The sequence below is a fragment of the Pinus tabuliformis genome, chromosome 1_2 (assembly GCF_031772625.1).
Source record: "Pinus tabuliformis cultivar Carrire ecotype Pingquan chromosome 1_2, CPIR1, whole genome shotgun sequence".
NCBI lineage: Eukaryota > Viridiplantae > Streptophyta > Pinopsida > Pinales > Pinaceae > Pinus > Pinus tabuliformis.
Genome location: NC_142298.1, coordinates 1,242,245,146 through 1,242,317,234, shown reverse-complemented (window position 1 = coordinate 1,242,317,234; position 72,089 = coordinate 1,242,245,146). Strand labels below are relative to the sequence as shown.

The following is a 72,089-nucleotide window of genomic DNA, read 5'->3' as shown; positions in this document are numbered from 1 at the left end:
TAAACATAATATTATTTTTAAAGAATAATTATGCAAAGATGATTTTATCATGCCAACTTTCAACTTTCTTAATTTGTCAAGTCCCTCATCTTCCAAAATTTATGATGATTACCACAAAATTGTACTTAAATATTTCTGTCACTATCTAACAAATTATTCCTCAACCCCAATCCTCATGAAAAAATATATATTTATGAAGAATCATTTTAAGGTTATTAGTTTTTGAGAAGCAAGAATAACCAAATTGAAAATAGTTACCATAAAACGTTTTACACCATCTCTAGCTCTTAAGGAGCTGGCCTGACACCTTATATATTAAGTAGTGTTTCATTGGTTAAAAATAAACATAGTTGAATTTTAAATAGTCAACTAGAGGATAGGAGGTCTCATCACAAGCCGACCTACCATGATCATAGGTCCTAATAAAGTGACCTTGCCACTATTGTTCACCATTGCCAAGGTAATGGGCCTTGGTCGTAAAGCAGAAGGACAAGAGGTCTCATCACGAGTTGAATTATTCACTTTTGTTAGCTCTCATGAATTCCATTGTTATTAATTGCTTACCAAGCCAAGATAGTGATATTTAGTAGACATATAAGTAACTATATATTTATTTCTAATAGATGGGACACTAACATCTCAATGGGTTAAAAAGACATCCATGTTGAGGCTATGGACATATGCTGGAAATAGTGGCCATGCCTATGGTATAGAAGTTAATTCAATATTATGATCTACCTGGTTACCTTGCTTTCCCAAAACAAATTGTCGATAAAGCCTATTGTTGCATATATAAAGTTTCCTAGAACTCATGGTTCATGGGGTAATATTTAATCAGTTCTTGGATGATGATGGTTATGATTTATATTTATTAATGAGTTCTAAATATTCACTTTACATGTCAAGGAAAAAAATTAGGATATTTGAGATTTGACATTTTGTATCATCTAATCTATCATTTCTTTGTTCTACAAAGTTTTATATATTTAACCAAATATAGTTGTTTTTCCCAATCAAGCACCATTTATTCGTAGCTTAACGACACTAATATTAGTTTGGGGTATAATAAAGAGGCCTAATTCTAAATGTGAATGCTAGGTAATTGGTTAGATCTTGAGAAGAAAATATTGAGATAACTAATTCTCACCATTTTTTTGCCCCTAACAACCAAATATGATGGGTCTAGGGAATCCATCTTTTTCTCATCATTTTTACCCTATTTTATATTCCTTTTTTATCCATTATTATCCCATGAATTCATAACATGATTATGTAACTTTTATATATAATGAGGTAATTGAGGTGATGAATCACTGATTGAGGCTACTCAGATGTGTTATAGAAATACTGATGACATGGCAACTAATCAGCTTTGGGGAAGGAAACCCTAGTACACTTTATCATTACTTTTCTTCAGCTTGCATGGCTTCCACCTTCAACATCACTTTCAGCAACAAGTCAGCCTATATCAACTTCAACAAATATCAATCCATCCATGCCATTCGAAGTTTTTATGGAGGTAAAAATTGAGGTAAAATAACATGAGTTTTTGATTTATTAAAAGTTTAGGAGAATGTCATGAATATTTAATTACCATTTTTTAAAGACACAAAAGCTTTTAGTTTGGGGGAGTGTACTATTCATTAATTTATTTATCATGATCATGCCATTAATACTCTTTATCATCCATTGATATCCTTATTCATTCTCAAAACCACCATTATCCCATGTTGTTTTACACCACAAAGAGATTCAATAGTTGAATTGAGGCTTATGTGATCCATAATATTTGAAAGAATAACTTCGGCGTAAATCACATGTAGACATACATTTGTTGACGCATTTCGAACCAACTAGTGTGGTTCATCGTCAGGACAAGTTGAAGAAACAGATCCAGCTTAGCATGATAAATAGTCTGAGCAGAGTCTCCAACGGCTAAATTGACTAACGGCTAATTTTGACCTTAGGACCAGGTCAAATTCTTATTTATTAATTTCATATTATTATTTTTATTATTATTTTTCTTATGGAAATAAGTTAAATTAGGTAAAATGGTTGGTTATAAAAGGGAATTTATTTATTTATTTAAATTTAAATTAAGATATATATATATATATATATATATATATATATATATATATATATATATATATATATATATATATATAATAAAATTATAATATTAGGTTATTAAGATAAAAGTTAGGATTAATAATTACAATGGTTGGTTTGAAACGATAATTTATATGGCTGTGAGGTTTGGGGTTGGAACATCTCCAGAGAATCATGGAGAAAGATTGAGCAAATCCAAAAACGTTTTATAACTTATAACCTGAAAAATAAAAGTAATACACCCTATCCTATTCTCCTTATAGAAGCAGGTCTTTCCCCTATTAAGAGCCTAGCTATGCTTAGGTTTCTGTTGTACAAGCACAAAATCAGTAACATAAACGATCATAGACTTCCTAAGCTAGCTTTAAATTCTAGCCAAAACCACCTAAGGCTCAATCGAGGGTGGCATAAAGACACAAGGGCCTGGTTAAACTATTGGGAGATCAACGAAAATGATGCATTGCAAAACATAAATAACATTAAAGATATTGTTACTTCTAAGTTCAAAGAAAAAATGTGGTGTGAGAAAGACTTAGCGGCTAAAAGAAAATTAAGTTATTATAAGAAGGTCATCAACCCCACCCTAGAAGATCAAAAGTATCTCTCTATTTTAACTAGCTCAAAGAAGAAAATTAATATAGCAAAGACTAGAACAAATTCTCATGAGCTCCATAGTGAAACAGGTCGTTGGGCAGTTCCTAAAATGCCATGGACGGAAAGGATCTGCCATATATGTAAGAATAGGAACATCGAGGATGAAAACCACTTCCTCTTAGAGTGCCCCGCGTATAACCACATTAGATCTCAGTTTCACAATCTTTGTTACAATACTGACCTTCCTAGCCTTTTACAATGTCAAAATTATAGTGAGCTCGGGAGGCTTCTCTCCAAGCTTTTTGAGCATAGGAATAAAATCTTAAATCAAAATAGATAATTTGTTTCTTTAGGTCTGATAGACCATTATTTGGTCTCAGCGGACGTTAACCATCATCATCATCATTTATTTATTTATTCAAATTATTTAATAATTATTATAGGTATTATATATATAATATTAGGTTGATTAGTATTTTTATTCAATAATAATTTAATGGTTTGTTTATTTTTATGGAAATTAGTTAAAATATAAAAATAAAATAGTTTTAAGGTTAAAGATGTAATTATTTATTTATTTAACTTTTATATATATATATATATATATAAGTTATAATATTAGGTTATTAAGGTAAAAGTTAGGATTAATGGTTAGATTAAAAAGATAATTTATTTATTTATTTAAATTATTTATTAATTATTATTAAAATTATATATATATATATATATATATCATAGGTTGAGAAAGATTAAATTTTTTTATTTTTTTATTTTTCATATAAACAAGTAATTTAATAATTTATTTATTAATAATCAAATATATATATAAAAAAAAAAAAAAAAAAAAATTAAAAAAAAATAATAATAATTAATTAAGTTAAAATAAATTATGTAAGGTTAGTTTAAAAAAGTAATTTATTTATTTAATAAAATTATTTATTGCTAATATTATATATATTATAATATTAAGATGCTTAAAAAAATAAAAAATAAAAAATAATAATAATAATAATAATAATAATAAATTGGAGGGGGTAGAAAAATCGACTAAGAAGAGAGTGCTGGAATCCAGCACCTACTAATTTTCCAACCATCATCTCTATTGAGATTGCTCGGCCTCTTCTCAATCTCAATAGCTTCCCTCAATTTACGATGGTGAAACTGAGCAACTTTGGCAACAACCTTGGCCTCCTCAATACACACCTGATGCTTGGTCTTTTCCACATGCTCTGCTAATGTTGAAGACTTGGATCTCCCATGTCTTAGGTCGCCTGCATGTTCGCAGATCCTTTGATGGATGGAGCGTCTTGTTTCCCCAATATAGGGGGTCCCACAAGAAAAAGGGATCAAGTAGACACCCTTCATGTCCTTAGGGTTAACGGGATCTTTCACAGATCGGACGGAATTGTGAATGGTGTTGAGGGGCCTAAAGGTTGATATTCCCTCAAAAAATGAACATGCATTTATTTGTTTTTCGGTTTCCTTAATGTGTGAATGACAAAAGGAAAACTAAGTACAGATCTGATTTACTTTTCTTCAAAGCGACACTTCAGCAATTTCTTTTCAAAAAATGAAAGGAAGATTAAGACGACACTTTCAATTTTGACTTTGAAAACTGTTTTTGACACTTCAAAGAATTGATGATTCAAATCAAATACAATGGCAAGAGTGTAATTGACTATCTAAAAGAGGAAGACTTTACGACACTCTTTTCTTTGACTGAAAATGACACTCGCAACACTTTCAAATCAAAAGACGATAGTTCAATTAAGCTATTGTTTGTAAAGGAGAACTGTAAATGATGAAAAACACATAAAAAAATATTCACAATTCCTTATCAATGGAGGCTGAATAATGCAAAGGAAGATAGTTTCAACAGTGATATACTGATCATAGACAGCAAAACTACAAAATAGAGCTGAAAACAATTAAGGAAAAACCAAAAGCTGGAGGCAGAAACAGTCTCATTCAATCATCACACTTGTAACACAGGGAAATAGGGATGTTGATCTAGGTGGATGTTGGTGGCCACCCACCTATCCCATTTGGACCCCAACAACTGTCTCTTTCAGCTTTTCTGTTTCCTTAATTATAGCACAGTTTACTATTTTTAGCATTTTTTCAGGTCCTAAACTTCCGAAGCCGTTTTGAGGCCCTAAACGACGTTTTTTGGGAAATCCATAGCTAGCGATTTTTCTACCTAAAAATCATATTTTTCGTCGTAGTACTCGGAGAGATCTTTCCAACGGGCTATCATGCGCGTCAAACGGAGATAGTACGACCAATTCGCGACCCCGGGAAGTTGATGTACAAACTTACCAAAAAACAGGGCCCACAATTTGGCGTTTCATCTTCTAGGGTTAGGTTTTGGAATGTGAAGGGTTTTCCATTGTTTCTCAACAATAAATAGGCCCTCAAGCCTCATTGTAACACAGTTCGGAAGAGTTCAGAGGCATGTAGCTGACACATCTCTTCTCAAAGATAAGCTACCATCGCCCTAGCTGAGTTATTTCTATTTCTATTTGTAAGCATATTTCAGTATTTTACAGTAATGAAATGAAGTATTATTTCTGCTGCATATCTGTCTTTATGGTTATCGCATCTCTGTGTTTATGGTTATCTCTGTAATTTATTGTGTTAGTGTTTAAATCCGGATCAGTGGTATCAAAGCGGTCTGCTTTTTCTCTGTTTTTCTTTGCATGTCCCCAACGAGGTCGGGCTATAAGGAGTTGGGTCTAGAACTGGTCGAACCTTTGCAAGACCAGCCTCGCAAATCTCGACGACCTCCCATGGTGGATGAGAAGAAAAACGAGGGGGCTGGAGATCCTATCAAAATCTTGCTCGAAGAAGCCCTCGAGTGACAAAGGAACGCGATGATGGACAACTTTGCCCAAATCCTTCAGCGGCTACCTGGAGGCGACGCATCGGCTTCCAACAGCTACTCTGGAAATGCCACACCGTTCAAGGTACAAGTTAATTTTGAAATACCCATATTCGAGGGTCAATTAGACGCAGATGTCGTAGATAAATGGTTAAATCTGCTCGATGGGTATTTTTCTGTTCATGAATTTTCAAGTCGGGAAAAGATTGTTTTCGCTCTTCTCAAAGCAGCCGCCCACGTCAAGGACTGGTGGGAAACCTACTGCGAACAGAAGGATGAAAGTACAGGCTCACTGTTTTCAGCCACACCCACTTGGAATGACTTCTGAGATGCCATCAAGGAGTAGTACTACCCTGTCAAAAGCTATGAGGACAAATACATCAAATGGACCACACTGCGGCAGGGACGAGACCAGGATGTGTCGGAGTTCACAAACATTTTTCATACCCTTCGCACACAATTGGGTATCAAAGATTCTGAGCTGCATCTGGTACTCAAATACCGCGGTTGCCTACACAGATACATCCAAGAAGAGATGGAGTTCTTGAACATCTCCTCACTCGGCACAGCATACCGATACGCTGTCAAAATCGAGAAAAAGTTCAAAAAGAAGAAGTGAGACTTTGGATCTGCAAATCCAAAGCCCAAAGGACAAAACCAAGGCGGGGTGACCAAAGACAACCCGTCAAAGCCGCAAGAAAAGAATAACACCAGGAAGCCGAAGAAGGACACAGGAAAGTGGTGTGAGTTCCACAAGAGTCCCACTCATAACACAAGTGAGTGTCGAACCATGCAGTAGCTGGTGGCCGAGCTGAAAGCTTCCGAATCAGATGCATGTTCCGACTCTGAGTCAGAACTCGACAAGGGGAATGACAAAGGGAAGCAGATCATCAATGCAGATCCTAGCGCCACTGTTGCTACTGCCAAGATCTAGAAAAATGAGCCCAAAGATCCAGAGGAGGGGGAACGTCTTTTCCACTCACAGATGTGGGTGAAGGGTTCGCCACTGTAATTCATTGTCGATAGTGGCAGCCAAAAGAACCTCATTTCAGTAGAGGTCGTGAAACAGTTGGGCCTACCAACTACACCACACCCACAGCCGTATAGTATTGGTTGGCTTCACGAAGGACGAGATCTGAAAGTTCGCCAGCAGTGCCGCTTTCCCTACAGCATCAAGCCCTTCGCAGACCAGGTATTGTGTGATGTTACACCTCTGGATGTTTGTGATGTACTATTATGCCAGCCATACTTGTGGAGGCGACATGTTGTGTATGAGTTAAGGCCTCGGGTTGTCATCATTTCTTTGGATAATTCATTATACAGGATACCAGAGGTACCACCACCTACCGCCACCTCTTTGATCACTGCTAAGAAAGGCAGCAAGATCATCTCACAGACTAGGAAATTTATTTTTGTTTGGTTCGCTCCCAAAGTAAGGGGAAGATCATTGCTACATCCATGACCCCCGCGAAGGGTTCCTCCACACAACAACAGCAACAGAGGGATACAGTCGTGACAGAACACAGGAACAACTTCTCCTTACCCGGAGGGGTACCACACAAGTTTCAGGTGGGTGACAAAGTTTGGTTACGTTTGCAGAGGGAGCGCCTTACCAGAACCCATCAGAAACTCAGACCACTTCGATATGGTCCTTACACCAGTAAAAGGGCGACGGGAAACAATGCTTTGAAGCACAACATTCCTCCATTCCTTCGCTTGCACCAAGTGTTCAATGTGGACCGTCGCCGACCATGCTCCCCACCATTTCTGGACACATCAGAGATTGCAGAACAACTCACCAGAGACCCAGCTCAGCAGAATCTTCCTCATCTCAGGGAGGAACTCAACGCAATGGGGACCATTGCTTCCTAAGGGGGGAGGAATGATCCAGGTGGATGTTGGTGGCCACCCACCTATCCCATTTGGACCCCCACAACTGTCTCTTTCAGCTTTTCTGTTTCCTTAATTATAGCACAGTTTACTATTTTTAGCAGTTTTTCGGGTCCTAAACTTCTGGAGCCGTTTTGAGGCCCTAAACGACGTTTTTTGGGAAATCCACAGCCAACGATTTATCTACCTAAAAATCATCTTTTCCGTCGTAGTCCTCGGAGAGATCTTTCCAATGGGCTATCATGCGCATCAAACGGAGATAGTACGACCAATTCGCGACCCCGAGAAGTTGATGTACCAACTTACCCAAATACGGGGCCCACAATTTGGCATTTCATCTTCTAGGGTTAGGTTTTGGAATGTGAAGGGTTTTCCATTGTTTATCAACAATAAATAGGCCCTCGAGCCTCATTGTAACACAGTTTGGAACAGTTCAGAGGCATGTAGCCGACACATCTCTTCTCATAGATAAGCTACCATCACCCTAGCTGAGTTATTTCTATTTCTATTTGTAAGCATATTTCAGTATTTTACAGTAATGAAATGAAGTATTATTTCCTCTGCATATCTGTCTTTATGGTTATCGAATCTCTCTGTTTATGGTTATCTCTGTAATTTATTGTGTTCATGTTTAAATCCGGATCAGTGGTATCAGAGCGGTCTGCTTTTTCTCTGTTTTTCTTTGCATGTCCCCAACGAGGTCGGGATATAAGGAGTTAGGTCTGGAACTGGTCGAACCTTTGCAAGACCAGCCTCGCAAATCTCGACGACCTCCCATGGCGGATGAGAAGAAAAATGAGGGGGCAGGAGATCCTATCAAAATCTTGCTCGAAGAAGCCCTCGAGCGACAAAGGAACGCGATGATGGACAACTTTGCCCAAATCCTTCAGCGGCTACCTAGAGGCGACGCATTGGCTTCCAACAGCTACTCTGGAAATGCCACACCATTTAAGGTACAAGTTAATTTTGAAATACCCATATTCGAGGGTCAAATAGACGTAGATGCCGTAGATAAATTGTTAAATCTGCTCGATGGGTATTTTTCTATTCATGAATTTTCAAGTCGGGAAAAGATTGTTTTCGCTCTTCTCAAAAAAGCCCCCCACATCAAGGACTGGTGGGAAACCTACTGCGAATAGAAGGATGAAAGTACAGGCTCACTGTTTTTAGCCACACCCACTTGGAATGACTTCCAAGATGCCATCAAGGAGTAGTACTACCCTGTCAAAAGCTATGAGGACAAATACATCAAATGAACCACACTGCGGCAAGGACGAGACCAGGATGTGCCGGAGTTCACAAACATTTTTCATACCCTTCGCACACAATTGGGTATCAAAGATTATGAGCTGCATCTGATACTCAAATACCGTGGCTACCTACACAGATACATCCAAGAAGAGATGGAGTTCTTGAACATCTCCTCACTCGGCACAGCATACCGATACGCTGTCAAAATCGAGCAAAAGTTCAAACAGAAGAAGTGAGACTTTGGATCTGCAAATCCAAAGCCCAAAGGACAAAGCCAAGGCGGGGTGACCCAAGACAACCCGTCGAAGCCGCAAGAAAATAACAACACCATGAAGTCGAAGAAGGACACACGAAAGTGGTGTGAGTTACACAAGAGTCCCACTCATAACACAAGTGAGTGTCGAACCAAGCAGTCGCTGGTAGCCGAGCTGAAAGCTTCCGAATCAGATGCATGTTCCGACTCTGAGTCAGAACTCGACAAGGGGAATGACAAAGGGAAGCAGATCATCGATGCGGATCCCAGCACCACTGTTTCTACTGGAAAGATCCAGAAAAATGAGCCCAAAGATCTAGAGGAGGGGGAACGTCTTTTCCACTCACAGATGTGGGTGAAGGGTTCGCCGCTGCAATTCATTGTCGACAGTGGCAGCCAAAAGAACCTCATTTCAGTAGAGGTCGTGAAACAGTTGGGCCTACCAACTACACCACACCCACAACCGTATAGTATCGGTTGGCTTCACGAAGGACGAGATCTCAAAGCTCGCCAGCAGTGCCGCCTTCGCTATAGCATCAAGCCCTTCGCAGACGAGGTATTGTGTGATGTTACACCTCTGGATGTTTGTGATGTACTATTAGGCCAGCCATACTTGTGGAGGTGACATGTTGTGTATGAGTCAAGGCCTCGCGCTGTCATCATTTCTTTGGATAATTCATTATACAGGATACCAGAGGTAGCCCCACCTACCGCCACCTCTTTGATCACTGCTAAGAAAGGCAGCAAGCTCATCTCACAGACTAGGAAATTTATTTTCTATTTGGTTCGCTCCCAAAGTAAGGGGAAGATCATTGCTACATCCATGACCCCCGCGAAGGGTTCCTCCACACAGCAACAGCAACAGAGGGATACAGTCGTGACAGAACATAGGAACAACTTCTCCTTACCTGGAGGGGTACCACACAAGTTTCAGGTGGGCGACAAAGTTTGGTTACATTTGCAGAGGGAGCGCCTTACCAGAACCCATCAGAAACTCAGACCACTTCGACATGGTCCTTACACTGGTAACAAGGCTACGGGAAATAATGCTTTGAAGCACAACATTCCTCCATTCCTTCGCTTGCACCAAGTGTTCAATGTGGACCGTCGCCGACCATGCTCCCCACCATTTCTGGACACATCAGAGATTGCAGAACAACTCAACAGAGACCCAGCTCAGCAGAAGCTTCCTCATCTCAGGGAGGAACTCAACGCAATGGGGACCATTGCTTCCTAAGGGGGGAAGAATGATCCAGGTGGATGTTGGTGGCCACCCACCTATCCCATTTGGACCCCCACAACTGTCTCTTTCATCTTTTTTCTTTCCTTAATTATAGCACAGTTTACTATTTTTAGCAGTTTTTCGGGTCCTAAACTTCCAAAGCCGTTTTGAGGCCCTAAACGACATTTTTTGGGAAATCCACAGGCAGGCATTTTTCTGCCTAAAAATCGTCTTTTTCGTCGTAGTCCTCGGAGAGATCTTTCCAACGGGCTATCATGCGCGTCAAACGGAGATAGTACGACCAATTCGCGACCCCGGGAAATTTATGTACCAACTTACCCAAAAACGGGGCCCACAATTTGGCGTTTCATCTTCTAGGGTTAGGTTTTGGAATGTGAAGGGTTTTCCATTGTTTCTCAACAATAAATAGGCCCTCGAGCCTCATTGTAACACAGTTCGGAACAGTTCAGAGGCATGTAGCCGACACATCTCTTCTCAGAGATAAGCTACCATCACCCTAGCTGAGTTATTTCTATTTCTATTTGTAAGCATATTCAGTATTTTACAGTAATGAAATGAAGTATTATTTCCGCTGCATATCTGTGTTTATGGTTATTGCATCTCTGTGTTTATGGTTATCTCTGTAATTTATTGTGTTCTTGTTTAAATCCGGATCAGTGGTATCAGAGCGGTCTGCTTTTTCTCCGTTTTTCTTTGCATGTCCCCAACGAGGTCGGGCTATAAGGAGTTAGGTTTGGAATTGGTCGAACCTTTGCAAGACCAGCCTCGCAAATCTCGACGACCTCCCATGGCGGATGAGAAGAAAAGCGAGGGGGAAGGAGATCCTATCAAAATCTTGCTCGAAGAATCCCTCGAGCGACAAAGGAACGCGATGATGGACAACTTTTCCCAAATCCTTCAACGGCTACCTAGAGGCGACGCATCGGCTTCCAACAGCTACTCTGGAAATGCCACACCGTTTAAGTTACAAGTTAATTTTGAAATCCCCATATTCGAGGGTCAAATAGACGCAGATGCCGTAGATAAATGGTTAAATCTGCTCGATGGGTTTTTTTTTTGTTCATGAATTTTCAAGTCGGGAAAAGATTGTTTTCGCTCTTCTCAAAGCAGCCCCCCACGTCAAGGACTGGTGGGAAACCTACTGCGAACAGAAGGATGAAAGTACAAGCTCACTATTTTCAGCCGCACCCTCTTGGAATGACTTCCGAGATGCCATCAAGGAGTAGTACTACCCTGTCAAAAGCTATGAGGACAAATACATCAAAAGGACCACACTGTGGCAGGGACGAGACCAAGATGTGCCGGAGTTCACAAACATTTTTCATACCCTTCACACACAATTGGGTATCAAATATTCTGAGCTGCATCTGATACTCAAATACCGCGGCTGCCTACACAGATACATCCAAAGAAGAGATGGAGTTCTTGAACATCTCCTCACTCGGCACAGCATACCGATACGCTGTCAAAATCGAGCAAAAGTTCAAACAGAAGAAGTGAGACTTTGGATCTGCAAATCCAAAGCCCAAAGGACAAAGCCAAGGCAGGGTGACCCAAGACAACCCGTCGAAGCTGCAAGAAAATAACAACACCATGAAGCCGAAGAAGGACACAAGAAAGTGGTGTGAGTTACACAAGAGTCCCACTCATAACACAAGTGAGTGTCGAACCAGGCAATCATTGGTGGCCGAGCTGAAGGCTTCCGAATCAGATGCATGTTCCGACTATGAGTCAACTCGACAAGGGGAATGACAAAGGGAAGCAGATCATCGATGCGGATCTCGGCGCCACTGTTGCTACTGCCAAGATCCAGAAAAATGAGCCCGAAGATCCAGAGGAGGGGGAACGTCTTTTCCACTCACAGATGTGGGTGAAGGGTTTGCCGCTGCAATTCATTGTCGACAGTGGCAGCCAAAAGAACCTCATTTCAGTAGAGGTCATGAAACAGTTGGGCCTACCAACTACACCACACCCACAGCCGTACAGTATCGGTAGGCTTCACGAAGGACGAGATCTCAAAGTTTGCCAGCAGTGCCGCCTTCCCTACAGCATCAAGCCCTTCGCAGACGAGGTATTGTGTGATGTTACACCTCTGGATGTTTGTGATGTACTATTAGGCCAGCCATACTTGTGGAGGCGACATGTTGTGTATGAGTCAACGCCTCACGCTGTCATCATTTCTTTGGATAATTCATTATACAGGATACCAGAGGTAGCCCCACCTACCGCCACCTCTTTGATCACTGCTAAGAAAGGCAGCAAGCTCATCTCACAGACTAGGAAATTTATTTTCTGTTTGGTTCACTCCCAAAGTAAGGGGAAGATCATTGCTACATCCATGACCCCCGCGAAGGGTTCCTCCACACAGTAACAGCAACAGAGGGATACAGTCGTGACAGAACACAGGAACAACTTCTCCTTACCTGGAGGGGTACCACACAAGTTTCAGGTGGGTGACAAAGTTTGGTTACATTTGCAGAGGCAACGCCTTACCAGAACCCATCAGAAACTCAGACCACTTCGACATGGTCCTTACACCAGTAACAAGGCTACGGGAGACATTTCTTTGAAGCACAACATTCCTCCATTCCTTTGCTTGCACCAAGTGTTCAATGTGGACCGTCGCCGACCATGCTCCCCACCATTTCTGGACACATCAGAGATTGCAGAACAACTCACTAGAGACCCAGCTCAGCAGGAGCTTCCTCATCTCAGGGAGGAACTCAACGCAATGGGGACCATTGCTTCCTAAGGGGGGAGGAATGATCCAGGTGGATGTTGGTGGCCACCCACCTATCCCATTTGGACCCCCGCAACTGTCTCTTTTAGCTTTTCTGTTTCCTTAATTATAGCACAGTTTACTATTTTTAGCAATTTTTCGAGTCCTAAACTTCCGGAGCCGTTTTGAGGCCCTAAACGATGTTTTTTGGGAGATCCACAACCAGCGATTTTTCTACCTAAAAATCATCTTTTCCGTCGTAGTCCTCGGAGAGATCTTTCCAACGGGCTATCATGCGCGTCAAACGGAGATAGTACGACCAATTCGCGACCCCGGGAAGTTGATGTACCAACTTACCCAAAAACGGGGCCCACAATTTGGCGTTTCATCTTCTAGGGTTAGGTTTTGGAATGTGAAGGGTTTTCCATTGTTTCTCAACAATAAATAGGCCCTCGAGCCTCATTGTAACACAGTTCGGAACAGTTCAGAGGCATGTAGCCGACACATCTCTTCTCAGAGATAAGCTACCATCGCCCTAGCTGGGTTATTTCTATTTCTATTTGTAAGCATATTTCAGTATTTTACAGTAATGAAATGAAGTATTATTTCCGCTGCATATCTGTCTTTATGGTTATCGCATCTCTATGTTTATGGTTATCTCTGTAATTTATTGTGTTCCTATTTAAATCCGGATCAGTGGTATCAGAGCGGTCTGCTTTTTCTCTGTTTTTCTTTGCATGTCCCCAACGAGGTCGGGCTATAAGGAGTTAGGTCTGGAACTGGTCGAACCTTTGCAAGACCAGCCTCGCAAATCTCGACGACCTCCCATGGCGGATGAGAAGAAAAAGGAGGGGGTTGGAGATCCAATCAAAATCTTGCTCGAAGAAGCCCTCGAGCGACAAAGGAACACGATGATGGACAACTTTGCCCAAATCCTTCAGCGGCTACCTAGAGGCGACGCATCGACTTCCAACAGCTACTCTGGAAATGCCACACCATTTTTAAATACCCATATTCGAGGGTCAAATAGACGCAGATGCCGTAGATAAATGGTTAAATCTGCTCGATGGGTATATTTCTATTCATGAATTTTCAAGTCGGGAAAAGATTGTTTTCGCTCTTCTCAAAGCAGCCCCCCACGTCAAGGACTGGTGGGAAACCTACTGTGAACAGAAGGATGAAAGTACAGGCTCACTGTTTTCAGCCGCACCCACTTGGAATGACTTCTGAAATGCCATCAAGGAGTAGTACTACCCTGTCAAAAGCTATGAGGACAAATACATCAAATGGACCACACTGCGAAAGGGACGAGGCCAAGATGTGTCGGAGTTCACAAACATTTTTCATACCCTTCGCACACAATTGGGTATCAAATATTCTGAGCTGCATCTGGTACTCAAATACCGTGACTGCCTACACAGATACATCCAAGAAGAGATGGAGTTCTTGAACATCTCCTCACTCGGCACAGCATACAGATACGTTGTCAAAATCGAGCAAAAGTTCAAACAGAAGAAGCGAGACTTTGGATCTGCAAATCCAAAGCCCAAAGGACAAAGCCAAGGCGGGGTGACCCAATACAACCCGTCGAAGCCGCAAGAAAAGAACAACACCACGAAGCCAAAGAAGGACACAGGAAAGTGGTGTGAGTTCCACAAGAGTCCCACTCATAACACAAGTGAGTGTCGAACCAAGCAGTCGCTGGTGGTCGAGCTGAAGGCTTCCGAATCAGATGCATGTTCCAACTCTAAGTCAGAACTCGACAAGGGGAATGACAAAGGGAAGCAGATCATCAATGCGGATCCCAGCGCCACTGTTGCCACTGCCAAGATCCAGAAAAATGAGCCCAAAGATCCAGAGGAGGGGGAACGTCTTTTCCACTCACAGATGTGGGTGAAGGGTTCGCCACTGCAATTCATTTTCGAAAGTGGCAGCCAAAAGAACCTCATTTCAGTAGAGGTCATGAAACAGTTGGGCCTACCAACTACACCACACCCACAGCCGTACAGTATCTATTGGCTTCACGAAGGATGAGATCTCAAAGTTCGCCAGCAGTGCCACCTTCCCTACAGCATCAAGCCCTTCACAGACGAGGTATTGTGTGATGTTACACCTCTGGATGTTTGTGATGTACTACTAGGCCAGCCATACTTGTGGAGACGAATACTGTGTATGAGTCAAGGCAAGCTCATCTCACAGACTAGGAAATTTATTTTCTGTTTGGTTCGCTCCCAAAGTAAGGTGAAGATCGTTGCTACATCCATGACCCCCGCGAAGGATTCCTCCACACAGCAACAGCAACAGAGGGATACAGTCGTGATAGAACACAGGAACAACCTCTCCTTACCCGGAGGGGTACCACACAAGTTTCAGGTGGGCGACAAAGTTTGGTTACATTTGCAGAGGGAGCGCCTTACCAGAACCCATCAGAAACTCAGACCACTTCGACATGTTCGTTACACCAGTAACAAGGCTACGGGAAACAATGCTTTGAAGCACAACATTCCTCCATTCCTTCGCTTGCACAAAGTGTTCAATGTGGACCGTCGCCGACCATGCTCCCCACCATTTCTGGACACATCAGAGATTGCAGAACAACTCACCAAAGACCCGGCTCAGCAGAAGCTTCCTCATCTCAGGGAGGAAATCAACGCAATGGGGACAATTGCTTCCTAAGGGGGGAGGAATGATCCAGGTGGATGTTGGTGGCCACCAACCTATCCCATTTGGACCCCCACAACTGTCTCTTTTAGCTTTTTTGTTTCCCTAATTATAGCACAGTTTACTATTTTTAGCAGTTTTTCGGGTCCTAAGCTTCCGGAGCTGTTTTGAGGCCCTAAACGACTTTTTTTGGGAGATCCACAGCCAGCGATTTTTATCCCTAAAAATCGTCTTTTCCATCGTAGTCCTCGGAGAGATCTTTCCAACGGGCTATCATGCGCGTCAAACGGAGATAGTACGACCAATTCGTGACCCCGGGAAGTTTATGTACCAACTTACCCAAAAACGGGGCCCACAATTTGGCGTTTCATCTTCTAGGGTTATGTTTTGGAATGTGAAGGGTTTTCCATTGTTTCTCAACAATAAATAGGCCCTCGAGCCTCATTGTAACACAGTTCGGAATAGTTCAGAGGCATGTAGCCGACACATCTCTTCTCAGAGATAAGCTACCATCGCCCTAGCTGAGTTATTTCTATTTCTATTTGTAATCATATTTTAGTATTTTACAGTAATGAAATGAAGTATTATTTCCGCTGCATAGATTTCTTTATGGTTATCGCATCTCTGTGTTTATGGTTATCTCTGTAATTTATTGTGTTCCTGTTTAAATCCGGATCAGTGGTATTAGAGCGGTCTGCTTTTTCTCTGTTTTCTTTGCATGTCCCCAACGAGGTCGAGCTATAAGGAGTTAGGTCTGGAACTGGTCGAACCTTTGCAAGACCAGCCTCGCAAATCTCGATGACCTCCCATGGCGGATGAGAAGAAAAACAAGGGGGCAGGAGATCCTATCAAAATCTTGCTCGAAGAAGCCCTCGAGCGACAAAGGAACGCGATGATGGACAACTTTGCCCAAATCCTTCAGCGGCTACCTAGAGGCGACGCATCGGCTTCCAACAGCTACTCTGGAAATGCCACGCCGTTTAAGGTACAAGTTAATTTTGAAATCCCCATATTCGAGGGTCAAATAGACGCAGATGCCGTAGATAAATGGTTAAATCTGCTCGATGGTTTTTTTTTTCTGTTCATGAATTTTCAAGTTGGGAAAAGATTGTTTTCGCTCTTCTCAAAGCAGCCCCCCACGTCAAGGACTGGTGGGAAACCTACTGCGAGCAGAAGGATGAAAGTACAGGCTCACTGTTTTCAGCCGCACCCACTTGGAATGACTTCCGAGATGCCATCAAGGAGTAGTACTACCCTGTCAAAAGCTATGAGGACAAATACATCAAATGGACCACACTGCGGCAGGGACGAGACCAAGATGTGCCGGAGTTCACAAACATTTTTCATACACTTCACACACAATTGGGTATCAAAGATTCTAAGCTGCATCTGGTACTCAAATACCACGACTGCCTACACAGATACATCCAAAGAAGAAATGGAGTTCTTGAACATCTCCTCACTCGACATAGCATACCGATACGCTGTCAAAATCGAGCAAAAGTTCAAACAGAAGAAGTGAGACTTTGGATCTGCAAATCCAAAGCCTAAAGGACAAAGCCAAGGCGGGGTGACCCAAGACAACCCGTCGAAGCCGCGAGAAAAGAACAACACCACGAAGCCGAAGAAGGACACAGGAAAGTGGTGTGAGTTCCAAAGGAGTCCCACGCATAACACAAGTGAGTGTCAAACCAAGCAGTCACTTGTGGCCGAGCTGAAGGCTTCCGAATCAGATGCATGTTCCGACTCTAAGTCGGAACTCGACAAGGGGAATGACAAAGGGAAGCAGATCATCGATGCGGATCCCCGCGGCACTGTTGCCACTGCCAAGATCCAGAAAAATGAGCCCGAAGATCCAGAGGAGGGGGAACGTCTTTTCCACTCACATATGAGGGTGAAGGGTTCGCCGCTGCAATTCATTGTCGACAGTGGTAGCCAAAAGAACCTCATTTCAGTATAGGTCGTGAAACAGTTGGGCCTACCAACTACACCACACCCATAGCCGTACAGTATCGGTTGGCTTCACGAAGGACGAGATCTCAAAGTTCCCCAGAAGTGCCGCCTTCCCTATAGCATCAAGCCCTTCGCAGACGAGGTATTGTGTGATGTTACACCTTTGGATGTTGTGATGTACTATTAGGCCAGCCATACTTGTGGAGGCAACATTCTGTGTATGAGTCAAGGCCTCGCGCTGTCATCATTTCTTTGGATAATTCATTATACAGGATACCAGAGGTAGCCCCACCTACCGCCACCTCTTTGATCACTGCTAAGAAAGGCAGCAAGGTCATCTCACAGACTAGGAAATTTATTTTCTGTTTGGTTCGCTCCCAAAGTAAGGGGAAGATCATTGCTACATCCATGACCCCCGCGAAGAGTTCCTCCACACAGCAACAGCAACAGAGGGATACAGTCGTGACAGAACACAGGAAGAACATCTCCTTACCCGGAGGGGTACCACACAAGTTTCAGGTGGGCGACAAAGTTTGGTTACATTTGCAGAGGGAGCGCCTTACAAGAACCCATCAGAAACTCAGACCACTTCGTTATGGTCCTTACACCAGTAACAAGGATACGGGAAACAATGCTTTGAAGCACAACATTCCTCCATTCCTTCGCTTGCACCAAGTGTTTCTGGACACATCAGAGCTTGCAGAACAACTCACCAAAGACCCAGCTCAGCAGAAGCTTCCTCATCTCAGGGAGGAACTCAACGCAATGGGGACCATTGCTTCCTAAGGGGGGAGGAATGATCCAGGTGGATGTTGGTGGCCACCCACCTATCCCATTTGGACCCCCACAACTGTCTCTTTCAGCTTTTCTGTTTCCTTAATTATAGCATAGTTTACTATTTTTAGCAGTTTTTCGGGTCCTAAACTTCCAGAGCCGTTTTGAGGCCCTAAACGACGTTTTTTGGGAAATCTACAACCAGGCATTTTTCTGCCAAAAATTGTCTTTTCCGTCGTAGTCCTCGGAGAGATCTTTCCAACATGATATCATGCGCGTCAAACGGAGATAGTACGACCAATTCGCGACCCCGGGAAGTTGATGTACCAACTTACCCAAAAACGGGGCCCACAATTTGGCGTTTCATCTTCTAGGGTTAGGTTTTGGAATGTGAAGGGTTTTCCATTGTTTCTCAACAATAAATAGGCCCTCGAGCCTCATTGTAACACAGTTCGGAACAGTTCAGAGGCATGTAGCCGACACATCTCTTCTCAGAGATAAGCTACCATCGCCCTAGCTGGGTTATTTCTATTTCTATTTGTAAGCATATTTCAGTATTTTACAGTAATGAAATGAAGTATTATTTCCGCTGCATATCTGTCTTTATGGTTATCGCATCTCTGTGTTTATGGTTATCTCTGTAATTTATTGTGTTCCTATTTAAATCCGGATCAGTGGTATCAGAGCGGTCTGCTTTTTCTCTGTTTTTCTTTGCATGTCCCCAACGAGGTCGGGCTATAAGGAGTTAGGTCTGGAACTGGTCGAACCTTTGCAAGACCAGCCTCGCAAATCTCGACGACCTCCCATGGCGGATGAGAAGAAAAATGAGGGGGCTGGAGATCCTATCAAAATCTTGCTCGAAGAAGCCCTCGAGCGACAAAGGAATGCGATGATGGACAACTTTGCCCAAATCCTTCAGCGGCTACCTAGAGGCGACGCATCGGCTTCCAACAGCTACTCTGGAAATGCCACACCATTTAAGGTACAAGTTAATTTTGAAATACCCATATTCGAGGGTCAAATAGACGCAGATGCCGTAGATAAATCGTTAAATCTGCTCGATGGGTATTTTTCTGTTCATGAATTTTCAAGTCGGGAAAAGATTGTTTTCTCTCTTCTCAAAGCAGCCCCCCACGTCAAGGACTGGTGGGAAACCTACTGCGAACAGAAGGATGAAAGTACAGGTTCACTATTTTCAACCGCACCCACTTGGAATGACTTCCGAGATGCCATCAAGGAGTAGTACTACCCTGTCAAAATCTATGAGGACAAATACATCAAATGGACCACACTGTGACAGGGACGAGACCAAGATGTGCCGGAGTTCACAAACATTTTTCATACCCTTCGCACAAAATTGGGTATCAAAGATTCTGAGCTGCATCTGGTACTCAAATACCACGGCTGCCTACACAGATACATCCAAGAAGAGATGGAGTTCTTGAACATCTCCTCACTCGTCACAGCATACCAATATGCTGTCAAAATCAAGCAAAAGTTCAAACAGAAGAAGCGAGACTTTGGATCTGCAAATTCAAAGCCCAAAGGACAAAGCCAAGGCGGGGTGACCCAATACAACCCGTAGAAGCCGCAAGAAAAGAACAACACCACGAAGCCAAAGAAGGACACAGGAAAGTGGTGTGAGTTCCACAAGAGTCCCACTCATAACACAAGTGAGGGTTGAACCAAGCAGTTGCTGGTGGCCGAGCTGAAGGCTTCCGAATCAGATGCATGTTCCAACTCTGAGTTAGAACACGACAAGGGGAATGACAAAGGGAAGCAGATCATCGATGCGGATCCCAGCGCCACTGTTGCTACTGCCAAGATCCAGAAAAATGAGCCCAAAGATCCAGAGGAGGGGGAACGTCTTTTCCACTCACAGATGTGGGTGAAGGGTTCGCCGCTGCAATTCATTGTCGACAGTGGCAGCCAAAAGAACCTCATTTCAGTAGAGGTCATGAAACAGTTGGGCCTACCAACTGCACCACACCCACAGTCGTACAGTATCGGTTGGCTTCACGAAGGATGAGATCTCAAATTTCACCAGCAGTGTCGCCTTCCCTACAGCATCAAGCCCTTCACAGACGAGGTATTGTGTGATGTTACACCTCTGGATGTTTGTGATGTACTATTAGGCCAGCCATACTTGTGGAGGCGACATGCTGTGTATGAGTCAAGGCCTTGCGTTGTCATCATTTATTTGGATAATTCATTATACAGGATACCAGAGGTAGCCCCACCTACCGCCACCTCTTTGATCACTGCTAAGAAAGGAAGCAAGCTCATCTCACAAACTAGGAAATTTATTTTCTATTTGGTTCGCTCCCAAAGTAAGGGGAAGATCGTTGCTACATCCATGATCCCCGCGAAGGGTTCCTCCACACAGCAACAACAACAGAGGGATACAGTCGTGACAGAACACAGGAACAACTTCTCCTTACCCGCAGGGGTACCACACAAGTTTCAGGTGGGCGACAAAGTTTGGTTACATTTGCAGAGGGAGCGCCTTACCAGAACCCATCATAAACTCAGACCACTTCGACATGGTCGTTACACCAGTAACAAGGCTACGGGAAACAATGCTTTGAAGCACAACATTCCTCCATTCCTTCGCTTGCACCAAGTGTTCAATGTGGACAGTCGTCGACCATGCTCCCCACCATTTCTGGACACATCAGAGATTGCAGAACAACTCACCAGAGACCCAGCTCAGCAGAAGCTTCCTCATCTCAGGGAGGAACTCAACGCAATGGGGAACATTGCTTCCTAAGGGGGGAGGAATGATCTAGGTGGATGTTGGTGGCCACCCACCTATCCCATTTGGACCCCCACAACTGTCTCTTTCAGCTTTTCTGTTTCCTTAATTATAGCACAATTTACTATTTTTAGTAGTTTTTCGGGTCCTAAACTTCCAGAGCTGTTTTGAGGCCCTAAATGACGTTTTTTGGGAAATCCACACCCAACGATTTTTCTACTTAAAAATCATCTTTTCGTCATAGTCCTCGGAGAGATCTTTCCAACGGGCTATCATGCGCGTCAAACGGAGATAGTACAACCAATTCGTGACCCCGGGAAGTTGATGTACCAACTTACCCAAAAACAGGGCCCACAATTTGGCGTTTCATCTTCTAGGGTTAGGTTTTGGAATGTGAAGGGTTTTCCATTGTTTCTCAACAATAAATAGGCCCTCAAGCCTCATTTTAACACAGTTCGGAACAGTTCAGAGGCATGTAGCCGACACATCTCTTCTCAGAGATAAGCTACCATCACCCTAGCTGAGTTATTTCTATTTCTATTTGTAAGCATATTTCAGTATTTTACAGTGATGAAATGAAGTATTATTTCCACTGCATATCTGTCTTTATGGTTATCGCATCTCTGTGTTTATGGTTATCTCTGTAATTTATTGTGTTCCTGTTTAAATCCGTATCAGATGCATCTCACCTGCAACACACGGGAGGTGCAATGCATCCAAGTTTCCAATGAGAGTTAGTGTGATGGTCCAGGGATGAGACTGAGCTTGGTTTTCACTCACAGTTTACAGCTAATTTCAGGGATTTAGGCTAAGCTAATGATAAACAGTAAACACAACGTATAGGGGCTGATCTAATGAGGTTATTTGAGCTACCACCAGGGCTCTTATGATGTTTACAAGTTAGCTGTTCAGTTCATAAACAAACCCAAAGATTGACTGAAGCAACGTTGATCTACTTTGCACTTGCATAGAAAATGCAGTTCGAAGGTTAGCTGGCTTAACTTCAGGCTCTGTCTGTAGTTTATAAAGAAAACAAATAGAAATGAAAAAATAAACTGTTTGCTCCCCAGTGGAGTCGCCATTTTTCTATCAGGAAAACTAGTGTCCATTCAGAGATGCTAGTCCCACTAAGACGGGTAGCTATCTTAGAAACAAATAGTTTAAAGTCACTTGTATTTTCCTTTATGAGAGATAGATGAGAGAGAAGCAGAGAGTACCAACCTCAGTCTTTCGTGAGTCTCCTTGCTTTTTTCCTCTCTCCCTTGATAAAGCTTTCACCACTCCTTTCTCACTTGTCCCGCTTCAAAGAACACCTAAAGAGTCAAAGCAGCAAAATACCATCAAAGCATAGAGATCTATAACCATAAATAATATAGGATCAGATGTATATTAACCATACAAATGCATACATAAGTACAATATTCAGAGATATACAATTATATGGAAGAAAAATCAAATACCTTTATTGATAGAAGTAGTAGAAGAGAGGATTACAACCAAGCTGTCTGATCCAGCGCCATCCTCCCAGCATGAAAGCCCTCTTCACCTCATGAAAAGCTTATATCACCCAACAATACAATGTTTCACAGAGAAACCAACAACACTTCCTTACAAAATACAAAATTCCAGCCCCTGGATCTCTAGGATGAGGGATCCATAAATAGATATTTGCAGGTGGGTGAGTCAGCTTCTGGGATTTTTATTAGTGTCATTTCACTGATATTTCTTGGTTCCACTTGGATATTTCATGATCTCTTACTCATCCCTGGGCGAATTCAGAGAGGCAAGTGTCAAATGAGCAATTTCTAGAAGGTTCTCTGGGTTTCCACCTAGAAAACTGCCTCTGCCATTTGTTTTCTCTCGTTCATCGTACCCTACATAAGGGATTTTCAGTATGCATTGCACTTTTTGCATGTGACAGGTGAGATGCATCACACCCTCAACATGGAGCAATTTGTATGGTCTAGTATTGACCAGTTCTGAGCAGGCTTTTAGGGAGAACTTCTGGGAAACGATGTAATCAGCTGACCTTGTTCCTTTAGGGTATGAAACAACACTTTTAGGGGTTTAGAAGCCCTTGGTTTATGGACATATATGATTTGGGTTGTAGTGCCCAAATATGTCTATAACACATTACATTACAAAAGCAAGGGCAGACAACCTTGTGACTCTATTATGACTTTGCGCTCCACACCCACAAATCGCGGAGTCTTTACCATGGACTTGGTCAAAACTTGGGCTTTAAGCCCCAAAAACTTGGGGGGGATTCCACACCCAACATGACACCCATACCACTTATTGGAGCTTTATAACACAGTTCATGGCGGTATTTACATGCATATACATATACCAAAACATCACACCAAAACATATGCCAAAATAATTCACTCAACTAGCAAATAAAGAAGTATACATGGCCCGCATATGATCTGCCATCTCCCAAGTAGCTTCATTGGGTCCTGTGTAGTGGAGCAGCTTTCTCTGTAAAATACACTGAGGTTCTGGTTGGAATTCGCCTTCTAGATTCACATACAATACAGACAAATCAATCACATGATCAACATCCTTAACATACTTCTTAAGCAGTGACACATGTAAAACATCATGGACTTTCACTATCAGAGGCAATGCAAGTCGATAGGATATTGGTCTACCCTTTCAAGAATCTTTAAAGGTTCACAAAACCAAGGTGCCAACTTGGCGCATGATCCAATCCTCAAGGAGCTCTTCTTGGGCTTGATGAACAAATAAACCTATTCCCCAACCTGAAACTCCTTAAACAACTTGTTCCACTCTACATAACTTTTCTACCTATCTTGTGTTTCTTTCATATTCTTCTTAATTACCTGCATTTATTTTCCCTCAATATCAACATGTCTAGTCCTATTAATACCATGTTCACTGGATCACTCTAACTAATGGGAGTCTTACAACTCCACCCATACAATGTCGTTAGTGGACTCATCATTAGTGACTCCTAATGCCCATTTTTGTAAGTAAACTCAATGAATGGAAGGTAATCCTCCCATATCCTCTACTGATGCATCACATACATCCTCAACATGTCCTCCAATATCTTATTGAACCTTTTTGTCTATTCATCCTTCTGTGGATGATAAGTTGTGATGAAGGCCAAATTTGTACCCAAACCTGCAAACAATGCCTTCAAAAACTTGGAAGTGAAGTTAACATCCTTGTATGACACGATATTAGTTGGAATACCATGAAACCTCCCTACATCTATGATGAAGACCTATGCTACATCACTATTTGAATAAGTAGACTTCATTGGAATGAAGTGCGCTACCTTCATCAACATGTCCTCCAAAGCCATGATGGAATCATGTTTTCTAGATGTCCTTGAAAAACCTGTAATGAAATCCATGGAAATGAACTCCCATTTCCATTATGGAATTGGAATTGGCTATAGTAGACCACTTGTATTCTTACATTCTTCTTTACCTATTTACAATCCAAACATCTAACCACAAATTTTTCCACTTCCATTTTCAAATTCATCCAATGATAAAGCTTATTCACCTCTATCAATGCCTTTTGGTATACTGGGTGACTTGAATATATTTTCACATGAAAATATCTCAAGATAGTCTTCTTAAGGTCATTGTCATTCGACACATATGTCTTGTCCCTAAATCTGACCAAACCATCTGTTGTAAGATGATAGTCCACCTCCTAATCACCTGTACCCTGTAGTAACTTGTGCATAAGCTCCATGTACCTATCATCCTATTGTCCTACTTGTAAAATTTTATCTTGTAAGTCTATCCCCTTTAGAACTCATAACTATTATATGATTCACCTCCACTCTCCTGCTAAAAGCATCTGCGACCCTGTTCACTTTTCCCTTAATGTACCAAATATCAAAGTCAAACTCACTAATTGTGATCAACCATTTAGCTTGCTTGGAATTCAAATTTAGTTGGTCAAATAGATACATCAATCCACTATGAGCACTCATTAGTACAAACCTTCTGCCAAGAAGGTAGTGTCTCCACATCTTCAATGCATGGATGATTGTTTCCAACTCAAGATCATGTGTCAGATAATTCTACTTATGATCAATTAGTTTCTATGACTCATAGAACACTGCATATCCTTCCTGCATGAAGAATCCATCAAGTCCTCTCTTGCAAGCATTCGTACATACCACAAACTCTTTGTCTAGATATGCAATCTTTAAAACTGGAGCATTTGTCAACAACTTCTTCAATTGCTCAAAACTTGTTGCACATTCCTCTGTCCATTCAAATTTCTTACCTCGCCTCTACAATGATGTAATAGGATATGAAATTCAACAGAAGTTCTTGATGAACCTCCTATAGTAACCTTCTAGCCCCATAAATGATCTTACCTCATCCACATTTCTAGGAGTTTCCCACTCCATGATAACTCTTATATTATCTGGATCTATTGCTATAACTTCCTTAGAAATAACATGTCCCAAGTAATGTACTTCTGTCTAAAAGAAATTGCATTTACTAAGCTTGGAATACAACTGATACTCTCTTATAAATCTCAACACTGCTACTAAGTGCTTGGCATGCTCTTCCTCATTATTAGAATATACCAAGATGTCATCACTCAATACAATAAAAAACTTGTCCAAATAAGAACGCAACACATTATTCATCAAGCACATAAAGGTATTTGGATCATTCGTCAAACCAAATGGAACTATAACAAACTCATAATGCCCATACCTAGTCCTAAAAGTTGTCTTATAGTTGTCATATTCTTTAATGCATACCTAATGGTATATGGATCTCAAGTTAATCTTCGAGAACATTGTTGCTACCTTCAACTGGTCAAACAAGTCATCACTCTTTTGCAACCGATACATGTTCTTAATGGTCACCTTGTTCATTTACCTGTAATCAATGAATAACTTAATCCTTCCTCTTTACATTTAACATTGGTGCACCCAAAGGTGATACACTTGGCCTAATGTATCCCTTTTCAAGCATTTCCTTCAACTGCAACTTCAACTCTACTAACTCTGGAGCACTCATCTTGTATGGTGCCTTTGATGCTAATGTTGCCCCTGGTACCAACTTAATAGAAAAGTCCACTTCCCTGTGAAGTGGAAAATCTAAAATCTATGTTGGAAAGACATATTAAAACTGCTGCAAGATCAAGTACCTTCTAAATACCTCTGCATCATCATCCTCCTTACCTATATCACTAGAAATATGCACTACAAATAACACACATCCTTTCCTATGATTGCACTTTTCCTACATAGTTGTCACTTTTCTAACTGATGTTTCCTTCTTCTTACCATATAATATTATTTGTCCTCCATTGTCATCCGAGCACTCAATGGATTTGTCATAACAATCCACCTTATTCTTGTGAATATACAACCATTCCATACCCAAAATAATACTATATGATGCTAACGACAAGACATTCAAATGTGCTGAGGGAGGCATACCATTCAACTCGAATGCACAAGCTCTTACCCAATGATGAACTCTCTTCTTTGTACATGTAGCCAACTACACTAACCAAGATACTACATGCACTTCTTTATTCAAACCACACTTATCCACCAATTCAGGACTAGCATAACTATAATTAGATCCAGGGTCTATCAAAATAGAAATAGTTTGATCACAAAGTTTACTATCCATCTTGATAATAGATGTCTGGTGGTCTTCCTACCTATTATCCAACACTGCATAGATCTATGGAATGCTATAACCAACATCCCCAGCAATCTGTGCTTCCTATACAATGTAAATATGAGACCTGCCACCTTGATTCTGCATACAATCCCTCTTAAGATGCTCCTTACCACATGTCCAACACTGCAACTGTCCCTCACCATCACCTGCATTATGCTACCCTCCAGGACATGACCCATTAAACTTCTTATAAGGTGCAACATTCTCTTTCTCTTCTGTATTGACTAAGGTTTTGTTCTTTTTAGTTCCCATTTACCTTTAGCTTTGTCTTCCCTTTCCAACCTTGCTGAGATTAGATCTGATGCTTTGAATGCTCATAAGAGTGCTTCAATTTCCCAATGACTTGTTTAAGCGACTGATGCTCATCATACTTAATCCAATGTCTAAATGCTAATGGAAATCCACTGACAAATCTTTGAACATTTGATTTTTCATCCTTGAGATATGGTACATACCTCAACAACTCCAGGAAATTGGTCGTATACTCCTCATCTGTCATCATTCCCATCTTTATCTCATATAATTCCTTAGCTTTTTTGTCGTAGTACCATTATGAAAATTACTTATTCCTAAAAAGTATATTGAATTCATGCCAACTCAACTCTTTTGTCCTAATGTCTCTAACCCGCTTCATGTCTTCCCACCAAATGTCTGCTTTCCCTTTGAGGATGAAGATAACTATTCTAGCCTTCATGTTCTCTGTGTACTCATGCAACTCAAAGAACTTCTTCATCCCAAGTAACCATGCCTATGCATCCTCCGACTTCTTCAAATCCCCATCAAATGTAGGTGGTTTTTCTTTCTTGAAATCATTCGAAAAATATCCTCTTTCACTATGTCTGTAAGGATGATATCGATGAAGATTAGCCTGTCAGAAGAAAAACTGGAATAGAATCTATGTCCATCACCTCTCCTATCCGAAGTATCCAAGAGTTTTCGATCTTTGGTTGTGTCATCCCCATATGACTTGTGCCCACCATGAGACTTACTTCCATAGGCCCCATTAGTCCTATCCTCCTACCCATGGCTAATACAAAGTGGTCCCTATCTCTGCAACTCTAACAAACTCTAAAGGATTACCACATTGACCTCTGCTTGTTTCTTTTGTGCCTAAATGAATTTGTAATTATCTACCTTGCAACTCCTTATTTCTTCCTTCAAACTTCTCAATGTGTTTGCTAAGTCAAAAGAGTCCCCACCACCACGTTGCTCATTTTATCCATAGGGATAGTCTCATGAAATGTAGTCTACCATCTTACTAGTCATCTTTTCTCTTCTTCCTATAAGTATACCATGTAAACTAAACCCAAAATATAACATAAGTCAACATACCTCAGTATAGTTCAGGGGAGGATATCTCATCTGCAAGATAAACCAAATTAGCACAATACATGTATAATCATAATCAAATCAACATATAATCACCATTTCAACCACTATCTAGTTATGAATGCATGAGAATACCATGACCTCATGCATGAAAACTACAACCATATCAATGTATGCATAACAATATATAAGCACTGACATACATAACCAATGCATAACTGACATACAATCATGACCACCACATCCAATAACACACCATCAACTTCCACATGACAACACAACTACAACAATGACCATCACCATAGATACACATTGTTAGCCTCACTCCCTTAAAAATCAATAATAAATCCAATTATTAAATTAAATAAATAAAATCATGAGAATTCCTCAAACTAAGGAGTCTAGTTTGGATGAGAGATTCTCTCCAACTAGCTCTTCTAAATTAGTGTGTAAGTTGAGAAATTGTCTCAACCAAGTGAGTCTAAGATAGACACACTATCTTAAGACCACTTACTCATGTATTTAAATGTTATTAAATTTTTTGAATAATGTGAATTAGATGAGCATGAGAGACCACATGATGGCTCTCTTCCTTTTCCGCCAGTTTAATTTTTTTGTGTTAATTTGTTGTGCATATGGCTATATGGCTTTGTGATTCTTCTTCATGTGGTATCAGAGTAGCGGTGAGATTAAAATTCTTCATTTCTAGCATCTAGTTGTGCTTGAAGTTCTGTTATGCGTGCATATTAAAATGAGTTGCAACTGAAATTGCAGCAATGGCTGTTCTTGATTATGTATGTATTCTTTGGCATAGATGTGAAAATTAGTGGAGGTACGGTGGAGGATTTAATTGGTAGACTGCCTAATCAGACAAAAGTAAATTTCAAACAATATGTTGGATACATCACGGTTGATGAGCACGCTTGATGCACATTGTTTTATTATTTTTCTGAAGTAGAGAGATGAAAAAGATCTAATAAGGTCATGTTTGGTGCAGCTAACAATTGGCCTTGATATTTGCTGAAATATGAGATTGACATGGGTAAAGGAGTAGGAGCATTGGAGCCTATGTTTCTTAATGGAGATGTTAGTTGAAGGATTCGATCTCAGAACCTATTGATGAGAGGAGATCAAGATCGCATAATTAACATTAGTAGGGGAAGCACCTTTCAGTGCTTATAGGAGGATTAGTTGTTGGAGGAGGCCATAGGGCGTTGATGACCATACGAAGAAAAAGGCTAAATATCTGTGTACATCAAAGAAGGAAAAACATCAGTGAGAAAACAATTTGTCATACAGAAGCCTCAAGTGTGTGGTATCATTGACCCTCTGGACCTGCCATCCCATTTTGGAAGAATGACATAGAACTCCCACAGAGGAGTGATCTATGTCGATTTTTCGATCATAAGTGGGCTTGACCCAAGTAGACCTATGAGAAGACACTTTATAGCCATCCCATGAGTAAAAATACCGACTAAGTCAGACCACCTTCTATCTTGTTCCTCTTGCTACCTATGTCTATGTCTAGGAGACAGTTCATCCTCAGTCTCGTTAACTCCCATTGTTACAAACTGCAACCTGCTTTTACCAGAATTTCTTCTAGTTGGGTATTTCTGTCTATTGAGCAATTCCCATTGTGAAACAATTGATCCATCCCGATCTTCAATTGGATGAACTTGCATTGCTGCATTGTGACTGTTATAGTCCTTGATTTCATTATGATACTGTGAAAAATCCCTTTGCTTTGACCTTTCACGCTCCTTTAGCACCTTGTTGTTCAAAAATTCTACCATGCAGAATTCCACCTGTCATTGAGACTCCCCACCTAGGGCACAAAAGTCAGGCTGAGATCTATTGATAATATTGACCATTTCAAGAGTGTATATATCTAAAGAATGGTAGCCTTCCCACTGCCTTTCACTCATTTCTATCAGCTCATCAGACCACACTATCTTCTCCTCCAATATATAGGATCATTTTGTTTGTAATAAAGCTGCTCCAGTGAAGAAAATGCCACCAATAGAAAATATTGATCAGTTACGGTTTGGTGCATATGACGCTATCTGGGCTCATCTTTTCAATTTCATATTTATTTGGCGCAAATGATTATTCAGCTGTTTGAGTTCAAATCTTCTTTTTCTTGCAATCAAGCCTCCAACAATAGCTCCTATCAGGGCTATACCAAAAAATATAGGCATGTTGAACATTGTCGTAGTATAATCTATGCATGTTTCAGCCAATGCATCATAAGGGCATAGTAAACCCAAGATGAGTGTAGCTAATGCACTGAATATTTCTTTAATAATATTGGAAATGATGTAATCTCTTGTTCTCCTTGATGTCTTCTATTGCATTGGATAACTGGCAATTGCCCACAGAAATTAGTTTTTCTGAGCTCCAGGAACACTTTTCTGGAAATTTTTGAAAACTTGGACGACCTGAAATTGGAGAATAGATGCAATCTCGTTTTATGGGTGGCACCAACACATTGTTGATTGAATAGATAGATGAAAGGCTGACGAGAAACCCATCTCCATTACATACGGTGACATTATTCAAACCATCAATAAAGTGCTGAAGCAGCCGGAATGCAGTGGAAGCATGGTGGAGAGATCTGTGCATAGGAAGCCGAGGCTTGAAACTGTCAAGTGAATTTGAAAAACATCCAACACATTCCAGTGCCCTTATGGAAGCCTTCTCCCAAATAGCATTTTCAAAACCACGGAGCATCCAGCAAGAGTAGTTGTGACAACTTTCCTGTCGGCGATCCCGCCCACCATGTGAACGACCCCGCTGCCGGCGAAGTCATAGACTCCACTCCTGAAAAGCAGACCGCTAGCTTTGGAAGCGCTGAGCCAACCATCTGGCGACCACACCCAATGCAATACCACATGGTATATGAACCTCGTGAGAATCTAAATTGATAATTTTTTGTCCCACACTCATTACACATGATTTTTTTTTAAATAGCTAGTTTTGTTTTGCAAGAGAGAGCCCACCTTGGTCTCATAGACCAGTGAGCAAGCCATCGTGGAGGAATGAAAAAGAAATGAAATAGAATGTGGTTTCAAATCATAAGTGATATGGGCATGTTTTGAATTACAATTATTTTTTTATTTTGTAAGGGTGGGATAAATTTTTGGAGTGATAAGTGAAGATTTTTAAAAGGGAAGCTCATTGTTGTATTTTGAAGAAAGTTTTTTAGCAGAATGTACTTTTATTTTTGAAGACAAGTTTCTTCAAGGGGCTGTGAGCTTGGAATTCTCATTATTGGAGAAATTTCATTCATGATGTTGTGAAAGTGAAGGTTGATGTACTCCAGTGATTAATAAAATCATAATTTTTGTGGTTCTTGTGTCGTAGATTTGCCCGAAATTGAATAAGGGGATCTTAGGTACACCATGTGTAATGTATGCATGTGCATGACTTATGTTCAAATTATCTCTTTGTATTATTCTTAAACAACTACATGCACATAAGCAAGCTTAAGTATAATAATGCTTAATCAAGATCCTATAATCAAGCTTAAGTACACAAGCACAAAGCATCACATCATCAACTTGATAAGATGATCTTCCAGGCAAGCACATTTCACATCATGTAATCAAAGAAATCAAGTTAAGGACACTACAAGATCAAGCATTTCAAGTCAATCCCTTTCTGCGTCCACATCCAATCAAGCTGTCATCTACAACAATTTTTGCAGCAATTCAACAACATTTTTTTCGCAATTACACTTGCACCGTTTTTTAATAAGCTCAATACAAAACTATAACTTGCAAATCATCATTTGTAAGTTGGTTTGCAATCAAAGACATATTGAGTTGAATTGTAAGGGTGCATTCTTGGTTGAAACCGACACCCGAGCTTTGAATTGATAGGGAATAAATTAAACCCAGTGAATCCATTGTTTTTAACTAAGTCATTCAAATCATTGTAAGCATTTCTCTTGGGTGCATTTTCTATAGTATTCAACACCCTTATTTTAATCAATCAAGAGTGTAAGTTCAAGAAAGTGCAAATCTCTCAACATCAAGTGAGCCTAAAACTGATTGAAGCAAGCATCAAGCGAGCGTGAAAGCAAGCAAGTGTGAGTTCAAACAATCAATTGTTAAAACAAGTTCAAGCGAGCGTGCAACAATCAACCAAACATCAAGCGAGCGAGTTCTACAAATCCAGCAAGTATTAAAAGCAAGCGAGCGTGAGTTCCATCCAATTCACATGGCGAAAAGACTTCAGTTATTAATTATTCTTAACAATTTGATCCTCTCAAATGTTGAATACATGGTGCAATTTAGCAAATCAAATCTTGTTGATATTTAAGTGCATCTTCAACATGCACATGAAATGATTGAGTTTCTTCAACTGGAGTCGCAAAAACAAATAATTGAGTTTCTAGAGAAGAGTGATGCTTCCAAGTATTTGAACAATACAAATACAGCTGATGATTCCAAGTCATTGATCCAACCAACTTCAAGTGTCGAAGTGATCCCTGACCCAGTTTAACTTTCTTCCAAACCAATCATCAAGCCATGGGAATAACTTCAAAGTAAAAAAAAAACAACGAGGAATAAGATATGACAAAGATGAAAACAACTTGCATATCCCCGATTATTCTAATCCAGTCAAGTTCATCAGTGCGGGGTTTCTTGATCAAATAACATCAACAAGCCATGAGAAAGTTGCAAACAAACAGACATGTGTGCAAACTGAAGTTGCAGTCAAACCAAAATGCCTTCATTGTCAAAGAACCGGTCATCTAGAAGATCATTGTTTTGATATCCATCCTTGTCACCATTGTCGTAAGTCAAATCATTCATCAGCACAATGCAGAAAACAAAAAAAATCAAGCAGATTGAAGATCAATTATTCATGGATTGATCCGTGGGAATGGTCATCCACAGTCAGAAGATTGTATAAGTTTTACAATCGAATTCACTCACACATATTGCAACCAAAATGAAGATGGTACTCTCGTGCAGTTGAACGGGGGAGTACACCAGTGAAACACTCCTACACCTAAAGGAGGGGAGTTCAGAAATAATTTGAAGAAGATTGTCTCTCCTTTCAGCTGACAAAAGGGGGAAAATGTTAATGAAATTGACAAGTGGTTGTCAGATTGGAAGTCTGGAAAACATCAGTGAAGTAGCCAGTGGGAGTCTTCATCGGCCAGTGGGTGATCATCATTAGCAAATACGCCAGTGGGCATTCATCAAATTGTGCCAGTGGACACGGGATGTTGTTTTCAAGCAAAGGATAGTTTGATCCTTTTGTGCCTTGGCACATGATGGAGTTCTCAAGCGACATTCAGAGATGAATCAGTCATGCAGCTGACTCATGGTCTCTTCATATTATAGTTTCTTCAACATCCAGCTTTGGCGGTTTTTCAGGCAAATGTTTTTTGAGGATCAACTTGAGAACTTGGAAGATGGTTCCTTGTTCATTTTGGATTTATCGTTGGGGGGGGGATGTTCGCCACACTCTCTTAAAAATAAATAATAAATCCAATTATTAAATTAAATAAATAAAATCATGAGAATTCCTCAAACTAAGGAGTCTAGTTTGGATGATAGATTCTCTTCAAGTAGCTCTCCTAAATTAGTGTGTAAGTTGAGAAATTGTCTCAACCAAGTGATTCTAAGATAGATGCATTATCTTAAGACCAGTTACTCATGTATTTAAATGTATTATTAAATTTTTTGAATAATGTGAATTACATGAGCATGAGAGACCACATGATGGCTCTCTGCCTTTTTTGCCAGTTTAATTTTTGTGTGTTAATTTACTATGCATATGGTTATATGGCTCAAGAACATATACAACCTACATGCATGCATGACAACCATATTCCGCCCATCCATTCCAAGGGGTGAACCACCCTTTGATACCACTATGTAACATCATCCTTCCACATTTACCCAGGTTAACCGATCCAATGGGGTGAACATGTGATGAGAGGATACTATGATGTGATTCAAATCCTAATGTACATCTAAGGAATTGGAACCGACAAAACAAAACCACTATGACCTTACTCAGGAGCTACAGGCCCTTCAAAAGGAAACCAACCCTTCTAGGTGCTTAACCCTTGAGACGATTTGTCTTTTGGGTGATCTGGACCCTTATTCACTCCTGTGATGCACCATGCATGCAATTGAGGCCTTCTAGTTGCTCCCATAGCAAGGCATTCCGGTGACTATGGAGATTTTTAGGCAGTTCTGATCTAGCAACCCCAGATTATGTGCCACATTTTTAGGGCTAGGTCTTAGGCCACTTCCTAGAACTTCATGAAACCTTCATAGATGATAAAAAAATAATGAAATAAGGCTAATAATGCAATAATTTAACCAAGGACTTGACCATACCCCTACTATCCATGATAGGAATTTCGTTAAACATATCACGAATATGAAACCTACATGTCATAACAATATATATGATCATAGGGGTCTCATACATATCTGATATTCATAAGGAATCATTGATGTCTCATTGCCATAGATGTCTTATCATATATTAAGTCATAGATCCATTGTCCATTCATTTTCTAATCAAAACATGATAAGAGCCATACATGAAGTTTGTATAAAACATACTCATAACTGACATATAACCAACGGAAATAACAAGGATATAACAACCATAAAAATTGCATATGAATAAGTACATTTACACATGAAATACCAAAGGATAAGGAGCTCTTATTAATAAATGCATAAGCCAACCAAGTCAGGGACTTCCACGAACGACCCAACCATAGATTGGTTGAACCAACCTTTCTTTTAACCAATCACCCCCATGCCATATTCCAAGCATGAATGTGGGACTAACAAAAAAAACAATTAAGGCTTCTAGAAGCAAGACCACCTCAACCCTCATCAATACAACTAGACTTTATCGCAATCCCACTGGATCACTGGGCCCTAAACAAGCATGGATTCCTTTTGATATCTCCACCTAAACCATTAGGATTTTTTCTGTCTCCAGTCTCTAGGCTTTATCGTATATCCCACCATTCACTGGTCAAGGATTCCTATGCCTAATCGAGACTCCACCCTCTAGGATTTACCATATATATTGCCCTTCACTAATTAAGGATTCCTAGGCATAATCAAGGGCATACACCTCTAGGCTTTACCATATATCTTGCCATTCACCAGTCGAGGATTTCTAGTCCCACTGAGGTACACACAATCTTGCTTTACCGCAATCCCACCTTCACCTATCCAAGGATTCCTAGGCCTTGTTTTCTTCTCTAGAGACCTCCCCACTCAGCTTTGAATCCGTCCAGAAATTCAACTCAAACAACAAAATAGAACGTCATCACGCCATGGCTATCTGAAAATGGCAAGGCAAGGCTGAAGAACATTGTCACACCTAGAAAAACCTATGCAAATGACAACAAGAGAACCAAATACACACATTCATGTACCATGCATGAAAAAACTAGAAAGGAAATCATACATGCAACTCAATACCTACAAGTAATCCCACTGTAGCTGCTTGATCCTGCTCTTCCTTTCTTGATCTTTTTCTTCCTCTTTCTTTCCTATCCTTCCTTTGCCTTATTTCCTCCAATGCTAGAGTGTTCAAAATAATTCTCTAAGTGTCCAAGAGTATGAGAGAGAGAGCTCCAAAACTAAATTGACAAACGGTAGCAATTGATCCTCAGAAGCATTTTATTAATGAGGTCTCTATTTTCTTCAATTTCCATTATTTTTCTTCATTTTCCTCCTCACATGCAACCTATGACCTTTCACCTTCCTTTTCTCCTAATATCCATTATTTTCATAAATAAATTGCCAAAAATGCCAATTTTCCTTTCCAAATCCTTTTCCATTCCCTTTGCCAATTGTTTTAGCCATAATAAACTAAATGACCACCCACACTAGGATGTTTTTCCCAACATTCAAATTGGAATAAGTGTCCCATGACCTTGGTTATTATTTTTCCTTTATTAACTTTTATTACATGGAATTTTGACCAGGGCCATTACACACTCAACTTAGATTGTGTGAAATGTTATCTCTTAGGACTTGATGATACCTTCCTTCAGCTTGTTTTCCAAAGAATGAGTTGCCTATAACCTTGATTTAAATTTTTCTTGGTTTTCCACGTTATTTTTCCTTTGTAGTAATATAATAGAGACCCATATTTAATATGACCCTTTGAACATATAGTTTACTATCTTGAAGTTTATGAACATGTTGGTTTATAAGTCAGTAAAACTTGACTTCTATTAATAAATGGAATATGCTGAAATTGTAAAAAATGTGGAATGAAATAAATTCACTTGAATGGTGATAGCTCATCTCTGAGAGGATATGTGATTGCTATGCACTCTACTACCATTGATTCAATTATTGGGGGCTAAGATCCAATAGGATTGAATTCTAAGAGAGGAGGATAGAAAGCATACAGATCTGCCATGAATCTGTTCACATGAACATTGATAAAAATGCAAGAACTAAAATAAATCACAAAAATATAAAGAGATAGAGACAAAAAAAAATGGAAAAGAAGAATCCCTTTAAGAAGAAACATTACATGCAATGAGGCCAATTTTGGTACCTCTCCTTCTCTCCTTCATACTCTTCCTATTTCCTTCTTATAAGGTTTTTTTTTATGGAGCCAACTTTAACTAGGGTTTATCCTGCCAGTTACATATATATCAAGTTCCCCTTCACATAAAAATATATTTTTGACTTGTACATCTAAAATTAGACTATAACCCCATTAAAATTCATATCAATCCTCTACCCTTATAAAATGATGGTCCTCATCATTCAAAATGTTAAAAAAAGAGGGACCCCATTATGTTTAATGTACCATCATGATTACCATATATAATGAGTCAATGATGATAATGGTTTTGTGTCATTAGCCCTTAATCATGGGTTATTTGATGACCCATAGCCATCATGATTACAATGTTCCTAGTACCTATGAAGAGAAGGTTTTGTTTGCTTTGCCCATAACCATGGGTTTGTAAATCACCCAAAATTGTGTAATTTTTTTTGGAAATGGACCTCTTTATACAACTTTGCTATAATTGATGAAATTGAATTTCGTCAAAGATCTATTTGAGGTATTGAAGGGACCTTTCCAATGATTTAAGATACTTGCTCTAACATGATATGTGGCATGAGAAAAACATTATTGAAAATCAAGGTACATGAGGTCATGTTGTTTTAGAAACATGTGTGACTTCAATCAATGATATATCTAAAACTAGGAAGACAAATCAAATTATATAGAAAACCATTTGAGCTAACATAAAATACTTTAAAATGACCTATTTTGCACCCTTTGAAGTTATTTATAGAGGTCATGGAACCTACATGAATTTCATTGAAGATTGTTTCCCTACATTCCATTCATTATTGTGGTTCTACGACAACCATACCACCATGTTCAAGCTGATAAATGGATGAAATGAGGTCATCCAATATTCTCTGATCTAGATAAAAATAAATAAATAAAAATTATGGCATGGTTTTATAAATCTACAATAACAATGAATGAGAATACCAAGTGTAGAATACCACAAAGGATGCTAAGGGTTTGTAGAGAAACATTGGTTGCTATAGAAATCATGGAACCTTCATATTGCAGACCAGTGGATGTAGTGAATTCATATAAGAATTCTCCTACAATGGTGAATTAATACTTGAAGGGAGAAAAACCTATAATTCTCGTGGACCAACTATGAAACTTATAGTGTATCACTAGGAAAATGGACTCCAAAAGTGCCAAACGGAGATTGAAGTTGCTATAAAACTTTGAAACTAAAACATGCTTCAAACCATGGTTCCCATGGAGTTGTAACCGACTTTGATACCACTGATCTAGATCTTGGGGGATAAAATACAGAAGGCTCGAATGATGAGAGAGAGAGAAAACATATATATATTCCATGAAACTATTCACAAGAACATTGATAAGAATGCAAACACTAAAATACATCACAAAAATATGGAGAGGGAGAGAGAGAGAGTTGGAGAAGAAAAATTCCATTAGGAAGAACCATTACATGCAATGAGGCGAATTTTTTGACATTTCCTTCTCCTCCTTCACTCTCTTCCTGTTTCCTTCTTATAAGGTGTCTTTTTTATAAATACAACTTTAATTAGTGTTTACCCTGTCAGTTATATATCTATCAAGTTCCATTTCACAGAAAAATACGACTTGATGACTTACACATTTGAACTTAGAATATAACCCCTCTAAGATTTGGATCAAGTTAGTATCTTCCAAGTAGAAATCAAGTGAAGTTCTTTGTCAAACCTCTTAATGGCATGCCTGATAGATGCTTAAACTTGTTATTTTCCAAATTAAATAGAGGTGTTGGAAATAATATTCAGAAATAAGATGCTTTCTTCTTACCTGCTTTTTTTTCTTTTGGGAAACATTCCCTAAGAAAGAAAGTAACCTTCAGATAGGCATAAGAATTCTCAAGCCCTGGGGGGAATGCAATCCAATCAAATCAGTTTGTTTCACCGGGGGTTCAAGATTTGTGTTATTCAATGGTCCAAATGAATATATTGAGCACAATGGAGCTTCCAAAGAATGGGTTTTAGTCTCTGGTCCCTTAACTCTTGAATTTTCTTTCCCCTATGATACATTGTGTAATTTAGGAGGCAGACAAGGTATTTGTTATGTAAACCATTGGGTCTACAATTCATTGCTTTTTGTAAACTCTCTCATTAGGGAAAACTAGTCACAACTTGGTTGGTAGGAGGAACGATTGTAGCCCTATTTAGTGTTTCAATTGGACCTTCTAGGTACTATCATTCTGCAGATTAGGGACCTTATGCTATATGAGGTGATAATAGTCAAATTCAAATTGATCAGATGGTTGAGTAAGCTCCAATAGGTAATAACAACAAATCAAGGAAAATTAAAGAGGATATAATCTTTCAAAGAGAAACCTTGCAAGGTCAAGTGAAAAAACTATAAGAAGACATTTTTCCACTAAAACTTTATCACAATCATATGCTTTCTAGTCTAACTCCATCTATGAAAATTCTAATATAACATTTAAGTATGATTAAACAACCAGAAGATGAAATCTTATCCCTACGCCAGAAGTTGGTAGACATGCAGTTATTTATGGGACAACACCCTCCAGATTCTTCCTTAGCAAGCACTTCTGCCAACTCCCCTTAGGAAGTTGTTCCTAATTTAAATGAACCAACTTTGGATATAAGACTCAGTCTTGGCCAAGAAGTTTCTACCTTTCCCCCTAATGTTTAAATATTTTGGAACTAAAATCCTATAGTATTTTGGGAGTTTTTGTTTTTGGAGAATTTACACCTTCGCGTTATATAGTATTATGTTGAGATTTTGTAGTAAGAATTAAGTCAAATCTATCCTTTTGTCTAAATAACTTAAGTAACTCTCTCCCATATTTTGATGTATTTTATTGTTATTGTTATGTTCCAATCACAAATATTTATTAATATAAATTCTTGCTCTAGTTAAAAAAAAGAAAAACAAAAATTGGCCATATCTCTTTCTTTTATTCTTTAGTTTTAACTAAAGAGATTATAAATCTAGTTGTATATTCATAACTGATGAAATCTCACATACTTATCAACTCCATAAATAGATTCTAAATGCATATATTTTACTAAAATAAATAAATAATAAATAAATATTATTTATATTTATATTTTTTAATATATCATAAATCTAAATTGGATATTCCCTTTATTTTGGTTTAACTTTTATTACCTCACACATAAAAATACAAATTATATGGTGCATGAATTAGGATGGAGACCTATGGATATGTTAATACCATCAACTTTAGTACTAATGTTTGATCATATAATTTCATACTTTCACTAACTTTATATAATATAATATAAAATAAAAGGGATTATATAATATAATAGGGATGATATATAGGAGACGAAGTGCTCTCCATGCAAATGCTTGACATGATTAACATGATTAGTACAATACATGTGCACAATTAGGTTTCACTGTGAGAGTATGGAGGATATATGGGCAAGGTTTATGGTTAGGTAGTGTAGTAGGTTTGATGATCATTTAGTTTATTATGAAAGAAAATTTTATTGATTTTTTTTTGTACATCTATCCAATTATGATTGATTTTTATGTTGATTTTAAAAATTGGTGATGCAACATTAATCTTTTTTCATTTTAGGGTTAAAATTCTAACATTTTTTAATTATGTTATTAAAAATGAAATATCATAATTAGGGAAGACATAAAACATAAAAAACAACGTTGAAATGAAAAATTGGTGATACAACATTTTTAAGCATTTCAACAATGAAAAATAAAAAGCATTTCAAAAATGAAAAACATTTTTAAGCATTAAAATTCAACCATTTTTCAACCATGGCATTGGAAACTAAATACCATTACTACAAAAAATGTCAAAACTCGACACTTAAAACTTGTCTACTTTTCTATTTTTTTTAGTGTTTGTTTTTTTAAGTTTTTTCCAAATTTAAATATCTTTTATTTTATTTTATTTTATTTTTGGGGTGAAAATTACGAATTAATTGACATTACAACCTTGACCATTGGTACCATAAAAAATAAACGGCATAAAATCGACCATAAATCTAGAAATGCCATTACATAATATTTGTTTAAATATTGACTATTTCTTTTTTTAATAATAAACATTAAAAAAATTGTAATGTATATATATATATATATATATATATATATATATATATATATATGTTGGCATTTTGACACAGATGTGGCGCTATGGTACAGGTGTTGTCCTTGATGGCAACTCACTTTGGTGACAGATCTCAGTTCAAGTACTCAGAATGAAGGAAATCTTGTATACGCAGGTACGCCTTGCCAAAGACGTGTATACACACGGTTTATACGTTCTGAAGTCGCATATGCGTATACACGCACTTTTATGCACATAAAAGCGCGTACATGATGGGAAACTTATTTTTGGTCCGTGGTTGTAAGTCCTTGGAATTTGAACCTTTGATTGTGGACCATGGTATCTCGGCAGAAGAGTTGAACCCAGGTTTTTGGCCCTTGGTATTAGTTTATTATGGTTTTGGACCGTGGTTTTGAGGAAGGCCTAAAACTATAAAAGAGGAAGTAGATCATGTGGCAAGGTATCCTCTGAATTTTGAATATCTGATATTGTGATAGATCTGGAATACGGGTGATTGGGTTATGGTGCAGATCTAGATCTGAATGAAGGAGGAACCTGAGCGCAAGAAGGATAAGGACTATTGATGGATCTAAATCTCAAGGCTTGAACATTGGTATCTCTGTATGATTTTGATCTGTTATATGTGGCGCACTCTTGATCTATAAATCTGGGCTAACTAATGTCTGAATGCTTGAAAGAATAAATTATCCTTTATAGATCTGTACGCAGGTTCAGTGAATTGAAGGTGCGTATATACGCGTTTTCTGTGAATGAAAGACGCGTATACGTAGGTTGGTTGTGGTACAGAAGCGTATACTCGCAGGTTGATGAACAGAGAAGTAGCGTATATGTCTTGATTTATTTTCTAGCTGCTTTTGTGTTATTGCTGCAGTGTTCTGGGTTCAGAATTGGTGTTTGATTACAGTTACTGTGTTCTGGGTTCAGTGGTCAAAGAAGTGCTTAGTTGTTTCAGCCCTCAATTGGTGAAAAGGAGTTTGGGTTATGCAGAAATTATTGATGTTTGATTAATGTTATTTGTGGATCTAGTCTGAAAATTAATGAAACGAGGTCACTGAAAGCAAAGAGAAGGTTGCAGCCTTCTGCAGGAAGGAGCCTGCGTACTAGTATCTCAAGCTAGTACAAGAACTAAGGGGGTTGGAGCTCCCTTCCAGGGAAGCTGGAAAACGAGAGAGAGTTGTAGCTCTCTGCAGGTTGCAGCCTGCGTACTGGTAAAGTCTGCTCCAGTAAAAGACATTGTAAAGAGAAGTTTCTAATTAAAAAGAAGATAGAGACGAATTGCAGCAGGGGGTTTTCACCCACATTGGGTTTCCTCCTTATATCTTGTGTTCTTGTGTGTGACTGTCTTTTGCTCTGTTTCACTGTTTCTGGTACTGTTTATGTGCATCTGAATCACAGATTAATAACTGACATCTGAAAGATAATTCAAATTATAAGTCTGATTTATATACGCGGTTTTCTTTATCTGTAGTTGCGTATATACGCGGGTTGTATTAACTGAAGTAGCGTATATCATTTGGAATTTAAAAAGGAATTATTTGGCTGGATAATACTGATTCACCCCCCCTCTCAGTATTATTTTCAACAGTTGGTATCAGAGCAGGTCCTTCAGAGAAGCTTGATCGCTTGAAGGAAGATCATTCGTCATGAGCAACTACGAGAGGGAAGCATCAATCAGGCCTCCAATTTTTGATGGGACAAACTTCAATTATTGGAAGGTAAGAGTTACTGCCTATCTTCAATCTCTTGGTACAGAAGTATGGGATATCATAGATACAGGCTACACTTTTCCTTCAGCTACTCCTACAGATGCGGCCGAGAAGAAGAAATATGAAACAAATGCTAAAGCAGTCAATACTTTGCTAGGATGCTTATCTCAAACAGAATTTGTGAAGGTTATGCAATATAAATCTGCAAAAGAAATATGGGACAAGATTGTCTTGAGCTACGAAGGAGATGAACAGGTAGAGCGTGCTAAACTTCAAACCCTCAGAATTCAATATGAGAATCTCAGAATGTATAATGATGAAAGTGTGGCTAACTATTTCCTTCGGGTAGATGAGATTGTTAATTGCATGAAAAACTTGGGTGAAGAAATAAAAGAGGCTATTGTGGTTGAAAAGGTTCTAAGATCTTTGTCCCCCAAATTTGAATCTAAAGTGTCTACTATAGAAGAAAAGGAAAATCTACGAACACTTACTATGTCTCAGCTACACGGAATTCTAACTGCTTATGAAATGAGGAAAGGAGGTCCATCTGACAGGAGAGAAGCTGCCTTCAAGGCTTCATGCAAAGGAGAGTACTATGAATCAGGACATGGGTCAGAAGAAGAAGAAGAATCAAATTTTGTCAAAAATCTTCAATGGGGTGCTGGACGGTTCAGAGGTAAGTTTCCTTTCAAATGCTTTGCTTGTGGAAGAGTAGGTCACTATGCTGCCAAATGTCCTCATAAGGATAAGATCGACAAGGGAAATGAACCTATTAGATGGAACAAGAAACAGAACGCAAATAAGAAGAGCTACTACACTCATGAAGATAGTGATGGTCTATCAAATAGTGATGAAGATGAACGAGGTAATGACTATAAACTGTTAATGGCATTTGAAGATGATGATTATATGGATGTTATAGATGTGGATAGCCTTTATGAAGAAATTACTAGACGCAAGAGATGTATAGAAGAAAAGAATATGATCATTGATACTCTGCAATTTCAAATTGATGAAAAGGAAAAACATCTTGAAAAATCAGAAGGTGAAATTGTTGGCCTTAGAAAATAGATTGAGAAAACAAAGGCTATTAATCTTAAATTTGTCAAAGGATCTGAAACTCTGGATGAGATCATCAATGTACAACGTTCTCCACTAAACAAGACAAGTTTGGGGTATAATGGAGAAACTTCTCAAGCATCCACCTCAAAGAGTTATCTTGATGCAGCAAGAAGAAATGAGCAAAAGCACAATGGAGATCACCAGGTAAAGCAGGGACGAATTACATCAAGAACAAACAAAGACTATCAGGTAAACCAGGGGCAATCCTTCTTAAGGGTGAACAAAAGCTACAACCAGCCACAGGTAAAATCTTCTCAATTTGCTTCAAGAATGGATGACAATAGAAATTACAATCATTTGGCTGGTAGATTTGATAACCGCAGAAGTTTCTTCAATGGACAATGTTTCTCTTGCCATAACTTTGGTCACAAAGCAGCTCAATGTGTCGCATATAAAACAATCATGACTAGAGAATCTCAAAAGCAAAGAAGTATGACTGGGATTACAAAAAGGACCTATAACAACTTTTTGGCTCTTGAAAATGAAGTTGAATGTTCTATTTGCAATAACTTTGGTCATGAAGATTCTGAATGCAGAAGCAGGTTTCAGCAGACAAAGGAACAAGCCTCAAGCACCAAAACATGGAGAATAAAGGAACCACAAACAGAAAGATGTGGGATAGCATTTTATGCAGAGGGACAGGAAAATCTATGGTACATTGACAGTGGATGTTCGAAGCATATGACAGGTGATAAAGAAAAACTTGAGTCATATTCTGCTCTAGAAAAGGGAAAGAAAGTTTCTTTTGGAAATGATACTCCTGCAACTATAAAAGGAAAAGGCATTGCTCAGTTAAAAGAAAAGGTCAAGGCTGGAAATGTTTGTATGTTGATGGATTGAAACATAATCTTCTAAGTGTCAGCCAGATGTGTGATCAAGGAACCGAGGTGATATTTAGAACAAATGGATGTCTTGTTCGTGATCTTGATACAGGTAAAACAGTGATCAAAGGTAAAAGAACTCCAAATAATCTATACATATTTGAAGAAGGACAACAACAATGCTATCTAAGCAAGGATGATGAACACTGGTTATGGCATCGAAGGTTGGGGCATCTAAGCTTTTCACAAATAAGGAAAGCATGCAGATATCAGGCAGTTCGCGATCTTCCAGATATCAAAATTCCAGACAACACCATAGGCAAATCATGTCAGTTTGGAAAGCAAACCAGAACTAACTTTCCAAAAAAGGAAGGATCAGCTAGCATGCCTCTTGAGCTAGTTCATACAGATATATGTGGTCCATTCAGGAAAAGGACACCTCGAGGAGAAGAATACTTGATATTATTCATTGATGATTTCTCCAGGTTTGTCTGGTTAGGACTTATGAAGCACAAAGATGAAGCATTCGAAAAATTCAAATCCTTCAAAGCCTTGGTTGAAAATGAATCAGGATACAAAATTAAGTGCCTCAGATCCGACAGAGGTGGGGAGTTTACCTCAAATGAATTTTTCGATTTCTGTGAAGAACATGGGATAAGAAGAGAATTCTCCACAGCTAGAACTCCTCAGCAGAATGGAGTTGTAGAAAGAATGAATAGAACTGTCCAACAAATGGCTCGTGCTATGCTTGATGAGTCGGGAACTCCCGCAACTTTTTGGGGTGAAGTTGCACATGCTGCGGTTGTTATTCTCAACAAAACAAATGTCCGGGTGAACAGCACTCAAACCCCTCATGAGCTCTGGTGTGGTGAGACTCCTTCGGTAAAGCACTTCAAAATCTTTGGGAGCAAATGTTATATTAAGAATACTGATGAGCAACTTGGCAAACTTGAACCTAGAGCAGATGAAGGCATTCTTCTTGGTTATTCTCCACATAGCAAAGCATACAAGTGCTACAATAAAAGACTTGGCAGAATTGTTGACAGCATTGATGTAGTGGTTGATGAGAAGGGATACATTCCTAGGCAAGTACATCATGAAGACATCAAAGAAGATGAAGGCTACCCTCAAAGACAGAATGATGAAGAAGAACCTCAAGAAGAACCAGAGGAGCAGACAAGAATAGAAGAGAAGACTCCATCCAGATATGTTCAGAAGAATCATCCAGAATCTCAGATTGTGGGGCAGAAAGAAGCAGGTGTACAAACAAGAAGAACAGTTGAAGAAGCTTCAAGCTATTTGGCATTACTCTCCTCCACTGAACCACAAAATGTTAAAGAGGCATGCAAAGATGAATGTTGGGTGAAAGCAATGGATGAAGAACTTGAGCAGATCAAAAAGAACATCACTTGGGAGCTGGTTCCTAGACCAAAGGATAAGAATGTTATCAGAACAAAATGGGTCTTCAAAAATAAATTCAATGAAAATGGAGAAGTAATTAGAAACAAGGCCAGACTTGTTTGTAAAGGGTATGCGCAGCAAGAAGGAATAGACTTTGAAGAAACCTTTGCTCCTGTTGCAAGACTTGAGGCCATCTGAATGTTCCTTGCTCTCTCAAGCTTTCAAAACTTCAAAGTATTTCAAATGGACGTGAAATCAGCCTTTCTGAATGGAGACTTGGAAGAAGAAGTATACATTGAGCAGCCAAATGGCTTTATGCTTGGAAATGATCCAAATCTTGTATGCAAACTTAAGAAGGCTTTCTATGGGCTTAAACAAGCTCCAAGGGCTTGGTACTATCGGTTGGACAAATACCTTCATCAACAAGGATTTTCAAAAGGATCAGCAGATAGAAATCTATATATAAAAATTGAAAATAACAAATTGCTAATACTTGTTGTGTATGTAGATGATATTATCTTTGGGAGCAATGAAGAAGCTATGAGTCAAAGCTTTGCCTTGGTGATGCAGAAAGAATTCGAAATGTCATTACTTGGAGAATTGACATATTTTCTTGGATTGCAAATCCAACAAAATGAAGGCGGTATTTTCTTGTCTCAAACCAAGTACCTCAAGCAGATCTTGTAGAAGTATGGCATGGAATATTCGAAACCAGTATGTACCCCCATGGTTACGGGATGCAGCCTTAGTGCAAATGATGAATCGGCAGCAGTGCATCAACCAACCTATAGATCCATGATTGGGAGCTTGCTTTATTTGACAGGTACACGACCAGATATTATGCATGCAGTGGGAATAGTTGGAAGGTTTCAAGCCAACCCAAAGGAAACTCATCTTCAGGCAGTCAAAAGAATCTTCAAATACCTTCAAGGAACTCAAAACTATGGTCTATGGTATCCTAGAGATACAGATCTCATTCTTCATGCTTACACAGATGCAGATTGGGCCGGAAGCGTGGATGACAGGAAGAGCACAAGTGGTGATGCATTATTTATGGGTTCCAGATTAGTATCTTGGTTCAGAAAGAAACAGAGTTTGATTGCTTTATATACAGCTGAAGCGGAATATGTGGTTGTTGCATCCTGTTGCACACAACTCCTTTGGATGATGCAAACCTTGCAGGACTTTCAAATCACTTGTAATCCACCTGTCTCTATCTTATGTGATAATACAAGTGCAATAAGCATTTCAAAGAACCCAGTCATGCATTCAAAAACCAAGCACATACCGATCAAGTATCACTTTCTCCGGGAACAAGTGTTGGAACAAAAGGTCAAATTGGAGTATGTTCCTTCTAAGGAACAAGTTGCTGATATACTCACCAAACCACTGCCCAGGGAAACTTTTGAATATCTCAGACAGAAGCTGGGAGTCGTTGATGCTTCATCCTATTGTTGAAGCTTGTCTGTTCCAAGAAAAGTTGGTGTACGCGAGTTGAATGAGGGGTATCCGCGTACATACGCCGATTTATTCAGGTGCAGTCGCATATATGGAGTTCTGAAGAAAATCAGCAAGGGTAGACTCTGGTTGGAGAGAGTCTGAGATGGGTCTGTCAGAGACCATCAGAGACCATCAGGCACAGATTTAGGGGGAGCAGATAATCTTCTAATAATGCATTGTTGGCATTACCTTAGAAGCTCTTGGGTCTAGTACTCAAGTTGTTTTTGACTCAGGTGGATCAGCTACAGAAAGAAGGTCAGAAGGTGAACATGATTGTTGATATGTACAGTGATTGTTAGATGCTGCTGATAGTAGTTATTGGTCATAAGTCTTGATATTTCGTCTCTATGTCATGTATATTTGCTTATCAAGGTCATGTGACGGCCTATTTTTGGTTTCCCCACTATGCCTGGGATGATTGTTGTGACCTGTTGTCATATGTAAATTTCTGATGTATCCACACTTGGTTGGGTGATGGTTGTATGTATCGAGTGTTTTTGGATAGGAAGGTCTTTTATGATGTATACGCCATGGTTCTTCTTGAAGAACATCTTTTTGCAGATCCTGCCTACAGTCAGGGGGAGCATGTTCAGCATAGCAGAGCAGAGATATCAGCATGTACTCAGGGGGAGCACAGCCCTTTGCCCTTGATGACAAAGGGGGAGAATGACTTGAGGATCTTGGGGTTGCCATCAAGTCCAAAGGGGGAGATTGTTGGCATTTTGACACAGATGTGGCGCTATGGTACAGGTGTTGTCCATGATGGCAACTCACTTTGGTGACAGATCTCAGTTCAAGTACTCAGAATGAAGGAAATCTTGTATACGCAGGTACGCCTTGCCAAAGACATGTATACACGCGGTTTATACGTTCCGAAGTCGCGTATGCGTATACATGCACTTTTATGCACATAAAAGCACGTACATGATGGGAAACTTATTTTTGGTCCGTGGTTGTTAGTCCTTGGAATTTGAACCTTTGATTGTGGACCATGGTATCTCGGCAGAAGAGTTGAACCTAGGTTTTTGGCCCTTGGTATTGGTTTATTATGGTTTTGGACCGTGGTATTGAGGAAGGCCTAAAACTATAAAAGAGGAAGTAGATCATGTGGCAAGGTATCCTCTGAATTTTGAATATCTGATATTGTGATAGATCTGGAATATGGGTGATTGGGTTATGGTGCAGATCTAGATCTGAATGAAGGAGGAACCTGAGAGCAAGAAGGATAAGGACTACTGATGGATCTAAATCTCAAGGCTTGAACATTGGTATCTCTGTATGATTTTGATATGTTATATGTGGCGCACTCTTGATCTATAAATCTGGGCTAACTAATGTCTGAATGCTTGAAACAATAAATTATCCTTTATAGATCTGTACGCAGGTTCAGTGAATTGAAGGTGCGTATATACGCGTTTTCTGTGAATGAAAGACGCGTATACGCAGGTTGGTTGTGGTACAGAAGCGTATACTCGCAGGTTGATGAACAGAGAAGTAGCGTATATGTCTTGATTTATTTTCTAGCTGCTTCTGTGTTATTGTTGCAGTGTTCTGGGTTCAGAATTGGTGTTTGATTACAGTTACTGTGTTCTGGGTTCAGTGGTCAGAGAAGTGATTAGTTGTTTCAGCCCTCAATTGGTGAAAAGGAGTTTGGGTTATGCAGAAATTCTTGATGTTTGATTAATGTTATTTGTGGATCCAGTCTGAAAATTAATGAAACGAGGTCCCTGAAAGCAAAGAGAAGGTTGCAACCTTCTGCAGGAAGGAGCCTGCGTACTAGTATCTCAAGCTAGTACAAGAACTAAGGGGGTTGGAGCTCCCTTCCAGGGAAGCTGGAAAACGAGAGAGAGTTGTAGCTCTCTGCAGGTTGCAGCCTGCGTACTAGTAAAGTCTGCTCCAGTACAAGACATTGTAAAGAGAAGTTTCTAATTAAAAAGAAGATAGAGACGAATTGCAGCAGGGGGTTTTCACCCACATTGGGTTTCCTCCTTATATCTTGTGTTCTTGTGTGTGATTGTCTTCTACTCTGTTTCACTGTTTCTGGTAATGTTTATGTGCATCTGAATCACAGATTAATAACTGACATCTGAAAGATAATTCAAATTATAAGTCTGATTTATATACGCGGTTTTCTTTATCTGTGGTTGCGTATATATGCGGGTTGTATTAACTGAAGTAGCGTATATCATCTGGAATTTAAAAAGGAATTATTTGGCTAGATAATACTGATTCACCCCCCCTCTCAGTATTATTTTCAACAATATATATATATATATATATATATATATATATATATAAAATCAACTTAAAAAATATCTTTTTTATTCTTAAAAAATACAGAAAAGTGCAATTTTTATTTTAAAAAAAAGTGAAGCAATTTTTCTCAAAAATGAAAGGAAAAATATATGAAAATATAAAATAAAAGAAAATTAATTTTAAAAATAGAAAATTACCAAAAAAAATTATTTAGAATAAAAAATAATAACAAAAAAAATTAATAATAAGAATAATAAAACAATGTGTCTGGGGTAGCTCAAGTGGCGATGGCTGTGGAATGAAGTCTCACCAAACACTAGATCTTAGGTTCGAATCTTATAGTACCCTCCCCCATTGCGGGGTGAATAATGGAAATGTAAAATCGAAAATGAGAGAGTCCTGCCAAGGTTAAAAACTAAAAACAAAAAAACAAAAAAACAAAACAAAACATTTGAAAAAGTTATATATATATATATATATATTTATAATCATTACCATATTTTTGAAAATTTATGAAATAATCCTGGGGACAGTGCAATTGGTGATTGAAGTAATGTGATTCCTTAGAAAATTGAGAGATCCAAGGTTCAAATCCCTTGGCTATGAGCCGATTTACAGAGACGAGGACAGGTTGTAGACCCATAGGGATTACTTGTAGCTGCATGTTAGGTGGGCTACCGAGTTCCTTTGGGATTATTAAAAAAAAACAACTATAAGATTAAAATTAAAATTAAAAAAAATAGAAAAAAAATTAAAAAAAATTGTATTAATTGATGATGATGATGATGATGATGATGATGCACTTAGACCAGTATAGTCTATCAGATATTAAAAAAGATTAATTGAGATTCTTTAACATTTTATTTCTATGATTGAAAAAGAAGGGAAAGAAGAATTCCTATATCCTTATAGTTTTGTTGACTTAACAAGTCAAGAAGTTTGGTAGTGTGGCAAATATTATGAAAGTTAGAATGGATGTGAATAATCATTGGGCAATCCAAGAGAGTGTTTTTCATCTTCAGTCCTCTTAGTATCGCAAAGGTGACAAACTCTTTCGTCCTAAGGTGTTTTGGGAATAGACCAACACACATTTTCACTTTAGAGCTCATGAGAATTAGTTCTTATCTTGGCAATCGTGCTATGTTATATGGTGCATGGGGGTTGATGCACGACATTTCCCTTCTACCATAGGGTCGGCCAAACTGACAACTACATTGCCCTTGGTGTTTCACCCAAAACGCAATACATAATACCATTTTTTTAAATGATTTTTTTTTGTCATTATATTTTGTTTGTTTTTTTTCAATTTATTTATAATCAAATACATTTTATTTTTATTAATATATTTATGTTAATTTTGTTTTGTTTGTAAGTGGTCTGATTTTATCATAGATTATGTCAGGCTTGATTTGTGGCTTAAGAAACTATGACCCAGGGGCATTTAAGCCGTCAAAATCATCCGAGGATCGCACACAGCCTCGGCCACACCAGCACTTACCATGACTGGAATTTTTTTCATGGAGTTTCAAACCAGTGACCTTCACACCATGAATGACTTAATAGTAGACCCCAACACCGTCTATTATACACCTAGTGAGCATATTTCTATTAAAATTATTTTTTGTTCCTTATATAAAATATTTTAATTTTTTTGGTTTTTTTTTTTTAAATGAATAATAGTATATTTATACATTTTATTTGTATTATTGCTATTTATTTATGTTTAATCCTTGTTTTTTAAATATTTTTTTGTTGATTTTTTTATAATTATGTTAAATTTATGTTTTAATTATTATTTTTATTGTTTTTTAATTATTTTTTATTAATTTTTTTTTGTTCGGATTTTTTTATATAGAATTTCATATATTTAATTAAAAAATATTTTTTTTACCTTAATTTTGTGCATAAATTTGATGATTCTATAAACCATAGTTAAAAAATATTGCAATTTTAGTTCTTTAATGAAAATAGAGCAATTTGTCTTAGGCTAAGATGTCAAACTTAACTATATTTTTAGTCTTAAACAAAACTTCTCTCGATAGAATTACTCTTTGATTTAGATGTTGATTATTAAGGTTTTTCTGATAAGGACTTTTGGTTTATAATGTCATTGATGAACAACATTGAAATTTTAAGGTTGTTTGTAATTATAATATTTGGTTTTAATTCCATGGTTGAAAAATGTTAGAATTTTAAGTTTCTTTTGGGAGTCACTATATTCGATCTTTAACATCAGGGTTGAAAATAGTTGGAATTTTAAGGTTTTCCATTATCATGAATTTGGCTTTTAATTCCAAGGTTGAAAAATGTTGGAATTTTAACCCAAAAAAAGGGGTGATGTAACATCACCACTTTTTCATTTCGAAGCACTTTTTCAAATTTTTGCACAAAAGTAGGGGTTTTTTTGGGCAAGATTTTTCATTTTGAGGTTATATTTCTCACTAAGTTGGTAACATTGTTGACAATGGAAGGGAAACAAAGGTAAACCATTTTAACAAGGGAAGAGTTTGACATCGTTTAGCCTAGGATTATGGTTCTATTGGATTCAAAGGATGGTTCTATTGGATTATGTGGGTTTCTCAAGTGTATTTGTCCCTCCATATTCCTAGGGCGTGATTGGTAATAATGATGGAGGGACCATGGGGCCTAATGCCTTTCCCAAGCCTACCTCTTTTCAAGCTTGAATTTTAATAAAAATCTCAAAATTTCCGGCTGCAGAGCTGCTCTCTGCCCTTCCTGTATAAATCTTCCTGTAGACGGTGTTCCTGCTCCTGTAGAACACAATAGTGCTTCTGTAGAGCCCGATAGGTGGGAGGGTTTTGAAAAACTGGAAAAAAAACTAGCGGAAAATGACTGGTTTGTTGTTCTGAAGGTGGTAGGTGAGTACTGCAGTTGAGAACTTCGTGAATGAAGAATGAAACAAAGGGTGGCAGAGGCTTAGACCACGTTGTACTTAACTGATGGCGTAATCTGTGGTGAGGAGGTGAGGTGGCCAGATGGGTACATTATCCCCATCTGGACTGTTGGTCCTACGCCAGTGTCATTATTGTTCTTCATGTCGCCTGACCGCCATCACCTCCCTTACTCCTGTTATATGGCACCACCACTACCGGTTCCGAATGTTTCCTTCCCAAGTTGACATGCCACATGTGCTAACTATGTATCTAATTGGCAGTTTGAATTTGACGAGGCTCATTTGAATTCCACGATGGTGTGTAACTGAACGAGGGTGGCCAGTTAGCTAGCCATTGATTCCGTTTAATCATGACCATTCCCACAGTTCATGCAGTTTTGAAATAATATTCATGCAATTGAGAAATAGGTTTAGGCACTTACCTACTTAGTCACTGTTGTGCTATGCATGCTTCGGACTTTGGCACTTCATTTCCTCGTTTTTGTTGCTGCTAGTGCTCTGCATGCTCGACCTTTGGCTTATGTTGATGATTTCTCATTCAAGCTCTACTCTTTGCATGCTCCATGCATCCTGTTGCACTGACCTTGTCTCTGGAGTATGTTTTTCAAAGGGATCAGTTGCTACAAGAATCCTGTAGGATTTCCTATAGCTGCTTCTCCTTCTGAAATTCAGGTTGATGCTTGAGTAGGGCTAAAAACTACTGAAGAAGGTCTCGAATGAAAATAAATAATAGCTGGAAGGTATCAGGTAGGAATAAGTAAGAACGTTGCTACTTTACTTTTCATCAATTTTTTGGGTTTACGAAATGAGAGACAGAATTTCTGTATTTGTTTATGCAGGGAAAGAAAAAATGAGTGGAAATGTGGGTGTGCAGGGATGAAATGGAGAGTTATGCATATGGATGGTAGCATGGAAGCTCACAAGCCTTCTAGATAAATTTCCAACCCTCAGGTCCTCTGAAATTGTTTTTGGCCTTTCTGTAGTTTCTAGAGGATCCTCCTGTAGAATACACAAAGGTTCCTGTAGGATGCGAAATTTTCAAAAAAAACTGAGACCAAGACTTGGGAAAGGATAACGACGATGGAGGGATGGACTATGAAGGGTGTATGCAGCCTGGACATGTCTTTTTCTTCTTTTGTGACCCTCTTGCAACTTGCAATTTATTCAAAAGAAGTTAGGTTTTTTTCCTTCTTTTTTTTTCTTTTTTTCTCTTTTTTTTTTGAGACAGCTAGGGCGCCTCCAAGAGGTTTTCACCCTCACTACCTGCCCTGGGTGCCTCTAAGAGGTTTCACCTAGGGATCTTTTATTCCATTTTCTTTTTCTCTGTTTTTTCTTTTTTCTATTTTCTCTTTTTTTTTTTCTTTTTTTGGTCAGGGTGTGGGTGGAGTGGAGACAAGGACCTACTCCACCGCCAACACTGATTTACCTAGATTCTCAATGAACTCCTACTTGGAAAGGGGCTTGCTATAGATCTTTAGTCTATGCCCATTGACGAGCATGGGGATGGCTTCTTCATCAATGGTCCGAATAAGGACTGAACCATTGTCATTGCATTTCTCTACTACATATGGTCCCAACCATCTTGTCCCCAGTTTCCCTTGAAATGTTTGTATCTCTAATCATACAGCAACGCCCAATCTCCTTGCTAGAACTGTTTTTCTTTGAGGTGTCTGTCATGCCATATTTTTCTTTAAAGTTGGACTACCTCTGAGTGGATAAGGGCCTACATTCTCTGTTCATCCAATCCATTTAGTTGAAGCAATCTTTCCTTTTTCCCATGGTTGAGATCTAGGTCCAGTTGAGCTGTCATCATTAATGTATTATATTCAAATTCTATGGACAACAAAGCCTTCTTCCCATAGACGAGATCATAGGGTGTGAAAGCTTTGGTGGTTTTCCAAGTAGTGTTATAGGCCTAGGTAGCCTCAACCAATAATTCTGCCCAATATTTTCTACTATTTCTCACTACCTTAGTCAAAATCCCTTCCAAAGCTCTGTTAGTGACTTCCACCTATCCATTTTCTTACGGGAAAGTGCAGGTATATGTGGTATTCAGGTGGGTAAGGTGGGTATCCAGATAGCAGGCACATGAATTATAAGGGGTGGAAGTTCTATGCTTAATCTTGTGATGTGTGAGCAGGTCCTCAATCAGATTGGAGGTAAACTGACTTCCTTGATCTATGACTAATTCTCTTGGATAAACAAACTTGTAGAAGATATTTTCCCTCAAAAACTTAGCTACTTTTTCTTCCATTGCTGCTTTGATTGCATTTTTTCTACCCATTTTGTCAGGTAATCCATGCACACAATGATGTAAGACTTCTGTTTTGAAGGAGGGTTGATAGGACCCACAAAGTCCATGCCCCAATTCTCAAATGGCTCAAAAGTCACTTGAGGCTATAGGGGCATCTCATCCCTTGGAGTAGGTTTCACCATCCTTTGACATCAATCACACTGGCTGATGTATCTCCTGACATCTTGATGAAGAGTGGGCCAATAGTAACCTGCCTGCAGAATTTTGAAGGCAGTTCTCTTTTTAGCAAAGTGGACCCCAAAGGGTCCATCATGATAGATTAGGAGGATGTCAAAAACTTCCTCCTCCTTGACACATCGCCTTAAAATCTGATCTGGACCAAGTTTAAAAAGATCACCCCCAATCCAAGTGAATGGGGCACTTTTCCTCATGATCTTGCTCTTCTCTTTTGAGGACAGGTGTGGCAGAAACTGTGCTGAAACCAAATAATTTGCTATATCAGCAAACCATGGAGAGAGTACTAAAATAGAAAATAGGTGTTCATCTGGAATTTGATCATCCACCATTCCTTCTTCACCTGCAGGCAGATCTAGTCTAGACAGAAAATCAGCAACAACATTTTCCTTACCTAGATTATCAACAATGGTCAAATCAAATTGCTGCAATAAAAGTAACCATCTAATGATACGAGCATTTACATCAGGTTTATTCATCAAATACCTAATTGCAGCATGATCAGTGTGTACGAATGTTTGATAGCCAGTGATGTAATGTTTGAACTTGTTTAGGGAATGGACTACAGCCAGGAGCTCTTTTTCGGTTACAGTGTAGTTTAATTCTACCTTGGATAGGTTTTTACTAACAATATATATGGCATACAGTAGCTTCTCTTCAACTTGCCCTAAGGCTGCTCCTATAGCTTTGTTCGAGGCATCTATGTGAATGTGGAAAGGTAGGGCCCATTTTGGACCTCTCAAGATTGGGGTAGTTATCAGCTTACCTTTCAAGGCATCCAAAGCCTCTTGACAATGGTCAGTCCATATGAACTCAGCATCTTTTCCCAAAAGACCAAACAATGGAGAGGTTAGATTACTAAAATCCTTAATGAATCTTCTATAATACCCTGCTAAGCCTAGAAAAATCTGAACATCTCTTACCTTTTGAGGAGGTGGAACCCTTTGGATGATAGCAATCTTGTTGGGATCCACCTATAATCCTTGCTGAGAAATTGTATGACCTAGCGCATTCCCTTCAGTCACTAGGAATTCACATTTATCAGGACTGAGGGACAGGTTCATTTCAATACACTTGGCTAAAACTTTTCTCAGGTTAGTCAAAGCTTCCTGGAAGTTAGAACGATAAGGGGTAAAGTCATCCATATAGATTTCCACTGAATCATGAATCAGTTCAGCCAATATGCTCAGCACTACTCTCTGGAAAGTGGTAGGAGCATTGCACAACCCAAAGGGAAGGACCTGGTAGGCAGAGGTACCCCATGAACAAGTGAAAGTGATGTTATCTTGGTCTTCCAGCCTGATTTGGATCTAGTTGTACCCGCTAAACCCATCTAAGAAGGAAAAGAACTTCTTCCTTGCCAGGCCATCTAACACTTGATCTATGAAAGGCAAAGGGAAATGGTCCTTCTTGGTGGCCTTGTTTAGTTCCCAATAATCTACACAGATTCTCCACTTCTCATTTTTCTTTGGCACTAGCACCAAAGGAGAAACCCATTTGCTGTCAGAGATGGGGTAGATGAATCCTGCATCCAGCAACTTTTGCAGTTCTTCTTTGACAATGTCCTTAAGGGCTGCATTCATCCTCCTTTGAGGCTTTCTAACTGGTTTACAATCTTCTTTAATGTAAATGTGATGAGTATAGACTGAATGGTGGACTCCCTTCATCTCCTTATAGCTCCAAGCAAAAGCATCCAAATGGTTGTTCAATAAGCTACATAGTTCTTTCTCCTGAGAGGTGGATAGGGATGAGTTAATCTTCAAGGTTCTTTCTGGGCAAAATTCCACATTCTTAACTCGGAGAGAGGTCAGATCCGCCACACAGAGATCAACTAAATCATTGGCTTGTGTTCCTTCCACCAACTCTTCTAATGGCAACACACTGGGGGGTGGATTTTGAATCAAGTTCTCAATAAGATCATCCTCGGTTTGTGGACCCCCCCTTGGTAGCTTCCACTATGCACAATGGTGCAAAGTAGACTTCATCCTCATATTCCTCCTCCAACCAGAGAGGTAAGTCATGTTCTGTCACACGGAATCAGTCAAGGGTGCGGACACAGCTGACCTTCCTAGAAGTCTAAGACATTCTAATGACAAACAAAACAAACTGGAGCTATCCTTCTCTAAACATACATTATGATATGAGAAATCAAGTGTTTCGTTTTTACCTCTGTCCAAACGCTGTTGTAGAAGTCCAAGCTTTGTTGATCCGGATGAGCTCCTCCCGTTCTCCAAAACCTGCAATCACCAACAGTCAAACAATTAAATAGCACCTGATTATAACATAAAACAAAGCATATTCAACATATAGACCAAGGAGTACATGAAATAACCCATTAACAACAAGCTATTGAGAAGAATGGACCAATTTGCATTAAAGGTAATCAAAAGGAACCATTACAACCTGAGCCTTGGTGTTGTGCAAGCTCCTTCCAGGGTCCACAAGAGTCTTCCTCTACTTTGACAAAGCTCACCCACTTCCAAATAGAACAAGTAAGGGTGACAATCTCTCCTCACAAACTTCTAAATGGGAGTCCTAATTCCTGCAGCATTTACCCTTAGAAATCTATAGCTTTCAACCTTCTTCCTTCTGGCTCAATGCCTCTTTTTATAGTGCTCAAGAGGAAGTTAATCAGGTCCACCATCAATGGGATAGTCCCCTCTTTGGATGGGATCACTCCCTTATTGATGGGATAAGTTCCTCTTTGATAGGAGTGCATGAACCATCTGGAGGCGCTCAATATTCATCCAAGAACCTTCTAGAAAGCTCTAGAAGTGACCACAAGTAAGTTTTTGAAGATGAAACTCGCGCATTTTAACCTTTTCATAGGGACGCACCTGCCCCTTTAGATACAGAGCGTCCTTGGACGCAGACCTTGTGAACAAAAGGTGCGTACCCGCAGGCAAGGCTTGAGAGAACCTGCGTACCCAGAGATAAACATATTTTATAAGGACTTTCTCTCTTTCTTGGATTTTGACATGAATAGCAGAGGCATAAGACTTGCTCAAAAGGGTAGTATGACTGTTGATTAAGCCATACCGACTGTAAATAGCCATGGTGACATTTTTTAGTGTAACAGATTGCCCCCTAAAGTGCGAAGCCTGGAATAGATTAGGGTTTTGTATTATCTAGGAAGGGTGAAGTGCTTTATCATTTCGAGGATTATCTCGTGGAGAACCTAGTTGGAACCTGCAATTTTCAACACAAAATACATGGATAAGATTATATCATCACTGAGGTAGGCATTCCCATACTCAGATAAAAACTTTAACTAACAGACTAAACTATTCTGATACAGAAATGATTTTGTAGTACATCATAATCATAGACTTTTGTAGACACAGTATGGGCGCAGCCATCTGTTTATGATTAGTCTACTTAGATAATGAATACAAAACTCCTCGCAGCCTGGACGGTAAAGATTTGATCCAGGGTCTTCATTCCTACTTCTCGAATTGGTACGATTCTAGCCATGCGAATAAATGAGTCGATGTCGAACATGGTAGAAACCACTTGATTACCAGTCGATGATGTGAACTGTTAACAAGCGTGAGAGAGACCACCAGTAATGTTAATGGTTCTCAAAGTACCCAGTACAATCCATGAGATGTGAATGAATGAGTTGGTGTCGAACATTTCACGGAATCCTTCGATCGAAAGTCAATGATGTAAACTGACGTCAAAGGCGAGAAACCTGCCATTGATGCATGCAGACTTCAAGGCACTGACGATTTCTAAGTCATCTCTCTAGATAATGTGCTGATGTCGATAGAAAGAGATTCGTTGCAGGCAAGCCCACAACACGAAATCATTGTTCAAGTTGAAGAAATATTGCTTTAAGGACTGACTCAGGGATGGTCAAATGGATGACAAGTATTTTGCAGATGAAAGTTTTGTTTGCAGACATCTTGAACACATAACGACACGACAGATGGTTTGGTGCTAAATAACTCAAAGTTAATCCCCGGAACCCGGTTAAAGACTTTCAAAAGTGGTTTGATTGACTGTGAGGTAAAAGATTTCCCAAGCCAGGTGAATGAAAAGTGTCGTGTCCAAGAGTGGTAATAAAGTTTCTTTTGAGACAAAAGGTAACAAATAGGCTCATTCTTCTCTCTTTTCCCCCACCATTTCTGGCAAGTACCTCTTTATTTTTAACAAGCTTGAGGAGGATAACATATGCTTGATTATAAGCTCATCCTTCGGATGAGTCCAACCCAGTTTTGATTCGAACCCTAGGAAGGAGTGGTTCGTTCCTGTTTGTAATTGAACAGGTCCTTTACTGTGAAATGTTTAACGAGCCCAGTATAGGAGAAACTCGGCGTTTTTCAATTTTAGAGAGTCTGAAAAACTTAAGGAAACTCCAAGTTGAACTTTTTCGTAAATTTGTGTCCCTCAAGCCCGAAAAAGTATAAAATAATACCTGGGGGAACCGCTTGATTTTGCGACCAAGGAGTACTTTCATAGTTAGTGTCATTGACCTGAAAAGTAAAAAGCGATCAAGGACACGTCGTTTTATTTCCATATCGAGTTTGAAATGACAAAAACACGACTATCTTTTCCTGATTTTACGGTCAGAAAAGAGCTATAAGGGGACTGTCTTTTAATTCCGTTTTAACGAGTGTAAAAGAAACGCTCGGCAATCTTTTCATGTTTTAGGAGTCAGAAAAGGGCTTAAAAGATGACTCTGATATTTTGTTTGTGAAAAATTACAATTTTCCCTCTAAGTCCCTTTGTCCTGCACAAAAGCGACACATTACTCATACCTGTTTAAGATAGGCAAAAATTCATCGAAAAACATCTTTTCATGGTGAAAAATGAACAAATTCATCCAAAAAACCTATAAAAAGACTTTTTACCATGTCATTTTTACCGTTTGACTGTTGAGGTTGAAAAAGGAGCTTTTGACAAGAAACTTCCCGTGGTCGCTGCGGAAAAACCGACCGTTAGAATCGAACGCCGTCTCTTCCAGGTATTTCACAACATCCTCCTTGTCAATTTCATCCATTTAGAATTATGTTTTAAGTTTCATTTTTTATTTTTAGGGGGTTTTGGGTTTTGGAAACCGCCCTGCGGGGGACGCAGCTTTCCTAAAGGCTGACCTGCGTCCCCCGACTTTTTCCTACACAGGGAAAAGGTCGGGGGACGCAGGTTGCCTTCAGGCCACCTGCATCCCGGCGCACTGTGTGCCAAACGTGGGGTGCGTCCTCCGCAAAATGCGGGTTTTGAAACCCCAAATTCCCAAACCAACCAATGAAATTTCTCAAAACTAATTTTAATGCCTGTTTAATCATGTGTAGGGCACTTATCATGCTGGATTGGAGAGAAAGAGAGCATGAGGAGGTTGATGAAGCTGCAATCAATCATCAACCCTCCCTCGATGCCCTAAGAGGATGTGGTTTATACAAATACTGGTCCATTCCCGGTATGAGAGCTCAGGTAAGGTTCTTGGAGTGGCTGGTCGAGAGGTGGAACGTTCAAGAACAATGCTTTTATATCGGCGGGCAAAAACTCGAGATAGAGCCTGCTGATATTTACTTTCTTACTGGCTTGCCGAACAGAGGTGAGCAACTCAATCTGGCTGGGACTAGGCCGGGTGGCCAATCCCTTGATAGTCTCCGAGCAGATTGGTGCCTACCTGATCGAGAGCACAAGAAAGGCATAGAGATCAAATACGTCTCTCAACGTGAACTCATGGTCTTGGCTTTCACTGTGACCAGAATTTGTGGCTCAGCCACTTTACATATTGCTACTGGGTCTCAATTTCGGATGGCAATTGATTGTCTCCAAGGCATCATTTTCAACTGGTGTGATGCACTGTTGGCTAACTTGAAAGTCCAACTGACCAAGGCAAAGACCGGCAGACTAAAGACCTTTGGATATGGGCCTATAGTCGTGAGCTTTGCCTTAGAGAGGATACCAATGCTGATCCCTCAGCATCTCACTGTTGATATTTCGGGTCCTCAGGAGCCAAAGCTGGTACGATGGGTTGCTGTGATGGCCCGGCATCCGGACGAGGGTGCGGCAGTTGTTCGATTCACTGACAGTTATTTTCACTGGTTAGAGGACCAGGTGTTTGCGATTCAGGATTTTCCGTATGCCGGAATAGATTTTCGAGGTGATCCAGACATGGTTCTTCCACAGGGAGAACAATGGGATGATAGAGGTACTTTATTTTTCACGAGTTTTCAAATTATGTATTTTTTTTTGTTTTTTATATATATCGTCTCAAACTGACAGTAAAATTTTCAAAATGCAGATGTTGGTCCACAGCGTCCAGCCAACCTCCGGCTTTTCGAGAGGCGACATCCAGTTGCACCGCTACCGGCCCCACAGGACGCAGCGGCTACGGAGGTACTGACTGAGTTGGAGCATGATCTACAGCGTCTGACGGCAGATATACCGGAGACATCTATGGATGATATTCCTATCAGACTGCAGCGCTACGTAGTCGCGGTCCCTGGACCGTTGAGGAGATTTTTGCGCAAAGTAGCTCGTGCAGTGGTGTCGTACAGGGAGCACCACCAGTGATTAGCTAGTCACTTGTGGACACATGTGATATTTTGACTTTTTGTACTTATCATTTTGCCGATCATAAGGTGTTTTTCAACCTATGATCAAAGACGATGTATATTTTTTGACACACTCCTATCTATATATATATCACTATTACCGGCTTATCTTGTTTAACATGTATGATGAAATGTTTTTAAATTTACTTGCATGATTATCGTAAATGTCTGTCCAACACTCGAGAAGCAATTGCATCTGCTAATGTATTCAAGGACCTTGGAATATGCTGATATTCAATGTAATCAAATTCACGTTCCAAGAGACGCACTCTCAAAAACAACCTTAATAACACAGGATTTCTAATGGCATAAACTCTATTAAGCTGTAGTACAACAAGTTCAGAATCTAACCTCACTATCAAATGTCGAATTCCAAATGAAATAGATTCGGATAATAATTCAACCACTGCACTGTATTCTGCAATGTTATTCGTTGTTTGACCGAGGCTTACCCCATGCATAGAAACTAACTCGTCAGAGGGTGAATAGATAACCCAAGCTGCGGAAGAGATATTCCGTGTACTACGACAAGCACCATTAGCAAATCCAATGTATGTTTGGAGGGGCGTCGACATCTACAATATCAAGAGCAAAACCAAGATAAGCCAGAATACCGACGAAAAACACACTCACTAAGCTAAGCACACTGACTAACTAACAATCAAACTAGCTAGAAAGAAAACCTAACCTAACTAAAAATCTCCATACCCACCATTTAAGCATAATACCTCTTTAGGTAAAGCCCATTTCTGGGTTTATCCAAAGAGTCCCCATCAAAATCTACTAGCTCATAAGCCCCTTTTGCTAGCTTTCGCTTTACAATATAGGGTCCATGCCACATAGGAACGAATTTTCCAACACCTAGCTTATCGTTAGCTTGATCATATAAGAGCACTAGGTCTCCCTCCGAAAAACTTCGAGGGGTCACATTTCTATCATACTGAGCTTTCATTCGCTTCGCGTGAGTCTCGATTGCTAATGTAGCGTCACGTCGAGTCTCATCTAATTTAGCTAAGTACAATAAACATTTCTCCTCTTCGGAAGTAGCTGGAAGTAATTCGACAGCCATTTGAAGTGATGGGATTTCACATTCAATGGGTAACACTGCTTCTAAGCCGTAAACTAGCTGGAAAGGAGTGAACCCTGTTGAGGTTTTCACTGAGGTTCGGTATGCCCATAGCGCCGAAAATAACATGTTGTGCCAATTCGACCGATGAATACCAATGGTTCGTCGGATCATGATAACCAGAACTTTGTTGATAGACTCAACCAAACCGTTGGCTTGCGGATAATAAGGAGTAGAGCTGTCATGGAGCAAACCAAGCTGGCTTGTAAGTTCAGTCATCATGGTGTTTCGAAAATGGCTTCCATGGTCAGTAATAATTGCTTGTGGGACACCAAACCTAGTTATTATATGATTAAATATGAAAACTGCAGCTGTTTTGCCGCTTGCGTCGAATGTAGGCATCGCCTCGGCCCATTTAGTGAAATAATCAACCGCGAGGATGATATACGCATGCCCCCCGGCCGAGTGAGGGTTACAAGTAATAAAGTCGATACCCCATTTGGCGAATGGACCAACGGCAATTATAGGGTGGAGAGGAGCAGGTGGTGCGCGCATCTTTCGATCAAACACTTGGCAGTTGTGGCACTTCCGGACTGCAATGATACAATCTTTAAACATAGATGGCCAGAAGTAACCAGCGCGCAACACCTTCTGAGCTGTGGCATACCCAGACATATGACCGCCACATGCTCCAGAGTGACAATCATTCAAAACTCTCTCAGCCTCTTCGTGAGTTAGACAACGTCGAAAAACTAAGTCTGCCCCCCGGCGATAAAGTGTATCTCCAATAATTTTATATTGCTGGGATTGAAACCTAATTTTCCGCCGTTCCTCTTTGGAAGCTTCAGGCCGAAAGGTTTGGGTTTGGAGATAGATGATTATATCCCCGAACCACGGATCTAAAGTACTGATAAGAAACAAAGATTCGTCCGCAATGGACTCTTCTGCCACAGTCTCTGTGTCAGTACGCGGGAAATCACACATCAATTCCGCAAAAACTAAAGATTTCTTAGACTTGGACTTCTCGAACTCCAAGTCGAACTCTTGCAGGATAACGATCCATTTAGAGTACTTGCCCCCTAGCAATTGTTTTGTCAAAATGTAAATCATAGGGTTGCAATCCGAAATGACTGTAGTTTTACGGAGAAGAATGTAGTGACGAAAACGCTGGACAGCTTGAACGGCTGCCAGGGCCAATTTCTCCACATGTGAATATTTTAACTCAGTGGGATTTAAGGTTTGACTAAGATAATATATCACATGTTCAGCTCCGAATTCATCTTCTTGAACTAACACCATCCAATGGTGGAATGTGAAGCTGCGAGGTATAAGAAGTAGTCCTGGTTGTAGTTGGGAGGATGCAATAACGGTGCATGGGTCAACGCGTGTTTAAGTGCATCAAAAGATTGTTGGGCAATCTCGTCCCAAAAGAATTGAACGTTCTGTTTCAACAACCGTGTAAAACCTTTAGTGACCTCGGCGTAGTTTGGGATGAATCGACGTAAAAAGTTCGCTTTCCCTTGCAAACTTTGGAGTTGGCGCAAACTCGAAGGAGGAGGCAATTTGATGATCGCTTCGACTTTCGAGGGATCGACGCGAATGCCGGCTTTTGAAACAACAAATCCCAGCAATCGACCTGTTTCTATACAGAAAACACACTTGTGGGGATTCAACCGAATTCGATAATGCCTACACCTCATAAAGATTGCTCGTAGGTGGTCAAGGTGATCAGCTCGTCGTAAAGAATGAGCAGGCAAATCATCGAGATACGGTTGCACAATGTGCTTGATGTCGTGAAACGCATAAGACGTCGCCCGTTGAAAAGTGGCCCCGGCATTCTTGAGCCCAAAAGGTAATTTGCAATAAGCAAATGTCCCCCATGGACAAATGAATGCCGTTTTTGGTTGGTCGGCAGGTAGAATATTGATTTGATTATAGCCCGAAAAACCATCCATGAAGGAAAACATTTCACTTCCGGCACAATCATCAATAATTTGATTGATATAAGGCGTAGGATAGTTGTCTTTTGGACAAGCTCGATTGATATCCCTATAGTCGATACAGATTCTTATTGTTCCTTGTTTCTTATTGACGGGAACAATATTCGATACCCAATCCGTTAACGGGATCGGATAAATGAAACCTGCTTTCAACAGCTTTTCGACTTCTGCTTTAATCGCAGCCGCTTTTCGAGGGTGAATCTGACGCAACCGTTGCCGAATGGGTTTAGCATCCGGGTAGGTTTTGATTTCATGAACAACAATGGCAGGATCGATTCCCGGCATTTCCTCGTAAGACCATGCAAACACATCGCGGAATTCTTGGAATAGGGCCTTGTAAGTTTGGATTTCTTCTTCTGTACATGAGGCACCTATATGAATGTTCTCCTCAATTCCGGGTTTCACTGAAATATCAATGGGAATAGTACGAGAAATATTCCCTAAATTCAACTCTGAATCAGAATGTTTCGTTGGATCCTGAGCGTCTTTGACATATTCAGCGGTAAAGATAGATGAAAAATCATTTTCAAATGCATCATCCTTAGGTAAAAACGAAGATCTGTGATGGAGATCCTCCCATGGTAGATTGTCTACACTGAGGATTTCGCGAAGTTGTTCGTCAGATGACACGACTTCGGGAAACGCTATCCGTTCTAAGTTTGAGGTGAAAAGTGATTCTTCACTGACCACATTCATTTGGTCGACATCGGTTGAATGAAAGTCGGTAAAAGACATAAGAGCTTCATAAGCAATTTCATACGGACTCAACGGCATAACATCACCGAATGAGTCTAACTCAGAGTCAGATGGAACATACCAAGGATCATCATAAATAATGTTTTCTGACGTGATCATATGAATTGTTGCAAACGAAGGTTCTACGCTGAGTGGAGGGAGAGGAAAAGTTCCCAGTAAACCGGAATCCTTAACTAAACCTACACCAACGTCCCTATAAGGGATTGTCGTCTTACCGACATGCTGGATACTCTCTGAAGAGGCTGGGTCGGATGAAAAGTATGTCAGCTGATCAATTGTCACGATCTTACCGTTGTGTGGAAATTTAATTACTCTGAAGACCGATGAAACGACCGCTGTCATAGCATATGACCAACTTCGACCCAAAAGAAGGTTGTAGTCTAGAGGGGCATCAACCACTTCCACATCCAGACTAACGGTTTTACCTTCTACCCCTATAGGCAATTCCTGTAGAATACCAAACGGACGGAACCCACGGCCATCAAAGGCCTTAAGGATGGTGGGGGATTGGTTCAACGAAGGAGAACCAAGGGATCTCCAACATTGAATGGACATAATAATAACGGTACATTACCACTGTTTCCAACTAATAACCATGATCAATGGGTTGAGGAGATGCTCCCGCAAAGGTACCAGAAAGAGATTGATACCTAGTAGGAACAGAAGGACCGCCATGTAAAAAAGATTCAGGACTTTGTGTAAACACAGATGACTGACCAGACATATTTACAGGAGTATGAATTCCTCTAGGTGGAAAAGGAGTTCGAGGTGTGGAAAAACCAAAGTTGTCTAAATAATTGGTTAACGAAAGGTACCAAGTAGTACTTCTAGGAGGACTGTAAAAGATGGATTCACGCTCCCTTAGATCAAGGGTAATTTGATCTTCAGGATCAGAGACGCCTATTTCTTCCTCTGGAACAAGTTCTTCTATAGCAATCAAACCAACAGGAAGATTTTCGGTGATAATTCTTTCTATTCTCGGTGAATCGGGAACACTAGGAGTCGGAGTAACAGGTTCGGATATTTCTGGTTCTTCGCCTGTATCGCTAGCAGACGAAAAACTCCCAACAAGTTCAGAAACTGTAACAGCTTCGGGATTATAACCTGTCTCTAAACTTTGGTAATCTGGATGGACTACCAAGGAAGATTCTCCTTCTTCAGGTGAACCTACTCTACTGCCACTAGGAGGAGTTACAAGGACCTTTAAACCTTCTAAATTACTGGGGTCGTCTCGAGGAGGTTCGCCCCTAAGTCTACGGGATCTTCTCAACAATTCGGCCACAGAAACAACTTCAGGAGACTGGCCCCGAATTCTACGGGACTGTCTCTGTAATTCCGCCACAGCTAAAAACTTTTAACTACTACACACGCAAACAAAATAAAATTTCAAATCAAACCACCTAAAGTCTCTAAAGAACCAAACAAATTTGAATCACACGCCTAAAGAATCTAGGGCGTCAAACCAAACACAAACAGTATCTTCCAGACCAAAAGCGCTAGTTGGTGATTAGGTCCAACCTCGCAGGATTCAGTACAGAAATGGCGGGTGGAACAGTTACGCCGACAACCTGCTTAATGAATAGACTGGACCAAGTTCCTCCACTTTAACCGTCTCGAAGTGAAGTGAACCCCCCAGAAAATCCAAGTGAGTATAGCCGACGTCTGCTCCAGGTATAGTGGGACCTTCCCTCCACCGTCACCTTGGGTAGAATCCTAGAGATTATGGTCACTAAGGTTACCAACGGCCACAAGTACACCTGGGGGAACAGTCTAAACTCCGACAGCACGCAAGGGCAGAGTAGCAAGCTCAATCCCCTTACCGGCTCCTTGACAGTAATCCAAGGTTTACCGATAAGTGACCCCTGGCTCCTCGACAATGGTTAATCCGAGGTTTACCGTTTGTAATACGTACTGCCTGGCGTCGTTCCCAACGAGGGGGGAATGATCCCCTCACTGGTTCGGACACGAGCTCGTGCTTCTCCTTTAAGAGGAGCTTTCCCAGAGTGTAAATGTAACAATTGGATTTGATTCTATCACAAGATCGACTACTTGTTTGTTTTACTGCCTTGGAGAGTTAAGTACTCACCTACTCCAAGACACTAGCCTAAGCTAAGTTGGTGCTTCAGAGCCCTAGAAAATAAAAGTTACTAGTTCAATTTTACTTTAAGCGTTACTTTTAAGGTTGTTCTTTAAAGTCACAAGGTGATGGAAGTGAAACCAATGGTGTGCAGACTCGACTCCAACCACTACAAAAATGCACCTAAGATGATCTATACTATTTTTGCTTTTTCAATGAAAATCTTTAACTAAAAGAGTTGAGAGAATGCAATTTTTTAGAGAAAACAACTTCTTTAGAAAAGACAATCAAAGAAACAATTCTCTTTTTCTTTTTGAGCACACAAACATAACCACTCTTTACTTGCACGAAAAACTCTTTTTCTTTCAAAAACTTTTAAAGCTACTTGAAACAAAACTATTCAAAGGAGATATTTTTGTATTTTCTATTTTCAATAAAGCATGTAAACCTACCTTTAACAAAAAACAATCTCAAAAGCTACAAAACTATGAAATTTTGACTCACAAGCAAACCAAAAGAGAGATTACTCTAAGTAAACCTAACAAGGCAAAAGCTCATAAAGGCGATTCTAGGATGTTTTACTTGATCAAAAACAAATCAAGGGCTAGCTAATGCAGAATCAAAAGACTAGCCAAAACAAAAATCAAATCTTTTTGTTCTTTTTGTAAAATGGAATTCAAGACTTAAATAACAAGCACTTCGAAAATGGCCCAAAAGACAACTTGATGGTAAGTTACTTCTATAGGTAGACTTTTAGAACAGGTCTGACTTCTTAGAAAGTTGACAAAACCAGAGAGATCTAAGGCTTTGACAATTCCTACCGCTAAAGTCACTACAAGACCTACTCAAAATCAAACCCTAGGGCTTACACTTCGACGAAATCCACTAAAACACTTAATGCTAATGAAACCAGTTCAGGTGAAGATTCTGGACAAGGGACTGATGAATCTGGGCAGAAAAAACTAAGAAAAAACAAAATCTAAGAGCAAAAAGGGCAAAAAATGGAATTTTCTCAAATTTTGGCAGGGGACGCAGGCAACCCGTTAGCACAGGTGCGGGCCCGCTCTGTGCACACAGCAAAAGTGCGTCCAGGGACGCACTGTGCAGCACTCAGAGGGTGCGTCCTACTGAAAAACTCAAGAAAAACAAAAATAAAACTAATCCTAAGCTAACCTACCCAGAGACAAGATCACAGAGCCAAAACCAGAAAAATAAACCAATTTTCTCAAAGCAAAGTTCAAACAAAAGAAAAGACTCTTTTCATTAATGGAAACTATCCCCAGTGGAGTCGCCAATTTGTCACACGGAATCAGTCAAGGGTGCGGACACAGCTGACCTTCCTAGAAGTCTAAGACATTCTAATGACAAACAAAACAAACTGGAGCTATCCTTCTCTAAACATACATTATGATATGAGAAATCAAGTGTTTCGTTCTTACCTCTGTCCAAACGCTGTTGTAGAAGTCCAAGCTTTGTTGATCCGGATGAGCTCCTCCCGTTCTCCAAAACCTGCAATCACCAACAGTCAAACAATTAAATAGCACCTGATTATAACATAAAACAAAGCATATTCAACATATAGACCAAGGAGTACATGAAATAACCCATTAACAACAAGCTATTGAGAAGAATGGACCAATTTGCATTAAAGGTAATCAAAAGGAACCATTACAACCTGAGCCTTGGTGTTGTGCAAGCTCCTTCCAGGGTCCACAAGAGTCTTCCTCTACTTTGACAAAGCTCACCCACTTCTAAATAGAACAAGTAAGGGTGACAATCTCTCCTCACAAACTTCTAAATGGGAGTCCTAATTCCTGCAGCATTTACCCTTAGAAATCTATAGCTTTCAACCTTCTTCCTTCTGGCTCAATGCCTCTTTTTATAGTGCTCAAGAGGAAGTTAATCAGGTCCACCATCAATGGGATAGTCCCCTCTTTGGATGGGATCACTCCCTTATTGATGGGATAAGTTCCTCTTTGATAGGAGTGCATGAACCATCTGGAGGCGCTCAATATTCATCCAAGAACCTTCTAGAAAGCTCTAGAAGTGACCACAAGTAAGTTTTTGAAGATGAAACTCGCGCATTTTAACCTTTTCAGAGGGATGCACCTGCCCCTTTAGATACAGAGCGTCCTTGGACGCAGACCTTGTGAACAAAAGGTGCGTACCCGCAGGCAAGGCTTGAGAGAACCTGCGTACCCAGAGATAAACATATTTTATAAGGACTTTCTCTCTTTCTTGGATTTTGACATGAATAGCAGAGGCATAAGACTTGCTCAAAAGGGTAGTATGACTGTTGATTAAGCCATACCGACTGTAAATAGCCATGGTGACATTTTTTAGTGTAACATGTTCTAGTAGAGGTTGGGCAGGAGGACATACGACTAGTTGTTTGGACATATGCCCATTCTTGATGGTCATGCTCCCAACTCGACAACTGATGTAAGCATTTGCAGTAGCTAACCAAGGTCTTCCCAGGATGAGAGGATATCCAGTGAGCCTTGCCTTTGACTAAAGAGCCAAAAAGTCAGCAGGGTACTCCCAAGAATCAATGGAGACCATGACATCTTCCACAATCCCCTCAAGGGTCACGGTGGAGTGGTCTGCCAACTGCAATATTGTTGAGCTCTTTCTTAGGGAACCCTGAAGGTTGAGTTTGAGCATAGCGTCCCTAGTCATCACATTAATGGTAGCCCCTAGATCAATCAAGTTGTGGGGGATTATGGTGCCATTGATGTGGACATTGACTACAGGAGTCCTAGGGTCCAGATATTTCGGACAGATTACCTACCCCAACATCATGTTGGATAGTTGTCCTTTGACATTGATAGTTGGGGCATCTCTCTTGTGCCTGCCTGGGTGCCTGAAGCACTTCTCTTTGATCAACTTGTTGTATATTGATACATATTTTATGGCTTGGAGAAGTGGTATTTTTACACATAACTGTTTTAACTCTCCCAGAAGTTCAGTTTCTTCTAGGGTCAGTTGTGTGGTTCTAGTTAGTCTCTCAGGAAAAGGTGGAATGGTTTTTGGTTCACTTTCATGTTTCTCTTCCTCATCCTCCTTAGGAGGAGGTTGGCTATCTGGGAGAACCTTCCTAGATCGTAGGTTGATCTCCTGAATCTCCACAGCATAGGTAGGGCATGTTGTTTCTCCAGTATATACCTATTGGGCATGTCTGTTATTGGGGTTTGGGTTCGGTTGAGTAGGTATTTGGGGTTGTCTTGGAGGAGCAGGAGGTAATGGTTGTGGTTGAGTAGGTGGTGGAGGCAAAAGAGCAGGAGGAGAGTTGTATTAGGGCCTCCACCCCTGATGAGGTGCATTCCACTGAGGTTTTGGCTGAGCATAAGAGTGAAACGAATGAGCAGTTGGTTGAGTATGATATTGAGATGGATACGACCAAGGAGGGGGTGTGAACCAGGAAGGATGAGCAAGGGGACCCCAAGAAGGCATGGGAGTGTCTTGCTTGGGGTTATAATGAGTTTGGGATGTCCCTTGCATTCCCTACTGGTAAGGTCTGGGTCCATGTGGCCTCCTTTGGTTCATGAAATAGAGTAGTTTAGTGGCTCCTTCAGCCCCTTGGTACATAGCTATGAATCCGGGCAAGGAAGGGCACTGATTCATAAGATGGTCTTCTTCACAGACAAAACACACTTCTACAGAATGCAATGGACATTCGTTCCTAGGATGCTTTCTAGTGCACCTGGGACAAAAGATGGCCAAGGCCCTCTCAGCTTCCTCTTGCTTCCTTTGGATTCGCAAGGTATCCATTTGCATGGCAATAGTCTACCTCATCTTGATTTTGAAATCTTCCATCTAATTTGCAAGTTCATTTTTAAGGGATGAACTGGATAAGGGGTACTGGCTAAAGGTTGACTTCCCCTACCTCTCTTTTTGGCTGCCCTAGAATGGTTTCTAAACACAGTCTTTATGTCATCATAAGGTAGTTGGTAGATGTCTCCCCCAGCCAACAAATAGAGGGTATCTAGAAGGTCTTCAGGGACTCCTCTGAGTAGAACCAACTTCAAAGATTCAGGGTCAAGTGTGCATCTGGCCCTTTTATAACTAAGTCGAAACCTCTCTTCATAGTCTCCTAAAGATTCATCACTTCCCATGGTCATTCAGAAGATTTCTTCCTTTGTATCCTTTGACCTATAGTAGTCTCGGTATTTGTTGTTAAAGGCTTGCTGCATCTGAACCCAAGTTGCGATACTGTTTCCAGGTAACCCCATGAACCAGCGTAATGTTGCATCCTTGAGGGTAGAGCGAAAGAGTTTCAACTTTTGCTCGTCTTCTACATAGTCATAGGTTCAATAGAGAACATAAAACTCAAACAAGAAGGTATCAAGGTCTTCAATAGTCAATCCATGGAAGTGAGGTAAGGCTGAGGGACTTATGTTTTTCATCTTTATGTCTCCATTGGTCTCTCGAATAGGAAAGGCACCTTCTATTCTTTCCCCATTTCCTCTAACATTTCTGTTTTCAGCCATGGTCTCAGGAGGAATGGTTTCTTGCTCTTCTTCTATTATCGGATCTTTGTATATCTCTAGAGGTTCACCTATAGGTTCTTCTGGATCACTGCCACCAAAGAAGAGAGAAGGG

At 39.9% G+C, this 72,089-nt stretch overlaps 2 pseudogenes; both read right to left on the bottom strand.

Moving 5' to 3' along the window:
• Positions 1–29,395: 29,395 nt before the first annotated feature.
• LOC149210748 (uncharacterized) lies at positions 29,396–30,048 on the bottom strand (annotated as a pseudogene).
• A 108-nt stretch (positions 30,049–30,156) lies between these two features.
• On the bottom strand, positions 30,157–30,675 carry LOC149210747 (uncharacterized; annotated as a pseudogene).
• Positions 30,676–72,089: the final 41,414 nt, after the last annotated feature.